General features: G+C 43.7%; 4 protein-coding genes, 1 long non-coding RNA gene and 1 pseudogene across 7 annotated transcripts in view; 1 reads left to right on the forward strand and 5 right to left on the reverse strand.

The window, feature by feature from the left end:
- Positions 1-32,518: 32,518 nt before the first annotated feature.
- On the forward strand, positions 32,519-36,523 carry LOC9268477 (transcription factor SPEECHLESS). 2 transcript variants are annotated; one of them, XM_066311316.1, is made up of 3 exons: positions 32,519-33,174; positions 34,024-34,644; positions 36,138-36,523. In XM_066311316.1, the coding sequence occupies exons 1-3, from the start codon at positions 32,671-32,673 to the stop codon at positions 36,216-36,218; spliced, it is 1,206 nt and encodes a 401-aa protein (XP_066167413.1). In that variant the 5' UTR covers positions 32,519-32,670; the 3' UTR covers positions 36,219-36,523. The 2 variants fall into 2 exon arrangements, with proteins under 2 accessions (XP_066167413.1, XP_025882342.1); XM_026026557.2 differs by having other exon boundaries at positions 32,521-33,174; positions 36,153-36,523.
- Positions 36,524-41,256: 4,733 nt separating this feature from the next.
- On the reverse strand, positions 41,257-43,872 carry LOC136357140 (uncharacterized). The gene is made up of 2 exons (XR_010742243.1): positions 41,532-43,872; positions 41,257-41,452 (listed from the first exon to the last, which is right to left on the reverse strand). It is a non-coding gene; the product is annotated as an uncharacterized lncRNA (long non-coding RNA).
- Positions 43,873-44,855: 983 nt separating this feature from the next.
- LOC9272602 (abscisic acid receptor PYL3-like) lies at positions 44,856-48,877 on the reverse strand. The gene is made up of 3 exons (XM_015786508.3): positions 48,217-48,877; positions 45,661-45,876; positions 44,856-45,263 (listed from the first exon to the last, which is right to left on the reverse strand). Exons 1-3 carry the CDS (start codon positions 48,424-48,426, stop codon positions 45,066-45,068), a joined length of 624 nt encoding a protein of 207 aa, XP_015641994.1. The 5' UTR covers positions 48,427-48,877; the 3' UTR covers positions 44,856-45,065.
- Positions 48,878-50,705: 1,828 nt separating this feature from the next.
- On the reverse strand, positions 50,706-53,261 carry LOC9267842 (abscisic acid receptor PYL3-like; annotated as a pseudogene).
- A 5,542-nt stretch (positions 53,262-58,803) lies between these two features.
- LOC4341186 (DEAD-box ATP-dependent RNA helicase 31-like) lies at positions 58,804-66,766 on the reverse strand. Its single transcript, NM_001423998.1, has 10 exons — positions 65,352-66,766; positions 64,704-64,810; positions 62,980-63,035; positions 62,653-62,877; positions 62,365-62,571; positions 62,208-62,294; positions 61,991-62,086; positions 61,709-61,924; positions 61,291-61,473; positions 58,804-59,557 (listed from the first exon to the last, which is right to left on the reverse strand). Exons 1-10 carry the CDS (start codon positions 66,710-66,712, stop codon positions 59,330-59,332), a joined length of 2,766 nt encoding a protein of 921 aa, NP_001410927.1. The 5' UTR covers positions 66,713-66,766; the 3' UTR covers positions 58,804-59,329.
- A 2,023-nt stretch (positions 66,767-68,789) lies between these two features.
- The window catches only part of LOC4341187 (probable protein phosphatase 2C 55), a 2,979-nt gene continuing 390 nt past the window's right edge, over positions 68,790-71,378 (reverse strand). The window contains exons 1-8 of one of the 2 annotated variants that reach the window (XM_015786295.3): positions 71,356-71,378; positions 71,086-71,213; positions 70,901-70,999; positions 70,632-70,793; positions 70,238-70,324; positions 70,039-70,130; positions 69,470-69,544; positions 68,790-69,207 (exon numbers count right to left, since the gene is read on the reverse strand). The exon at positions 71,356-71,378 is cut by the window's right edge and continues 390 nt beyond it. In XM_015786295.3, coding sequence (XP_015641781.1) covers positions 69,061-69,207; positions 69,470-69,544; positions 70,039-70,130; positions 70,238-70,324; positions 70,632-70,793; positions 70,901-70,999; positions 71,086-71,213; positions 71,356-71,378 — 813 coding nt within the window. In that variant the 3' untranslated portion in view covers positions 68,790-69,060. The remainder of the gene's footprint in view (positions 69,208-69,469; positions 69,545-70,038; positions 70,131-70,237; positions 70,325-70,631; positions 70,794-70,900; positions 71,000-71,085; positions 71,214-71,355) is intronic. The other variant, XM_066311195.1, reaches the window with a different exon arrangement.

Genomic DNA, 71,378 nt, shown 5'->3' on the forward strand with positions numbered 1-71,378 from the left:
TTGTACTAGCTAGATGATCCAATCTCAGCAGCTCTAGAGGAAAACATGCCCCTTTTGTTGCAGAACTGCATGAACTGGCCAATTGCTCTATATACCTCAGTTTTCGCCATCTTCTGAAATGCTTTTGATACTGCTTTTGCATATGTAGCTTGGTTTGCCAATTAAATAACCCTTGTATTTGTAGTGGGCCTCGGAATCAAGTCCACCAGCTAAGTAAATTTGCAAGTAGAAACTTTCAGCTAGCACCAACAATTTACACATAGGTTGGAATTGAAATACATGCAAACAAAATGGAAAATTACAAACCTGCACGCATGAAACCCGTGTCAAGCAAACTCGTTATCCTTGTATTGATCTTCTCCAATACAGGCTTCTCCTCTTGTGATGCGTCACCAAATTGACTCTCAAGCTCTTGTCTCGCCTTTAAAATTCTTGGCAGAAATCTAGAAAGGGTTTGCATTATTTTGCTGGTCAGCATAACGAAGTACACAAAATAGCGGCTTGCAAGCATCTACACCCATTTCAAATTTCCCCACCAACTTCGACTTGTTAAGCAATCATAAGTGTAATTATAATCTTCCGCAATAGAATATTCGCTGTTGGTCCACTCTTCCGACATCATCCACTTTTTGAATTGTTCCATTAGGTCCTAAAAGAAGATAAATACAATACCAAACCTTGTGGCATCTCAGCATGGAGCCTATAAAAACAATAAAATGTATTAGATTAGTCATAGTGGTACAATATGGCATGTGATTGTGGCATTTGGCATGTGATTGTGGGAGATTGCCAACACAATTCTGCATAAATAAAGTGAATGCTACAAATGGTAGGTTGTTCTGTGGTTTGCTCTATACATTGTCAGATGTATTGTAGGTAATCAGAAGTCTACATTCTGTCTCAATTTTTGACATATATTGGTCATGCCAAAACAATAAAAAGGTGAAGTGAATCATGCTAGGATTTCCAAACCAGCATTTAAAATACAATTTTCAAGTAATAACATGTAGCAAAGAGGAAGAAATAACTATAAGTCAATTTAGATGCTCTTTCTATACAAGATTTGAATGCAAGCTGTAAAGATTTGGTGTAAATGCTCACCTATTATGGTTACAGAAAAACATGGATATCTTTTTGGCACTAGAGACCACTTGGTCAACTGGAGACAAACTCCCAGTGTCCTTTAACATTAAGTTGATGGCATGCGTTGCACATGGCTGCCATACAATGTGTTTATGTTCTTGTATCAGCGTCTTGCAAGCCTTCTTGTAGTTGGATCCATTGTCTGTTACTAGCTGCACTACATTCTCGGCACCAATATCATTGACAACCACCTCTCTAATGCAATCATACAAGAAATTTGAATTTTGTAATTTACCAGTTTCATTCATAGATTTATGGAAATACATTTGACCATTAGAGTATATCATGAAGTTGATAATGCTCATCATGGTTGGTCCTGTCCATGAATCACACATTACCGTAATTCCATAATCCTTCCAACTAGTCTTGAATCCATCCATTATCTCAATTAACTCCTCATAGTTCGACTGAAGGTAAACACCATCTACTTGTGTGCCAGAAGGTGGACGCACCCCCTTACCATGCTCTTGAGTCAACTTTATCACAACTTTAAAGTAAAGACAGTTAAGCTTTCTACCAGGAATATCATTGGCATGACAAAATTTTGCCCAAGCCTTCCCAAGTGTTATAGTTGCATCCTTATTCATTATAGTGTCCACCCGTAGTTATCTTGGTGATTGGCTACATGCCAAATCTATGTCAAAGTCATCTTTCCTTGAGGAGTGATAGAATCTACTATTCTGCATTCTAGGAGTACTCCAAGCACAACTCTTCCTACTACTACCAACACTACGAGTGAAAGTACCGTCCCCCAACGACAGTCTACATGCCATCTCAAATTGCACCTCTTCATCTGAAGGTATGTATATAGATTCAACAATATTTGCTTCAACCCTTTGTTTTTGCATTTGGTTAAAATCCCTTATAGTTTCCTTAGTATGAGTTAGCCCACATTGCTTTCCGAACATGTGGAGGTACAGTCAAGCATGGCTTCACATTCCCTCTTTTTCCAGCCAAATGCTCCCTGAGCCGAGTAACAGCTCCACCAGATCCAGTAAAAGAGCAATATAAACATTTAAAACCATTCACCCCAACCCTTTGCCCATGGCTCCAAACATCGTAAATACGGCTTGAACTGATATTTCCTATTATCCCAAGAAAAAAATGGGACCTCAACTAGAGAATTAATGTATAGAGCTTGTAGAAAAATATTTAAAGGGCATCAACTACAAAATATAAATCAGTAATTTATCAAAGCACATATCAATAATCACCTAGACAAATGTCTAACTAAATTAAGCACACCTTTGTCTGTCTAATTAAGCACACCGCTCACCTAGACAAATATTTACCAGGTATATGTCAACTACAAAATATCAATCCTTGTTGCAGTAAAATAATTAGAAAACATCAACTACAAAATTACTAATACCAAAATTGATAAAACTTTAACAGCAAATCTAGCAAGCACAATGCCAGAACTAGGATAGGGGATTAAGCCACAAATGTTATCTTTACCTCTGTTCACCTTTGTTGCCGCCGTTGCTCGCCCAATGCCACCTGCTCCTCTTCCATCTCCCTTTCCTCTTCCATACCCCGTGCCGATGCTGCTGCCTTCTCCTCCTTCCCCAAACCCCCAAATGCTGAGGCCACTAGAGCATCTCCGGTGCTATGACCCCTTCCTCTTCCCCTCCCAACAGAGGCAGGAATTCCACTTCCATCCACTTGTTCCATAGGGGACGCCTGGAAGGAGAAGTGCCCGTGGGAAGGAGGCGCACTACCGCCCGCTCGCTGATGCGGTGGCATGCAACGTGATGGTGGATGGGGGCGACTGGCGGCGTGCAGAAGGCGAGGGCTGGGGGTGGCATGCAGGTGCAGGCGTGTAGCGTGGCGGTGGGCTGCCGGCTGCGTCGAGCAGCGACTCTGGTGGCGGAGTTTCTGGATCTGGATGTGTCGAGCGGTGACTGAGGAGGAGATGGGGGTGGGAGATGTGGTGACTGAGGAGGAGATAGGGTTATCCAGTGAATTTCTTTTAAATTTTTTTACCCGAAATATTTGACCGGAGTCACTTACTATCAAGGTCCACCAATAGACCCGAATTTTCGGAAATATCATTTTGGAATTTCGAACTCTGCCCAGACCCAGTGGTACACTGACGGTGACAATATCGATGATATGGGGTCAAGAGCTATCGCAGGGGGAGGAGCCAATGCCAGTGACGTGGAGCATAGCAACGACAAGGGCCACGCTATGGAGTGGTAGGGCTTGAGAGCCGGCTGTGCCGGTGGTCTCCACCACCGACAGATGCACTACTGCACACGGGCCCCCCTGGATCAGCCGCCACGGCGCCGTCCATCGAAAGTGTTGGAAGAGTCACGACCTCACAGGCATGGACACAGTCACCACGGCAGCACATTGGTCGTCGGGGGAAGAGAAGAGAGAGAGAGAGAGGGGAAAGGTGAGGATGAAAATAGGATGGAAGAAGTCTCTGACAAGTGAAGCCCACAAGCTGACACAGTTAGTCAACGGGATCAAGGTTGCCATGTCAGTCAACACCGCCTCCTAAACCACCAGAGGAGGTAATTCGCACCGGTTTTCAAATATTTGTTTGGGGGGGGGGGGGAGGGGAGTTATCCCCGGTTTTACGGTTGAAGGATGTGATTCAACAAAGAGCAAGAGTTGAGGGATGCAAAATAGACTTATTCCTTCTCCTGTTTTTCTGGGCTTAAGTGACAAACCCGAAAGCCCATTTGCTTTTTATGTAATTGAGAAACCCAAGGTTTATTTTAGTGGGTTTCTTTTGTATCGTACGGAAGAAGAAAATGACAAAAACAACACATGCACTCTCTTGCGCATGGTTGGTTGGAGGCGCTAGATGGCGAACACGCGTTCCATCGTACGGTCAAAAAATCCTGCTGAAAAACAAAATCTTTCAGCAGGCAATCACATAGACAGTCCGCATAATTTAGGGGATTGGAGGAGAAGGGAGTGAGGAACTGAACCCTTATCATACAAGGTACTAGCTAAGAAGAATTCGACAAAAAATAGGGTGGCAAATATGTCGGATTTTGGACCAATATCCCAAAATCATTTGCACAAATAAAATGAAACAAATAAAAATAATGACTATGTATATAGTGTCACATTTTAAGACCCACCGATCCAGCCCACACGTTGAATATCAACATATCTAATATTCAGAAAAACAAAAGGAGGGTAAAAAAGTACATCAAATGACAGTTAGAGATACCCTTTTTATAAATAAAAACAAATTAGCGTAACCGAGTGATGATTAATTTTCTAATATTTGACAGCAAATCAACATGATTTAAGATGATTAGGAGGAGAGAGAGAGTAGTGGGGGAAGTTGTTTCTATGCAGCAGAGGGCTCAGCACCAAACCAACTGGCTGTGAGACATTCAACTTCGGTACCAATAACGACCTTGGGCATCGAGATATGGATCCATTCTCACAATAAGTTTTACAGAGGATCTACCTGTGAAACAAGTTCGAAAAGGGACCAAATTGTGAAGGGAGAAGCTACATAACATTTGATAATTTTTAGGTAAAAATATTTTATATATAACTATGATATAATTAGAGTATAATTACATTATAATTATACTATAATTATAGTGTAACTTATATGTAATTGGTCAAAAGAAAAAACTTACAAGGGATGATGGTTGGCTACCAACATTTGTGCTAGTGCTTGAGATCGGGAGTTTGAATCCCAGAATCTCCTTACATTTGATTTTTTTTTCTCTTCCTCCTGTACGAATCTCAACACGACTTTTTTTCTCATCTTCATGCAAGGATGAAGGATCTCAACACGATCTAACGGTGTACAAATCAAAACTTTCGAGGAAAAAAAAATCTTTGGCAAGAAATCTAGCATTGTCGACGATTGTGAAAAAGAATCGAGGCTCATCACTACTAGATCTCAACGCCATAAAGCACAGCGAGAGACAAGCTCAGAAGCCCATATGCATGCCTGCAGAGGCTGAAATCAGCCATGATCACAAGTGCTTCAGAAGACTCACATCTTAATCAATTTACATCCTCACGCATTAAATAGGAGGGTTGGGTACCGGTGAACACGGCCGACATTCATCCCGGCGAAACCTAGCTGTAAGCTCGGATGCACATAGCTGATCTCCTCATCTGACGAACCCCAAACCAACCAACAATATATGCAAAACCATACAGCAGCAGCAGTACAACATGCTGCTACTATAGCTAGCGAGCTACACTACACTATATACAGTGCTAGCTGCTGCTCCTGCTCCTGCACGCCCTTGATTTCCTCTCATTTAAGCCCATTCAAGCTCCTTGATTAAGTGTGTGGACCTGCAGCTGCAGCTGCATATATGCCTCCATCGATGGTCTCCCCATGCATGGATGTAGCTAGTACGTGGCTGACGAAAAAATATATGAAAATATTCTCCCCATTTGCATTAGTACAAACCTTTCCAAGCTCCTGAACCCTAGCTACAACACGCATGAATATAAGTTCTTCCCTCCATGTAAGTATGTGTGTCATACCTCTTTCGTGGTTGCCATTCAATGCGCTGGGCAAGCTTGGATTCAATGAAGCTTCAACCAGCACGAAAATACATGTGACCGAAACTGTACCATTGTACTATGTACAGAGCTATAGGGTCTTAATTATTAGAGCTAGCTACTTCCTCCATCCTAGAATATAAGTATTTTTAGAATTGGACATGGTTATTAAGAAAATTGGTATAATTAAATGAGGGAGTGTTGTGATTGGAGGAGAAGTGGAGGTATGTGAGAAAATTAAATGGTGGAGGGTTGTGATTGGTTGAGAAAAAAACGTTGGTGGAGAAGTTGTTGTTATATTTTGGGACAAAATCTAAATGCTAGAAGTTGTTATATTTTGGGACGAGGGAGTATATGTTTCCATGCATGCAAGCGTTTTCCCTATAGCTAGCAATTTCATGCCTCCCCAAAATATAAGAGTAGGTACAATAAAATGATATAAACATGTTATATAAATAAAACCTTATCAATCTAGGCAGATTTACCATGTTAAACATTTCCATATTTTAATCTTTTGAACAAATATATGATTAGGGAAAAAAAGATAGAACATGTGTGCACTGAAAATTGTGTGAAATGTCTAAAACACCAAGTTAAAACAGATGCAGTAGTACATAGGTGTAGTACCTTGATGGACCACAAAGGTGAGCCATACAGGCTGTGTTTAGTTCCACGCCAAAATTGGAAGTTTGAAGAAATTGGTATGATGTGATGGAAAAGTTGGAAGTTTGTGTGTGTAGGAAAGTTCGATGTGACGAAAAAGTTGAAAGTTTGAAGAAAAAAAGTTGAAATCTAAGCAGGGCCATAGTCTTATGAGGAATAAGTAATTCTGCAGTAGGTTCTACAAGCAAAAAATAAGCAAATTAATTATCAATGTAACATAACAACGTCAGTGGTTCTAAGCATGCATGTTGTATTTAAGCATACTTCTTAATGATATAAATGACAAATATTTGGCGTTAACACAGTGCTAATTCTAAGCATGCATATTCGATTTAAGTACTAGAGAATGATTCTTGCTTATATATATATGCATTATACTACACTAGTAGAATCTGATGTACATACAGTTGCTGTGCTAGGATATGATGCTATAAGCACGCAACGTAAACTAGTCTGTGTAGTCTGTACGTACTGCATGAACAGTTTACGGGAAAGGATAACTGGCCATCGATCGATCGATCGATCGGGATATATATGTTCGCAGCGAATTAAAACCCTAATTAATACGGACTGCTAGCTTCTGCCACGAGAAAATTGAAGTTTTTCTGACATATACTATGCATGTAGTAGTAGTATGCAATTGTTGCAATGGCCGGCCTGCAATTCTGTTTCGTGGTCACCGGCGCCAACGCATGCAGGGCAGGCCAGGAGAGCCCCCTTTTTGTCGTCTCGCTGTTGTTTTCTTCTTCCTCCCTGACAAGCCATGAAAGATCTCAGTGCCAGTACTCTCCTCTCCTCTCCTCTGAGCGCAGTGTGTGCATGCATGGTGATGGTGGTACATCCTTGCATGCCACAAAGCACACACACTTCCACTGCATTATATTGCATGCATCCATGTATATTTATGCATGCATCAGTGTAAGTGTTCCCCCCATCTTTCTCTCTCTTAGTTTGCTGTTTCTATTTCCTGTTGCATAGAAGATGCACATACATCTCACACGCATAAACTCGTGAGTGTGTCCAATTTAAGACAAAATATGGATGGCAACAATATGAACCCAACTAAATTTATCCATTTATCCATTTATTCATAGTGAAAACACGCCATATTTATCCATTTATACATATGTGCCCAAATGGTTCTCTCGATATAGAACTGTTATTTCTTATTTCTTTCTGAATACATGGAACTTGAAGAAGGTAACCTAAGGAGGAGTATATATATTTAAGAGATGAGAAAACTCGCTGTGTACCCCTGAAAGTTCACCCAATCCCTTTTGTGCCCCTGAGATTTGCTCATTCCCTTCCATACCCCTAAATTTCAGTTTGGATCCCTTCTATACCCTTTCCGTTAATACCATTAGTTGACCGTTGAGTTTCTATCATAAAGTCCATTTTGCCCTTTGGTATCAAGAAAATATAAATTTATGAAGTATATTAATGGAGTGTATAAATATATTGTATGTGACTATCATATTTATGAGTTTATTTTGTGAGATATTATTTAGCAAGAATAATATTTTAGTTTCACCTCCGCGAAGGCAAAACAAAATAATTTTTATCTATGACAAAATTTATTTTTAGATATAACAAAAAATTAATATTTTTTATCATTAAATAATGTATATAAAGCATATTTTGTTATAGTAGTACGACATTTTTTATAAGATAAAACCTATTTATGTGCTAAATAAATAGTTTATATATATATTATTTTTATGTCATATCTAAAAATAAATTATTATAAATATTATTTATGACTTTGTCATGCAAGATATTATTTAGAGTAAATTTCACTTTGGACCATATTTATTGACCAAAATTTTACATTGGGTTAGAGCTAGGCTCATGTTTTCACTTAACACCACGTATAATTACCATTCTTTGCCCTTTGGATCTGGTTTTATAGTTACCATCACACGAGTTGTTATCTAGGTGCTTTGCATTTTACAAGAAACAATGATATGGAAATTTTTGCCATGCAAATATGCTTAGCGCAAAAATAATGATTGTAACATGTTACAGGATATCCTATCTGTCGGTGATATGGGACCGGGAGTATCGTGACCAGAGGCTTGAGGCAGACACAATCGCCCACGTGGCCTGGCACCTTCGGGGACGTCGGGCCCGAGGGTGAGGTGTCCGCCCTCCTCCTGATTTCCCCGAGGGGGGGTCGGGTGACTCCTGCCCCGGCCCCGAGGGCCGAGGCGCCCCGACCCCTTGTGGAGTTAGCGCCACATGAATGGGTTGGGTGAACACGGTAAGCCTCACCTAACCACATTTATTGCGGTCTGGTCGAACGTGTCACGCTGCATGCAGCGTAGTGCAGCGCGTTCCTTTATCCGGTCTGTGACCAGTCACAGACCGGTCAGATCACGGGTTAGGTGGCGACTGGCGGTCTGACGCACGCCTTGCCCCATCCCGTCAAGACGAAAGCCTCTAGGCACTCGTCTCAAGCCGGAGCTAGCGTGTAATCTCTTAGAGATGGCACGTTAGCCCTGGTTAGATTTATACCAGGCTTCATCCCAACCATTACAGGCAAGATGCTACATGAAGAAGGGCAAACATGCACGTTGCTAAGCTGACACGTGGTGGACAAGGATGACTGATCTGTGACCGGTCTGACACTGGTCGCGTCATCAACAGACAGCCATAATCCCACGTCGCACCTGTTTCCGGCGGAAGTGGGGGTAGGTATGGGCCGTCCCGTCAGAAGGGCACTCGGACAGCAGCCGTACCGATCTCCGTCCATTTATGAAGAGAAGAACAGTCCAGTTTGGAGAAGGAGAGGGGCATGTGGTATCCCCTTGAGATATAAAAGGAGGACATTGCCCACTTAGATAGAGGGAGGACTTTTGGACACAAGGCCTTCTCCAGATCCGATCCCAGAGCGATTGGGGGCTGGTTGACACTTTGTTACTTGTTCATACACAAATCCACCGAAACACAGGAGTAGGGTATTACGCTTCCCAGCGGCCCAAACCTGTATACATCGCCCGTGTCTCGCGTTTCTTCCTAGCTGGCGTTCTTTCCACATACCGAGAGAGCTTGAGATTTCACCCCAAGCCCCCGGCCGAACCGGCAAAGGGGGGCCTGTGCGGTCTCCCGGTGAGGAGCCACGAGCTCCGTCATCTGGCGCGCCAGGTAGGGGGCTCAGCGTGTGTTTTCTGAGCTCTCGTACTCCTCCGTGTGCGCCAAGTTTTCCTTGTTCAGCCTAATGGCCGAGCGAGCAAAGGCGCACGACCTCTCTCCGAGTGTGAGCGGCGACGACGGGGAGCCAAACCCACGCCGTCGAGCTCGTACTCCCCCACCTCCTCCACACCAAAGTCCTAAGCAGGGGGAGGCGCTCGAGAGGGTTGATAAATCCGCAGCATCACCGGTCGCGGGTGATGCAGGAGAACGGCGAGATGGGGAGCGTCGCCTCCTCGTCTACGGCGACGGCAGCACGCCTCAGGGCGCGCTTCAGGCTGCTGGCGCGCTCCTACGTCACCCGCCCGTCGTCCCTGACCCGGAGTCTCCAGCTCAGCGATGGCTGGACGACGTGGCCAACTTGGTCATGACGGCCCAGCAGCGCCTGGGTGCTGGTGGACGGTCCTCCACCACCAAGACCTCCGGCGCCGCCACTACCGGCTCCGTGTCGTCAAGGCGGAGGGCGCGGCGAGCGGCGGCTGTTGCACGCCATTCGGCTGCCACTCCCTCGTCGGCACCTCCGACTCGGGAGGATCAGCATGGAGAGCCGGATGCCCGCCTCGACATCGAGCGCCGGCGTAATAGCCGGCGTACTCCCCGCGCAACGGAGGGCGCCTCTTCGTCCAGAGTGTCACCTCGACATGGACGTGAGGACCAGCCCTCCGTGCCCCCGGCTGGTGGTGTCGGCTGTAGAGCCTTTGTGGCGAGTCTTCGGAATGTCCGTTGGCCCCCAAGGTTCCGGCCCACCATCACCGAGAAGTATGATGGGAGTGTCAACCCCACCGAGTTTCTCCAGGTCTATACGACCGGGATTGAGGCCGCTGGGGGTGACGACAGGGTCATGGCGAATTTCTTTCCCATGGCCCTGAAGGGACAGGCGCGGGGTTGGCTAATGAACCTGCCACCTGCGTCGGTCCACTCTTGGGAGGATTTATGCCAACAGTTCACTATGAACTTTCAAGGCACTTATCCGCGCCCAGGCGAAGAAGCGGACTTGCACGCGGTACAGCGAGGGGATGATGAGTCACTTCGCTCGTACATTCAGCGGTTTTGCCAAGTCCGCAATACCATACCATGCATCCCTGCACACGCGGTGATCTACGCGTTCAGGGGGGGTGTGCGGCACAACCGCATGCTCGAAAAAATCGCTTCCAAAGAGCCCCAGACTACCGCGGAGCTTTTTCAGCTCGCAGACCGAGTGGCTCGTAAGGAGGAAGCATGGACCTGGAACCCCTCCGGTTCCGGAGTGGCAGCTTCGGCCGCCCCCGGATCCGCCGCTCAGACAGGGCGGCGTGACAGGAGGAGGAAGAAGAGGTCGGTCCATTCCGGCGACGAGGGTCATGTCCTCGCCGTCGAGGGCGCTCCGCGGGCCACCCGAAAGGGGAGGCCTGCGAGCGACAAAAAGAAAGAGGCTGGTACTCCCACCAGGGAGCGCCCAGCCGGCAAGTGGTGCTCCGTCCACAACACCTCCCTCCACGATCTCGCGGACTGTCGCGCAGTCAAAAACTTGGCTGAGCGAACGAGGAAGTGGGAGGAGGACAGGAGGAAGGAACGCCGTGAGGGCAAGTCGCCGGCAACTCCCTCCGGCAAACGGCGAAGTGAGGCCAAACAGAAGGCCCCCGCTGTTGACATCGATGACGGTGATGATGACCTAGGTTTCCAAGAACCTGGGGCCACCATTGCCACTGTCGATGGGGGAGCGTGTGCTCACGTCTCTCGCCGGAGCCTCAAGGCCATGAAGCGAGAGCTTCTGGCCGCGGCCCCTACTCATGAGGCGACGTGCCGGGCGCGGTGGTCGGAGGTTGCCCTCACTTTCGACCAGACCGACCACCCACCGTGCGTCGCCCGGGGAGGGCAGATTGCGATGGTGGTTTCCCCCACCATCTGCAACGTGAAGTTGGGGCGTGTCCTCATAGATGGGGGAGCGGCCCTCAACATCCTTTCCCCCGCGGCTTTTGATGCCATCAAGGCCCCGGGGATGGTGCTCCAGCCGTCCCAACCGATTATCGGTGTGACGCCGGGGCACACATGGCCGTTGGGTCACATCGACCTACCGGTCACCTTTGGTGGATCAGCCAACTTCCGCACGGAGCGGGTGAACTTCGATGTGGCGGACCTCAGTCTGCCCTACAACGCGGTCCTGGGGAGGCCCGCGTTGGTGAAGTTCATGGCGGCGGTCCACTACGCCTACCTCCAGATGAAGATGCCGGGCCCCGGTGGCCCCATCTCTGTCCATGGCGACCTGAAAGTCGCGCTCGCTTGCATGGAGCAGCGCGCGGACCACCTCGCTGCTGCGTCCAAGCCCGAGGGTGGTGACGAGAGGCTTGGCACCTCCGCCCCCACCGCCCCGAGGCAGCGGATTGTCACATGCGCCGAGGTCCCGGTCAAGGAGGTTGCCCTGGGCGACGGCCCATCCAAGACCACACGGATCGGTGGTCTTCTGGATGGCAAATAGGAAGACGCGCTCGTCTCCTTCCTGCGGGCAAACGCTGACGTCTTCGCATGGAGACCGGCGGATATGCCCGGGGTCCCCAGGGAGGTGATTGAGCACCGTCTCGCCGTGCGGCCGGGCGCAAGGCCGGTCCGGCAGAAAGTGCGGCGGCAGGCCCCGGAACGTCAAGCCTTCATCCGCGAGGAGGTGGCGAGACTTCTGGAGGCCGGATTCATCCGTGAAGTCATCCATCCGGAGTGGCTGGCGAACCCGGTGGTCGTTCCAAAGGCGAACGGCAAGCTTCGGATGTGCATCGACTACACCGACCTTAACAAGGCATGTCCTAAGGACCCTTACCCCCTGCCTCGCATAGATCAGATTGTCGACTCCACCGCGGGGTGCGACCTTTTGTGTTTTCTAGATGCATACTCTGGTTACCATCAGATTCGCATGGCTAGGGAGGATGAGGAAAAAACTGCGTTCATTACCCCCGTAGGAACCTATTGTTATACATCAATGCCCTTCGGGTTAAAGAATGCAGGTCCTACTTTTCAACGTACTACTCGAATTTCTTTGGGTAGCCAAATAGGGCGTAATGTTGAGGCTTATGTCGATGACTTGGTTGTAAAGACGCGCAACCAAGAGACTTTACTCTCAGATCTAGCGGAAACTTTTGAAAATCTCCGCTCCGCCCGCATAAAACTGAACCCCGATAAGTGCGTGTTTGGTGTACCTGCGGGCAAACTTCTCGGGTTCTTGGTCTCTGCCCGAGGCATCGAGGCCAACCCCGAGAAGATACGAGCTATAGAGCGGATGCGCCCCCCCCCAGCAAACTTAGGGATGTGCAATGCGTCACCGGTTGCATTGCCGCCCTAAGTCGTTTCATATCGAGGCTGGGAGAGAAGGCGCTACCCTTATTTAAGCTCCTCAAGCGCTCGGGGCCGTTTACTTGGACGGAGGAAGCTGAACGTGCCCTCACTCAGTTGAAGGCAGATCTCAGCTCTCCCCCAGTTCTAGTCGCCCCGGGGCCAAATGAGCCCCTACTACTCTACTTAGCGGCGACCCCCCAAGTAGTTAGTGCAGCGTTGGTTGTGGAGCGCGATGAAGACAATCCTCATTTCGCGCACCCCCGCCCTGTGCTGACTTGGCCCGGGAGCGAGCAGGGAGGAGAAGCCCCCGAGTCGAACGGTGGCCTAAGGCCCCTGACGACCGGAGTCGGCCCTCTGCCCGCTTGTCAGACGGTGCTGGGTGCCCCCGAACCTCAGGAAGGCCCCGAGGCCACTGCGGGAAGGCCGCACCTATCGCCCTTTGGCCCCGAGGCTAACCCTGTGCTGACTCGACCCGGGAGAAAGCAGGGAGAAGAGGCCCCCGAGCCGAACGGAGGCCTGAGGCCCCTGACGACCGGAGTAGGCCCTTTGCCTGCTTGTCCGACGACGCCAGGAGCCCCCGACCCCCAGGACGGCCCCGAGGCCACTGTGGGAAGGCCGCTCCTGTCATCCTCCGACCCCGAGGTCATCGGCACAGAAGACGAGTGCGCCCCGAGAGGCCACTTGGACGAAGAACGCCCCGGGGATGCGGCCCCTAGCGAAGAGGATCGGCCCCGCCGAAAGGTGCAGCGGCCTGTCTACTTTGTTAGTGAGGCCCTCCGGGACGCCAAGACCCGATACCCCCAGGCCCAGAAGATGCTTTACGCTATTCTGATGGCCTCGAGGAAACTGCGCCATTATTTCCAGGCGCATCGGGTCACTGTGGTTACGTCTTACCCCCTCGGTCAAATCTTGCATAATCGAGAGGGTACAGGACGAGTGGTAAAATGGGCAATCGAGCTTTCTGAGTTCGATCTGCACTTTGAACCACGCCACGCTATCAAGAGCCAGGCCCTCGCCGATTTTGTGGCAGAGTGGACCCCGGCTCCAGAGACCGTCTCAATCCCCGAGGCCAGCACGGACCCCTCTCAGCTGCCTCACACCGCCCACTGGGTGATGCAGTTCGACGGTTCTCTGTCTCTCCAGGGCGCCGGTGCGGGGGTCACGTTGACCTCTCCGAACGGAGACGTCCTCAGATACTTGGTCCGTCTCGACTTTCGAGCGACTAATAATATGGCAGAGTACGAGGGACTCCTTGCCGGACTCAGAGTGGCAGCTGGACTGGGGATCCGCCGCCTCTTGGTGTTAGGCGACTCCCAGCTGGTCGTTAACCAGGTCTGTAAGGAGTACCGGTGCTCTGACCCACAGATGGACGCTTACGTACGCCAAGTGCGGCGTATGGAGCGCCATTTTGACGGGATAGAGCTTCGGCATGTACCCAGACGGGATAACATGGTTGCCGACGAACTCTCACGGCTCGCGTCCTCGCGAGCCCAGACCCCACCGGGCGCCTTTGAAGAAAGGCTTACCCAGCCGTCGGCGCGACCCGACCTCTTAGGGGAGACGGATGCGCCTGACCGGCCCCCGAGCCCCGTCGGAGTCCAGGCCTCGGGACCCGAAGGGAGCGCTCCAAGCTCCCTTAGATTGATTGCTTGGATCTCTGAGATCCAAGCATACCTCACAGATAAGACTCTACCTGAGGACCGTGAAGGGAGTGAACGCGTCCAACGCATTTCCAAACGCTACGTGCTGGTAGAAGGGACCCTCTATCGGCGCGCGGCTAACGGAATCCTCCTGAAATGCATTCCTCAGGAACAAGGCGTTGAGCTTCTTGCCGATATCCATGAAGGCGAGTGCGGAGCCCATTCCGCCTCGCGCACTTTGGTTGGCAAGGCCTTTCGTCAAGGATTCTATTGGCCGACAGCTCTCAATGATGCAGTTGATCTGGTCCGGCGATGCAGAGCGTGTCAGTTTCACGCCAAGCAAATCCATCAGCCGGCCCAGGCCCTGCAGATCATACCACTTTCGTGGCCATTTGCTGTCTGGGGGCTCGATATCCTGGGACCATTTAAGCGGGCCCCGGGCGGGTTTGAGTATCTGTATGTCGCGATCGACAAGTTCACTAAGTGGCCCGAGGCTTATCCGGTCGTCAAGATCGATAAGCACTCTGCACTTAAATTCATTAAGGGCATCACGGCCCGTTTTGGAGTGCCTAACCGTATTATTACGGATAATGGCACCCAATTCACTAGTGAACTCTTCGGCGACTACTGCGAAGACATGGGCATCAAGCTCTGCTTCGCCTCACCTGCCCACCCCAGAAGCAATGGCCAAGTGGAGCGCGCCAATGCAGAAATCCTCAAAGGCCTTAAAACCAAGACCTTCAATATTCTCAAGAAGCATGGCGATTCGTGGATCGAGGAGTTGCCAGCGGTGCTCTGGGCAAACCGAACCACACCAAGCCGAGCAACCGGGGAAACGCCTTTCTTCCTCGTCTACGGCGCAGAAGCGGTTCTCCCATCCGAGCTCACCCTGAGGTCTCCTCGGGCCACCATGTACTGCGAAGCTGATCAAGATCAGCTTCGCAGAGATGACCTCGACTACTTGGAAGAGCGAAGGAGGCGCGCGGCCCTCCGAGCCGCGCGCTACCAGCAGAGCCTGCGGCGCTACCATCAGCGCCACGTCCGGGCCCGATCACTCTGCGTCGACGACCTCGTCTTACGCCGCGTCCAAACGCGTGCTGGATTGAGCAAGCTCTCACCAATGTGGGAGGGTCCGTATCGAGTGATCGGTGTCCCCAGGCCGGGCTCCATACGGCTGGCCACGGGCGACGGCACGGAGCTGCCTAACCCGTGGAATATCGAACACCTTCGTCGCTTCTACCCCTGAGGGGGGGGTCGAGTGTCAGGTTTTGGCTCGGGCCAACCCCGCACCCCCCTCGGGTGTGCAGGGTTGGCCGGGGGCTACCACGCATGCACATTCTTATTTCTCTTATTTCAGCATTTCAATAAAAGCAGTTTCAATTTCCTAAAGGTTGTGTCTGTGCCGTTTTTTCCTTTTGAAGAATCTTGACTTGAAATAAGGTCACTCGTGCTCAACCTTGCCCTCGGGGGCTCGGTTCGGTCAGCTAAAATCGCCAAACGGGGCCCAGAACCGAGCCGTGCCCCGGGGCGTGGTGAACTTCGGGGGGGAATCGGCAAAAACCCACAATCGGGTCACCCATAACCCTCGGTCACCACGTTCCCGGCCTGGCCAGCCTCGACATGTGGATCTCCCCAGGCACTAGCCCCGACCCGAGCCATTAGAGGACTGGGACTTGGGCACGAGCCCTTAAATCAAGCTAAGACACAAAAGAGGACCACGGCACAGATCATCCTCATCTCATACGCATAGCAAAATAAAATTGACACGAATTTTTTCATCATTTTTGATTGCAGATTAAGTTGATCTATACAAAAAAGAGGCATGAAGGCCTTAGAAGAAAGAAAAAGGAAAAACTGGAGTCTGGCGGGGGCCTGGGGGCTCAGTCCGATGCGCCCGGGTCGCCGGCCTCGTCGTCACGATCGTCTGCACCGCTGGCATCGCCCTCCTCGTCGGAGTTGGGGGCGAACGCGAGCCGAGGGGCCGACCCCTCGAAACTGTGGACGATGTGGTCGGCGGCATCCCGGACCCGCGCGCGCGCGTCGTCCTCGGTCCCGGGAGGGAACTCTTCCAGCGCCATCCATAAAGAAAGAAGAAAATGGCGGAACCAGCCCTGCCATTGCGAAGGGGAGGAAGAAGACGGACCGCCCCGGGTAGTCTGGTGCCGGGCGTCCCTCGCCCAGCATCACTATCTCCCGGCCGGTGGCAGATTCCGGCATAAAGCGGCGCGGCAGCCCGGCATGCCTCTCGCTCACAATGCGGGAAGGCGGTAGTACGCTACCGTCGAGCAGAGCGGAGCCCCGTGCCATGGCGCCGGAGGAAGAGGTGATTGAAAGCGAGCGCGTGTGGCGAAGGTAGGGCGCAGCAGAGAAAGAGTTAGGGCTCAAGCAGCGAAGGCAAGGGGAATAATGGCGAAAGGAAGGGAGCAAATCCTTTCCTCGGTGTCTTCATACCCTTGCCATCGCTGTGCCCGGCTCCTCGTTTCTCGCGCCCACTATCTCGCTCCCTCGTTTCTCACTATCTCGCTCCCTCGTTTCTCGTGCCCACGCTTCCACTAATCCCATTCGCCCGCTTGCGGCGCATGAGGTGGATATGCGGTTGTGGCAGTCGAGATAGATCGTATCGTGCGCGCGTTAATTACGCTCGCCGACCGAAGCGACGTTACCATATCTCCAGGCGAAGCAAATCGGCTCACCCAGATTCGTACGCCGCTCAAGTGATGTGGCAGTCTTGAAGAGACCGCCCATTATGGACAGCCAAGTCACCATTACCGATGTGCATGATTTGAGACCGTTGGGTTTCTGCCCAACCATGGAGACCGGTCCCACCTGTCACCAGGCTTTAGGAGTGGCGTCACGACCGACCGCTTCCCTTGAGAAGGGCGATCGCCCTGGCATAACGCCGGGGGCTACTGTCGGTGATATGGGACCGGGAGTATCGTGACCAGAGGCTTGAGGCAGACACAATCGCCCACGTGGCCTGGCACCTTCGGGGACGTCGGGCCCGAGGGTGAGGTGTCCGCCCTCCTCCTGATTTCCCCGAGGGGGGGTCGGGTGACTCCTGCCCCGGCCCCGAGGGCCGAGGCGCCCCGACCCCTTGTGGAGTTAGCGCCACATGAATGGGTTGGGTGAACACGGTAAGCCTCACCTAACCACATTTATTGCGGTCTGGTCGAACGTGTCACGCTGCATGCAGCGTAGTGCAGCGCGTTCCTTTATCCGGTCTGTGACCAGTCACAGACCGGTCAGATCACGGGTTAGGTGGCGACTGGCGGTCTGACGCACGCCTTGCCCCATCCCGTCAAGACGAAAGCCTCTAGGCACTCGTCTCAAGCCGGAGCTAGCGTGTAATCTCTTAGAGATGGCACGTTAGCCCTGGTTAGATTTATACCAGGCTTCATCCCAACCATTACAGGCAAGATGCTACATGAAGAAGGGCAAACATGCACGTTGCTAAGCTGACACGTGGTGGACAAGGATGACTGATCTGTGACCGGTCTGACACTGGTCGCGTCATCAACAGACAGCCATAATCCCACGTCGCACCTGTTTCCGGCGGAAGTGGGGGTAGGTATGGGCCGTCCCGTCAGAAGGGCACTCGGACAGCAGCCGTACCGATCTCCGTCCATTTATGAAGAGAAGAACAGTCCAGTTTGGAGAAGGAGAGGGGCATGTGGTATCCCCTTGAGATATAAAAGGAGGACCTTGCCCACTTAGATAGAGGGAGGACTTTTGGACACAAGGCCTTCTCCAGATCCGATCCCAGAGCGATTGGGGGCTGGTTGACACTTTGTTACTTGTTCATACACAAATCCACCGAAACACAGGAGTAGGGTATTACGCTTCCCAGCGGCCCGAACCTGTATACATCGCCCGTGTCTCGCGTTTCTTCCTAGCTGGCGTTCTTTCCACATACCGAGAGAGCTTGAGATTTCACCCCAAGCCCCCGGCCGAACCGGCAAAGGGGGGCCTGTGCGGTCTCCCGGTGAGGAGCCACGAGCTCCGTCACTATCAATTAATGAGACTTCATTACTACTACATATGAACATTCACAACCCTTATACTAGAGACAAAATTGGAGAAATATTGAGTTTAATAACTATTTTTTTAGAAAAGATATTACATGTTTTACAATACCCAACTGTAGTGTTAGTACAAATTGTTGAATTCTAAGTTTTCTAACACAAAAAAGAAATAAGATCAGATCTACAATCATTGTACTATTATACTATGTGTAATTTGTAAAACCCGGTCCAAAGTGCAAATGATGGTAACTATATATGGAGTTAAGTGAAAATATAAGTCTAACTCTAGTCCAATGTGAAAATTTGGTAAATAAAGGTTGACCAAAGTGAAATTTACTCTATTATTTATGATAATTTACAGTTGTTATGTGAGATAAAAATTATTTTTGTTAAATAGTATCTCACAAAATAAACTCATATAGATAATAGTCGCATACAATAAATTTATACACTCCATCGATATGCTTCATAAATTTATATTTTATTTATACCCAAAGGGCAAAATGCACTTTATGATAGGAATTCTGTCAACTAACTGAAGGAGAAGGAGAATAGGAGAAATTTAGGGATACAGAAGGGAATAAGCAAATTTTAAGGGCATATATGGGTTTGGGCGAACTTTCAGTGGTACACAGAGAAATTTTCTACTTATACGCAATATTATTAATTCCTTATGAAAATATACCCATGTATATTATATGGTATTATGATTTCTCTCTAATTATAAGTACCGGTGAAATCATGCATGTTGGCTCCCACATCACTCGCATTGTGATATCACACGAAAGGCGCTTCCTCCCATAAAAACCCAATTTAATATCACAATGTCCAAATTTATTATATAGGATGTGTCACATTCAGTACTATATTCACTTCTTTTTTTTTACGGATGGAGTATAATGCAAATGTGACAACGGGACAAAGGATATGAGCATGACGGATGAGAGGAACGTACGAAATGATAAACAAAGTTTGGCACGCATTCTGGTAGGTTGATGATGGTTAATGTGTGGGAGTAAATGTGGAGGTCAGACGACGGCTGATCGTCACTTAATATGGGTTGCTGTTGCCTTTAATTCGATCGATGGGATAAAGATCCTTCCCCAAAATTTTTTACCAATCACATCGAACATTTAAATATCTGCAGAAAGTATTAAATATAGGCTAAAAAATAACTAATTGTACATATTGCGACTAATTTGCAAGACGAATCTTTTAAGCCTAATTGCTCCATGATTTGACAATATAATGTTACGGTAAACATTTGGTAATGACTGATTAATTAGGCTTAATAAATTCGTCTCGCGATTACTGACGGATTATGTAATTAATTTTTTTATTAGTGCCCGAACACCCATGAGACACCGTGTATAATAACCATTGTGACACGCCAAAACTTTACACCCCTGGATCTAGACACCCCCTAAATGGATGCATCCATCGATCGATCATCTGTACCAGTAGTATATTTTTAAGGTATGTGTGTTACTTAACTCTGCCATGACTTCTCCGTGTCCGGCGTAATTCATGGCTCATTCCTCTCAACTGCGTAAAACTAAAGATAGAATTCACTCAGTACCATTGAGTTTTGCCCACTTCTACAATATACCACTGACTTTGTCAAGTTGAATAATATGCCATCGAGTTTTCCTTAACCTCTATTGCGTGCCATCACAGCCCAGTTAGCATCCGTTAGTGTTGTAAAAAGACCTATTTGTCCCTAACTCATTATACATGGTATACATTCACTAGGACGCCATCCGTGGCCGCCTGTTTGCGGTGACGACTGAGAAGGCGGTTGTGGCAGAGTTGGGGACGAAAGCGCTAGGATGCCGGCGGCGGTAGACGCGTGGTCGGAGGCGAGGTCGGCAACTGGCCACGGTGGTTGCGGCGGAGGGGAAGGAAGCGCCAGGATGCCGCGCGGCCGGTGGCACATCGAAGGGACCCCGATGACCGGCGGCGCGTCGATAGGGAGGCCGGCAAGCCACTGCACGTAGATAGGGACCCCGGCGCCCGGCCGCGCGTTGATGGGGAGCCGGGCGCCTGGCCGCGCGTCGTCGGGGAGCCGGCCGGCCGGCGGCGCGTCGATGGGGACCCCGGTGACCAGCCGCGTGTCGATGGGGAGGCCGTCGACCGGCCGCACGTCGATGGGAGGCCGCCGAGCCGCCGCGCGTAGATAGGGACCTCGGCGCCCTGCCGCGCGTCGATGGGGAGCCGGGCACTCGACCGCGCGTTGTCGGTGAGCCGGCCGGCCGGTGGCGCGTCGATGGGAACCCCGGCGACCGGCCACGCGTCGATGGGGAGGCCGGCGAGCCGCTGCACGTAGATAGGGACCCCGGCGCCTGGCCACGCTCGAAGAGGAGCCGAGCGCCTGGGCGCGCGTCGTCGGGGAGCCAAATGGCCGGTCGTGCGTCATTGGAGAGCCGGCCGGCCGGCGGCGCATCGATGGGACCCCGACGACCGGCCACACGTCGATGGGGAGGCCGGCGACCGGCCGCGTGTCGATGGGGAGGCCGGCGAGCCGCCGCGCGTCGATGGAGAGGCCGACGACCTGCCGCGCGTCGATGGGGAGCCAGCCGGCTGCGCGTCGTCAGGGAGGCAGACGGCCGGCGGCGCGTCGTTGGGGAGCCGAGCGGTCGGCGTTCCATCGATGGGGAGTCAGCGCCGCTCACGGGGAGGAGAAACTGTTGAGATTATAGACATATAATGATTTAATCTATTCCATAAATAAATCATGACATTACAGATGAAAACTAGCATGAACGCATCATTAGATCTACACATGTAAACTACACAGTATAACATGAACAGATCAAATATGCGCAACATATTGAACACGTACCGAGGTGACGGAAAGACCGGCTGCTTGGTCGAAACTTTTCGCAAGTGTCTACGAAGGCACGAAACACGCGAGCGAAGAGGAAGGCGAGCCGTCGCGAACGAACAGGGAGCAGTCGCGCGAAGCGCTTCCCAAAAACCTTATTGCCGCCTTCTCCCGGTGCAGAACGTCGAAGACAGAGGTTCCGGAGACCTGCTCTCCCGATCGCCGGTGCACGCCGGCGAGCGGGATGGAGTAGTCTACGAGCGACGGCGCAGTACAGAGTAGGAGACAAACCCTAGATTGATCTCGCAAGTGTTGCGTGAAGACGGCAAGTCGGTTTATATAGAGAAGGGTCGCTTGATCAGGGCGCCCGCACGATCTCTACTGCGCGTAACCGAACCGGATAAGTCGCGCGTAACTTATCCGGACTCCACGCCGTTTGCACGCACCGGATTTTTCGGAACGTTTCCAAAACAAAAACGAATCCGAATTTGCAGCAAAACAAAACTGCAAAAGGAGGCTGCATCTGCGCAAGGGTGAGGAGCCAATTTTTCGGACCATTCGACGCGTACGTCGTGCACGCGCGCCGCCGGCCCGGCCCGGCGAGGCGAGCGAGCGCGCGCGTGTGTTTCCCCTCTTCTCTCCACCACACATGCTTCAAGTGGCTAGGAGGGCATCCTTCCTTTTAAGGAGGTCCCCCTCTCCTAGAATAAGCAAGGTGGTACTAAACTCCACATGCATGCCATCCCATGAGGTGGGCTTTTGTGATTTTTCAAAGAATTAATCTTCGAGTGGGCTAAGGCCCATTCATTAATTCCAACAATCCCCCACCAAATCTCAAAATCCCACTGAGATTTGCCTTTTCCAATGTACTGTTTATATACCAGCGGTTCGATGGAGACCAATTAAGGTTGAACATCCACCTAGAACTCCAAGCTACACTTACTCACAACTTGAACAATGGACTACGCCTTGAATTGCAAGTCTTGTGCAAGCAAGTTTCACTCAAAGTCTTATCTGGTACTAGACCGTCTGTAGACTACCCCTCGGGTGGAGCGTATAAGTCATACTCCTAGGTCTTTAGTAAGCTTCCTAGAAGATTCACCCAAAATCTTCATAGACTGCGACCAACAGTCAAGCTCACAAAGGTGAGTTCTTTCAAGAATGCTCTGCAGGACAACATCTTTGCTAATTAAAGCCAACAGAACTCATTAAGGCATAGCCAACCTGCCTTGCAGCTCACGAGAGTATATGCATCTTCACTTGGAGAGGGTATATATATTGGTACTCTCCTATAGTTTATTAATGGTTTGTTCTTCCCAGGATCTAATTCACGGGATCTCCGATCACATAGACTGGGTTACCACCATAGTATAACTCACATGGGTCTCAAACCCATCTCCTTCGATGCATTGTCTATCACATTTCGTGATAGTCCCTTCGTGAAGGGATCTGCCAGGTTTCTCGCTGTTTGGATGTAATCCAACGTTATAACTCCGGAGTTTCTTAATTTCCTGACAGACTTCAATCGTCTTTTCACATGTCTAGACGATTTCATATTATCCTTAGAACTATTCACTTTGACAATTACCGTTTGATTGTCACAGTTCATAAGGATAGCCGGCACCGGTTTTTCAACAACAGGCAGATCCATTAATAGATCACGTAGCCATTCTGCCTCAACAGTAGCAGTATCCAGTGCCGTTAGCTCTGCTTCCATGGTTGACCTCGTCAAAATTGTCTGTTTGCAAGACCTCCATGAAACAGCACCACCACCCAGTGTGAAAACATATCCACTAGTGGCTTTGATCTCATCCACATCAGAGATCCAGTTAGAATCACTATAACCCTCCAGTACCACAGGATACCCAGTATAGTGAAGCCCCAATTCCACAGTACCTTTCAGATAGCGCATTACTCGCTCAAGCGCACGCCAGTGATCATCTCCCGGATTTGAGGTAAATCGGCTCAACTTGCTCACAGCAAAGGAGATATCAGGCCTAGTTGCACTAGCCAGGTACATCAACGAGCCAATGATTTGGGAGTATTCCAGTTGATTCCTAGCAATTCTCTTGTTCTTGCGAAGCAACAAGCTAGGATCATAAGGTGTTGGAGAAGGCTTACTATCAATGTAGCCAAAGCGATTCAAGATCTTCTCCACATAATGGGACTGCAAGAGTGTAATCCCATTCTCACCTCTAATTAGCTTAATGTTTAAGATAACATCAGCTACTCCCAAATCTTTCATATCAAAATTTTGAGACAAGAATGATTTAACCTCATTTATCACCTCAAGGTTTGTCCCAAATATCAGTATGTCGTCAACATACAAGCACAAAATAACTCCCTCACCCCCACCATGGCGATAGTACACACATTTATCTGCCTCATTGACTGCAAAGCCTGCAGATGTCAATGTTTTGTCAAATTTCTCATGCCATTGCTTAGGAGCTTGTTTCAGACCATACAAAGACTTCAACAATTTGCACACTTTGCCTTCTTGACCTTCAACTACAAACCCATGAGGTTGATCCATATAGATCTCCTCATCCAGCTCTCCATTAAGAAAAGCTGTCTTAACGTCCATTTGATGAACGAGAAGACCATGTGAGGCTGCTAGGGAAAGTAGCACACGAATTGTGGTCAATCTAGCAACAGGTGAGTAAGTGTCAATCACACCACCAGAACAAACTGAACATACACATGAACTTGTCTCTGAGGAGGATGTCAGTGAAGCAGCAGAAACAGCAGATCAATTTGGTGTGGATGATGTGCTAGGCACTGTGATTTTAATTCCAACAGAAGCATGAACAGAAGCATCGGCAAAACCAGCCATAGTAAAATCACAGTGCCTATACCGACACATGAACTTGATTTTTCTCTAAATGACTAAAACAGCAGCAGATCGATTTGGTGTGGATGATGTGCTAGGGTATTTTAGTCATTTAGAGAAAAATCAATACAGCAAACGGAGGCCAACTAATGGCTCGTGGACGGCGATGGCACGCAGTGGAGGTTAAGGAAAACTCGATGGCATATTATTCAACTTGACAAAGTCAGTGGTATATTGTAGAAGTGGGGAAAACTCAGTGGTACTGAGTGGATTCTCTCAAAATTAAATGGTTTTTTATTACACCCCTAAATAACTAATACTTCCGCGCAATGGTTCTCCCTAAACTATTGAAGCTTGACAAAATACCCTCCATGAGTAACACATAGCGGTTTTCATTATTTTTGCATCCAAAAAATATGATTTTTACTTACATTGTATTCAACTATATTCCTTGCATCTCATGTTGATATGAAATCAAAGTGTGTTTTATTTATTAATTTATGATGAGCACAATTGGCATGATAGAAAATTGGTTTGATATTTGGAGATTATTTTGGCAAAGTGGTGGTTTTGTTGTCTTTGTGGGACCAGTCAGATTGGGTGGTGAAGGCCGGTCAGACCGGCTAGCCCGACGGTCTGATCGACTGATTCTGTGTCGGTATTAGTTTCAGATTGTTTATTTTGATACTTGTGATTATGACTTTTAAATGATTTCTATACGTATGTAATACTGCTAGGTGCTAATGTTGAGTCAAGTTGGGATATGGTTTCTTGTTTGATTCATGTGTAGGTGTTTCTTGATGCCTCGGGAGAGAGTTGCCGATGATGGATCGGAAGTCAACTTGGGAGGAGATGAGATCCAGATGGTCAGTATATCATGCGGAATGCTTACGCTAAAGAACAACACACGTGGTTGGTGAAAATTCCATGCAGCATACGATGGGAGATTGTGTGTATATGAGATGAGGTGTCAAATTTTCATGGAGTCCAAATTTGAAAAGATTATAGTTTGAGTTGTGATAAGATAAGTTTGTTTCTTGGTACCGGAAGGTTACCTAGTGGACTAGGACTTCTGTTACAAGTTGGATTCGTGGTTTTAGGCTGCCTACCTCGGGTGTAAATAGAGAAGGGGGGGGAGGGGTTGAGGCCTCCCGGTATCGATTTTGTGTGGGTAGAGTTTAGAAAATTAGGGTTTCGAGATAAGTTGAATTTTGTGAGAGGACTATTGTTGTTGCACTTTGTAAACACGAATAGAAGCAATATAGTTCAATCTACTTTCAATGGATCTACAATTTTTGTTTGCTCGGGTTCGACAGTTACGTTAGGGATACGAGCGATCAAACCGACTGCAACCGGCTCCAAGATGGTTGGACTGGCACATCTACAGCGGAAAGACCAGAGATCTGATGTAGGTCAGACTGATCTCCATCAGCTTCGAGGGTAACTTTTAGTTCTGCTAAAAGTTTTCGGCTTTTTATGTTTCTACCATTCACCCCTATCTGGTAGGCTTAGTACTTGTTGTTCGATCCTACAGTTAATAGGTGGCTTATATACACAAGTAAAAACACTGTTTAGAGTGTATTTTAAAATCATAGAAAGAAATTTGAAGTCCGGTTGTATTGCCTTAGGGGGTATTTTGTCCTATTTTCATATATAATTGAGGGGTTTAAAATATCTGGTTTCATATATTGTCGAGAGACCATGTTCTTTTATAGAAGATAGTTAAGGGGTGTAGTGTGACTTATTGCAAATTTTTAGCTCGTGTGATATATTTCATATACATAAATTTTTATTTTTTTTTATTTTAAATTTTTATTTTTTTTTATTTACGTTAGAAAATAAATTTCTAGACCTAAAATTACAGTGCATTTACCTTTTCTGGATCTAAATTTGAATATTTTATTCAAAATTTTCAAGTCTTTATCTAGGTTAGAAGAATATGTTGTTTAACTTTTTGTCAAAGAAAATTTTTTCTAAGATTTGAATTAGGGACGAGAGGGCCAGAGTGATGAGTATAGTTAGGTCGGCATGCATCCAAGGGATGAGCAAGACTGATCTGATGTGTTAGGTTGTCATCCAATGGATTGGAAAGTGATGAGTCTTTTGTTAGATATTATGGCTGATCTAGTAGAGTTAAAAAAAGCTAGTGATTTGATACATGCACAAGGAAAATTTAGTCAGTACTTGAGAAGTAGATTACCCCATAAGATATGTTGTTAGTGCTTCTCTTTTGTTTTTCTTACTATACGGAGAAACCTATGAAACAAAAGCATGCATGCACACATGAGGTAGCTAGCTAGGGTATTGTTAACAGTAAAATTTGGTAAGCCCGGAGTAGTCATCGACTTAGAGTCAGCATCGGCTTCGAAGTCCTGAGATTAGCCGATGAGAGTTGTCAAGTCGTCAGTTGTCGGATTCTTGCTATATTCGGTTAAGGAAATTGATCTACTAAAGGAAGCTTATCCAGAAGAGACCGAGTTCAAAGAGAATGCGGCATGGCAAGTTATCTATTAATTAGGAATAGTTTGTTAGTTTCTTTTCATTTTTAGGAAAGTGTGTTTAGTGTCCTATAAGGACTTTATCTTTTCATTTTATCTTTAGGAAAGTTTCTTTCTTGTCCAACAAGAACTTGTATTAACCCATGGGTATAAATATGTACACCCGGGGTCTATGTAATCTATCTTCACGATCAATACAATTCGGCGCATCGCCACCTTTTACCTTTTCTACTTTATTTTATCGTCCGGCGGGACTTGGCACCTAACGCGGGGCTGCATCGGTGTTCGATCTCCGGCTAAGGGGTAAGTCCAATGTTCCGCCGGCCCGAGTAACTGTATCGTTTACGTCGGCGTCGTTCAAGGCTGCATCAGTACATTCGACCTCCATGATTGCTATGGTTTGGATGATATATTTGCCTACCTATTTATCATATGTCTTTGTTAATCTAGTCTTAGCATATCAATTTAGCTCTATCGGCTGATTCTCGTTTTAGGGTTTCTGCCGATATCGGCTAAATCGCGTTGCTAGATTAGATTAGTTTAGACATCTACCACCCTGAAAACTTAGTCAACGGCTTGATTGTCTAGATATTATGTTTCTTTTCATACTTAGTGCTGCATCAGTTAAGTTTGATCTACTAAGTCGTGTTTAGAACCATAATCTCTAGCCTGCTTCTTGATTGCCAATAAGGGTTTCATTGGGGTTTTAGCCGGTGAGTTATCTGTACATTGCATCGGCTCATAAGGATTGCATATACATATAAGTTGGATTTAGCTGATGACAACAAAGGTTTCACTGTTTAATCTAATCTTGTGGATTTAATGACATCAGACCTCCAACCGATGTGTGCTTTAACCTTTGGATCGATACTTAGTTATCATATCATTATTTTCCGATTGGTTTATACTGGATTATATTGTTATTTTATTACATCATCATCAGCCGATTGCCTTTATATCATCATCTACATTGGACATATAGCTGATTGCTTAAACCCTATCGCTATCGGCTGGTATCGGCTTCGGCTATTATTGGCTATCGGCTGAAACTACTCTATCGGCTTGTCAGCCGATCAGCTGTTTTGATCTACTATTTGCATATCTTGTCAGTTGCAGGATCAAACTGACTGACACGCCCGCATCCCATCAAGATTTGGACCTGCACAGGAGCTAAACAGATCTCCCAGGCCAGTGTGTTCGATTTTTTCGTCAACAGGTATACAAGCACTTTCACAAGATCTGGGTAAAAACATGTAAGAGAGATATGAGATTTATTGTGTATATATGTTGATGTTGTATTGAGCATAGGTATGCGGTTTATATAAGAGACGATTTCAAAACTTAGCAATCCAATCCTAATATCCTTTTTAACTACCAACCATATATTCTGGCATCATCATTAGTCTAAGCACGCAAACAAATATGGATACTTAGACTAGAGTCCAGAGCTGAAATGACAACAGTCAAGATAACCAAAAATGAAGGGCATATATAATTGGTAATTAGGGTGGCCATGCATAGGGTACCGTAATCGATGTGGTTGAAGTCTCAGTGTGTACCGGTGACAAGATAATCACACGTAAAGTGGTGGGCGAGTTGGAAATGCCGAAATGATAGTGAGAGTAAATGTGTCGTCGTTGTACCGGTTTGCAACAAAGATAGAGACATACATGATTGAGGCAATTAGGCAAAGGTGCGGAATATTACATTGGGCAATATGCAATATGCAACTTTAATGGAGAACAAATCGAAGAATATGGATTAATCAACAAAATATTTGTAGCATATGCCACTTATCTTCGACTCATGATGCATGTGCATGCATTCGTTGTCTTTATCTTCTTGCAAGCTAGCAGCTCATCAATCTCACGTACGAACGTACGTACAGGAGGGCTAATGTGCATCTTTTAGAGTGGTGGTCCACTAGATCATGAGAAACAAATTGAAAGCAATAGGACACACACAAAGAGACATGCATAAGGTGCTAGAACACAACTTTATAAATTAAATTGAGTTTAACTAATTAATTTGTTGAACAAGCCTAGGATGAATTCCATCTTGTTTGATTTTTGCAGTTCATTGTGTGTAAACAGCTTTTCTATACTGGTCTCTTTTTTTTTGGGGGGGGGGGGGGGGGAGGGGTGGCTCGGAAGGCTAGATCAGATTTTTGTGCAAATAAAGAGATTAGCATCAGTGGCTCAACCTTATAGTATCTGTAGAGCAAAAGGAATGTCATGTTTAAGTACTAATAATTCATATGCAGTCTGCCTTAAATGAGAGATTTACTATCTAGTTTAATTTGCTGCAGTACACGTCTGTATGGCAGCGTGCAAATGGAGTATGAATTTAAGAATGTGTGTGAAATTAAGGCATGCAGGCCAGGCTCGAAAGAGAGTTAATACAAGTAATATCAAAGATGAGAGACATAATAATGAGAAGGAGCTAGCATTGCTGTAAACCCGAGGTATATCGTGCGCACCTGTCCATGCATGTATCACTCAATTACCTTCATTGCTTCCTCTTAATTTACATACATGTTCAGCTAGAATAATGTTGATGAACATAGGAGCATTTGGAAGTGGTCACGCTCGAGGGGCTCTTACATAATGGCATATAAATGAGTCGGCTTGTTGCACTGTCACGTAGAATATAAGATATACTTTATTACAGTATAGTTTTTATGAAATAATTATTATATTCATATTCGAATCTATTTTCTAGTGGTTATATTTTGTACACTACTATATAATAGATTTTTTTCGGATAAGACCCCCTCTGAATTGTAGTTGGACCATAGTTGCCCATGCATAAAAAATATAGTTTAAGGGCCACATTTGAAAATCTATCTTTGCATCCGGCCTCTTAAGATGCCCTCGTGCGATAAAAGATGCATTATCACAGGCACACCTCTTAAGGGTCACTTGCGAAAATATTTTCGCAGGGCAATGTGGAGAGCAAGTTGGCCCCATGCATCCCTGAACCTATTTGGAAAACATAATTGTTAGTAGTGAAGTATTTATTCAGTATACTGATGACCGAAACTTGCCCATTATGTGCTCCACCAAATCTCTTTTAACAAGGTTGTGCGTGCCTTGGTTTCACTTAGCAAAATCTCGATGAATTAGCACAACATAAATTGTTAGTAGTGAAGTATTTATTCAGTATACTGATGACCGAACCTTGCCCATATGTGCTCCACCAAATCTCTTTTAACAAGGCTGTGCGTGTCTTGGTTTCGCATAGCAAAATTTCGCTGAATTAGCACAACATAATGTTATGGGGACTTAATCTCGTAGTCACCCTCAAACTCAGGGCGGAGCTACATATAGCTAGGGGGGTGCCTAGGAACCTAGTTAAAAAAAAGGCAAAATTTGCTACAGGACATCCAAAAAACATGTAATTAGCTGGAGGACACCGTAAAAACGTGTATTTACTGTAGGGCATTGTAAAAAACTGGTAATTAGCTGTTGTACACTCATGGCATTATTTTATTATTTTTGAAGGAAAAGAGAGAGAAACAACCATGTAAATACGGTTCTACCCTTTGAATTCTTTTCTTTTTCTTTGTTCTTTTCTCTCTCATTCTCTCTCTTCTCTGTTCTGTCTTCTTGCTTCTCTCTCAATGAGTTCCCAGCGGCCAGGATGAGTTCCCGGCGGAGGCGGCTGCCTTCGATGGCCATCGTCCGACGTTCTCGGCGTCCGGTCAGTCTGCATGGATCAATGGGTTAAACTCAGATCAATCATCAATTCATCATCCATGTCGAGATCGATTGCCATGGCGGTCAATGGCGTTTGGGGTGGGCGCGTGCGAGCGGCAGTGTCTCTCCAGCGTGCTGTGGGCGTGCTTGAGCCTGGACATGCCCGGCGTCGTGGACCCGGTGGCCACCGGCACTGTATCCTCGCGGCTGGCGTCGTCGTCGCGCCACCGTCGCGGACAACGTGACGGGCATCGACGGTGCCCGCCGCAGCGCCGACCTGACACCTTCCTCGGCGATCCTGGTGCGGAGCATGCTCTCGTATATCGAGCTCCAGTTCAGGTCGTCGTCCTCCGCGTCGGCTTCCTGATCGCCACCACCGCCCCGACGAGGTGCTGGAGCAGATCTTCCTCCGCCTCGATGCCCTTCCCGACCTCGCCCGCTCCATGTTCCACCGCCTCATCGCCGCCCGCGCCTTCCTCGGCCGCATCCACAACCTCCACCCGCGACCTCTCCTCGGATTCTTCAAACGGGAAGGACCATCGTGCGAGTTCTTCCCCACCGCGCCACCCCACTCCTCCGTCGCGGCCGCTAGTGCTATCGCCGGCGGCTCGGCTGCACGAAACCCCCCCCCCCCCCTCCCCCCCCCCCCCCCCGGGCGCCCTCCCGACAACGAACGTGATCGTCACTGTTGCCACGGCCACGGATCGCCGCTCCGCTACCAGACCTGTCTGGGAAGAAGGAGAAGGAGAGGGGACTTCCATGTGGGGCCCACGTTGGAGTTATATGAGCCAAGGCAATCTTGTTTTTAATCATTTCCTTTTCCTCCAAAAATAATAAAATAATACTGCGAGTGTCCAGCAGCCAATTACTTGTTTTTTCGATGCCCTACAGCAAATACACGTTTTTACGGTGTCCTCCAGCTAATTACACGTTTTTTGGATGTCATATAGCAAATTTTGCCTAAAAAAAATTTTAGCTATAGTTTGTCTATTTTCACCATATATATACTCTGTTAGTTCAAAATTAGACACCCGTATCAAGCTAAATTTAATTCAAATCAGAGTAAAGCAAGCAAGTGGAACCCTCTTTATTTTGTGCTAGCTCCGCCCCTGCTCAAACTCATGTGCGTCCATAGGCCCTAGGTGACATTCATCCTTCACAATCATATTGTGTTTTATAATACATCTCGTCATTATATTGATAATGCCCGATTGCTCCCATAAGTGAGTAAGAGTAGTGACCACCTCGAAACAGGCTATTAATATACCAAATGCACATTCAACATCTTTTCTCGTTGATTCTTGATGAAGAGGAAACATTTTTTCCTTCTCCAATTGACGATGCCAGATCGACTGAACAAGAGTTGCCCATTCTAGATAGATTCCATTGGCGTATAGTATCCCAAATTATATTAATTTCCACTGTGTAGCGCATCCTTATCGATATACCCATGAGTTAATAAGTGAATGTATGGGATTGGTTCAAAACACTGATCTCATCATTTGATCCTGCTACACCGAACAAACAATGCCAAATCCACCGGTCACAGGATGCCACTGCCTCCACGATGATTGTTGCTGCACCATAGTCTCCATGTGTGTACATTGCTTTCTAACTGTTTGAGCACTTCTTCCACTTCTTCTATGATATGTTGAACATCATCAACGGTGGGTTTCCTCATATATTCCAGTCTGAATATTGCAATGATGCCTTGATGCATGTGTGCGGTTGCTCTTTTTTTTTTTAGATAATGGAATATACACGGATGCTCTTGTGTTCTTGTTGTTGATTTGTATTGTGGATGCGGAATAGGAGGGCATCGATGTGCTGGGCTGTGAATTTTAGAGAGCCGCTTGAAGCATCGACTTGATTCAAGCCATCCTCTATGTTTTTATTTATTCGAGGGAACACATCAATGTCGGTTTTAAAATGGGTACCGACAACCCCTTCATCAGTGCCTAATTAGCTGTAGTGTCGGTTAGGAAACCGGCACTGATATGCCTTTTCAACTGGTATTGTTGACGATTTCTGTATTTGTGGCAAGGTTTAGATGAGGAAAGGCTCCTTATTTGACGGATCGATCGAATCAATCGTGCCCAGCAGGCAGCAAAGTATGCATGCATGGCCAAACCATAGATGGTGGGCCCACACACTCTGGCTCTCCTCCCTCCTTCTACCGTACCTCAACGCCGTTTCCTATATTTATGTCACCTCGCCTTCGACTACGTACATACCACCCTGCGCTTGTCATCAAACAACGGTCGACCTCAAACCACCATCAGATCGATCGAGCTTGAAACAAATTAAGCCACCAAAAGCAACATTCCCTTGGTGACCGTAGCTAGACTCATCCATCATCCATGGGAGACGCGCTGTGTGATCAGCTCCTCTTGGTGGACAGCGACGGCGGCGAGTTCATCCCCCACCACGCCGACGCCGACGCCGACGACCTCTTCACCATCCTCGAGACGTGGGAGGGCTGCGCCAACGTCGTCGCCGGCGGCGCCCCCGCGACCACGACGACGTTAGGTAGTCCTATTGCCGCCGCTGCCTGCATCTCCGGCGTTGTTGGTGGGCAGAATCATCAGCAGCTGCCGGAACCTGCCGCCGCGAAGACCGTGCCAGCCACCAATAACAAGCGGCGGGAGGAGGAGGTGGCGGACCGTGACGGCGACGGAGACGACGACGACGGTTCGCCGCAGAAGAGGCGCAAGTGCTGCTCGCCGGAGTCTTCGACGACGGACGTGGCGGCGGCGACGACGCCCAAGACGGCGCACATCGCCGTGGAGCGCAACCGGAGGAAGCAGATGAACGAGAACCTCGCCGTGCTTCGCTCCCTCATGCCATGCTTCTACGTCAAGCGGGTAAGATCGTCTACACATCGATATAAGCCTCTAACTATAAGTGATCTACCCCATGTGTCTTAAAAAACCAATGTATACAAACTTTCTTGCTATGAATCTGGACATAGCCTACGGTTACTTCTAATTAGAAGCTATTTTTTTCACGACAAAGAAAGTATATAATATATAGCCTGAGTTGAACTTTTGGAATAGCATAGTTTACTTCTAGTCAGAAGTTCATTTTTTTAGATTGAGAAAGTATGTAATATCTAGCTAGCTAATGTGATTGGTGCACGAACAAGTTAGATTCTCCAACTAGTCTCCATGGATTGGGTATCAATCATTTATGATCCTACACGCACTATGCCATCTATCTGCTAGCTAGTCGATCATATCACATCACTTATTGGCACAGGCATCCGGTCCTACGTAACGTAGTACGACAGTACTACCAATACTGTCTCATGCATCAATGCATATGGTATATGGACCGACCTACTCCGTGAAAATTCTCAGTTTAGACTTTAATTCAATCAGCTGTACAGGCAAAGAGCAGGGATTCTACGAATGCATATACTCAAGTAGAGAATCTCAATTGAAACTAACACTCCTATAGATAGCATGTTTTTTTTGCCTTGCCAGCGCTGGAATATAATGCAACCATGCATATATATATATATATATATATATATATATATAGTTAACATCTTAGGCTCTATTTATTTATTTGGTGCAATAGATAACTACTCTGAGATAATATACATATATATAGTTATGTTAGACCAAGTTACACTATTTGTTTCTCTGAAATAATATACATATATATAGTTATGTTTGACATGTATTAATTTGAAATTTTGAATTGATCAGGGAGACCAGGCATCCATCATAGGAGGAGTGGTGGACTACATCAAGGAGCTGCAGCAAGTATTGCACTCGCTGGAGGCCAAGAAGCAGCGCAAGGTCTACACCGACCAGGTGCTCAGCCCACGGCCGCCGGCGACGGTGGCGGCGTCGTGCTGCAGCCCGCGCCCACCGCAGCTCAGCCCCAGGCTGCCGCCGCAGCTGCTCAAGTCCACGCCGCCGCTCAGCCCGCGGCTCGCCGTGCCGATCAGCCCCAGGACGCCGCCGACGCCCGGTAGTCCCTACAGGCTCCTCCGGCTGCCGCCGCCGCCGCCCCCGGCGTCCGGCTCCAACTACGCGTCCCCGGCGATGACGCCGACCCACCACGAGACGGCGGCGCCGTCGCTGGACGCCATCGCCGCCGAGCTGTCGGCGTACGCCAGCAGGCAGGCGCTGGGCGGCGGCCTCCTCCTCCCCGACGTGAAGGTGGAGTTCGCCGGCGCGAACCTGGTGCTGAAGACGGTGTCGCAGCGGTCGCCGGGGCAGGCGGTGAAGATCATCGCCGCCCTGGAGGGCCGATCGCTGGAGATTCTTCACGCCAAGATCAGCACCGTCGATGACACCGCCGTCAACTCCTTCACTGTCAAGGTGTGTACTGCTAGTCTGCTACTGCATGGCACAGCTATTTCAGCTCTTGCGCTCATTATGTGATTATTATTACCCCCTTCATTTTTAAATGATTGACACCGGATACGTGCACTATTTATTTTTAAAATTTTGAAAAATTGTCTTCTTTGCAAAATATTTACAAACACTATAAGGGTTATTAAGTGTGAAACTTTTGATCACTTTAATCTAACAATTTAAGAGTAATTAGTGGTCAAAGTTCTAATAGTACACTGAAAGTTGCTAGATTTTTTAAAATGGAGAGAGTATGTGTCCTAATCACAATTATTTAAAAAAATTAAAACTGAATTAATGTTTAACAAATTTTTCTCATAATTAGTATTTTTTTTAAATAAAGGTACGAGCTCTGCATTTCATTTAGAAAAGAAAATCAAAAGTCGCAAGTGTAATCGTTGCAACATTTTCAGCTCTACCATTTATAATTAACAGAAGCCTTCATATAATTAACCATATTATTGTCACTAAGATTGTTGATATGTACACATGAACAAAAGATCTCATAGATGAGTGCACTGCTTGAGGCCGTGTGGAGGACACAGTAAATGTGAATGGAACATTTGAAAGGAAACTGTTTAGGGTACAGTGCCGTATCAAAAGAAATGCATTTGTTTCATGTGAGTTTCCCATGAAGTGCATGTATGGCTAGCTTAACAGCTAGTACTGCCCAAGCATGTTGAAGCAATGAAGCTGCACTGCTCATAAATGTGGTAGGGTATACAAATGTCTATGTTCTGCCCGGACATCTGTATGGTAGTATAGTATATATATCAGAGACCAGACAGTGTACTGGTACTTCACTGCATGCCTTCACTGTTACATGGTGGTATATCTGCATTTTCACAGTTCTTCAGGATGGGTGCCAATTGGTAACATACATTAATTCATGGTATAATATATTGGTACACTTGTATTGGAAACAAATTTAATACTAAAATTTGTGGCATCTTCGAGTATCTAGGAGTGAAAGTTTATCATGACATTGACAAATCTTACACGTAACATTTTTTATCCTACGGTAGTTTTCAGGTTTCCGCTGCATATTTCTCCTATATATTTTTCCTATATAGGCATTCTTACAAAAATTCCTCGGGTTTCTTCGCTTCCATCCTATTTAATTAGATTATACTGGGCTGAATTTTAGTTTATTTTCATAAATAGGGCCATAACATCATGCATCAATTAAATATGACCTATGTAAATCATGTAAACATATATATGTCAGTTTCCATTTAGTGCAGTGTTGTCACGCTTTCACGTCATCTTATTTAGTTTTTGGACCATTAGATTGTAATTGTTTTGCTCTTGGGTTGATGCATGAAAGCACTTCCTTTCTGTGAAGAAACTATATATGGAATGCTATGTGATAAGTTTTAGTTTATAAGATGAAATTAACATTCCTATGATTTAATATTTTGGTAAATTATAAAATCTTCACTGTGCTTACATTTTTCTAGTATATCTTTGGGCAGATTGGAATTGAGTGCGAGCTCAGCGCTGAAGAGTTGGTACAGGTGATTCAGCAAACGTTCACATGACTCACGCATGTTTCGACCGACCAACTGTTGAAGCTGAAATTAATTAAGTATAGCATGCAGCAGAAACAGAGCGAACAGCCAAGGGAGCACTAGAGTCGACAATACGTGTTGGGCTCTCTGTGTACGAGTGTGTCTGCATTTGCGAGATGAAATTCAATTTAGTTTCAATTCAGATTTGCCTCTAGTGCTCATCATGCACGTGCTAATTTTGCATTTATTTTTGTCTTTTTGTTAATTCTCGTGCAAATTGATTTTTCTACATATATAGGACTATCGGATTCAATATTATGTCAACATTTGTCACGTGTAGCTCAGCAGCTATGAAGCAATGCATGCTCATACGAAACTAGTATATTTTTTTATCAGCATATAGAGACATCAATACATTACAAATTCACATAGATAAAGAGGTAGTATTATTTGCAAGTCGATCATAGACATACACCATACAAACAATTAGAAACAAAATATATATTGACAAATATCGATATAAAGTGTAATTTCTATCTAGATGTCAACTCCAAAGATGATCTATGTAGTATAGTTAATGCATGCATGTAAGCACTTTTTTTTACTCCAACATACTGATCCATTACATCTCCGAAGATTGTGAATTGACTAGTAATCCTGAACGTGCAATGCACGTAGCGACCAATTTGAATAAAACCAAAAAATTGTTGTCTACAATCAAACATATTTTTTGCTGCTATCGAAAATAATCTGCCATCAGAGTACAGAGCTACTGAGAGTAAGGATGCATAGCACGACACATACAACTCATACATACTCCCTCCGTCCTATAATATAAGGGATTTTGAGTTTTTGCTTGCAATGTTTGACTGCTCGTCTTATTCAATTTTTTTTGAAATTATTATTTATTTTATTTGTGACTTACTTTATTATTTACAGTATTTTAAGCACAACTTTTCGTTTTTTATATTTGCAAAAAAAATTTGAATAAGACGAGTGGTCAAACGTTGCAATAAAAAACTCAAAATCTCTTATATTGTGGGACGGAGGGAGTATAGAATGAGAATGCTGACCATCAACCTACAGGAATAACAGCGTCAAACCCACAACCGCCAAGCCTACATACTCAGAATATGCATAGCATCTGCCAAGTCACAAGCTCATGTTTATGAGCTATAATAAAAAAATTTCGGGTTATTTTTCACGGAATGATCTCCTCCTATATATCTAAAATCTATTTCACATGCCAATTGATACTGAAATCTGTTTCTTTTTTCTCTGCAATGTGCCCCTTGTGACGGTATGAAGTATGAGCACATGCACTTATACAGCTCCACCAAACGTGTGCCACCGTTTTTATTGACGGAAGAGTAGAAAAAAAATTATAATACCATTGAAGATTGATTTATCACAAAAAGCATGGTAATCTGAAGATGGCAAATCACAACTGAAAATAATTAATCTTACCACCTGTGACCAGTTCCAGCCACTACAGGGGCATCTTGAAACCTCTGATTGTGATATTTTTGCTGTGCTAATAGCTCTCGAGCAAGCAAGCTGATGTGCTTTAGCTTCACGAAAAACGATAATGTGGCTAATCAGATGCATAAGAGCCTCTAACAAAAGAGATGAATTCATACAAGAATAAGGTGGTATGAGGGACGTACTCCCTCTCCTCAAGGAGCCTCATAAGTTCCAAGTTCTTCAGGAATTGGCACAAAATACAGAAAAATACATCACCGTTTAGCAAACAGGTCCAACTCTAAAATTAATAGAAGCAGTCATAGGGATTGAGAAGATTAGAGAGAGATGAGATCCTTGACCAGCCGCGTGATTCCTTCCATGCCCGCATCCACGGCACAGACCGTCCCGCCCTGCTCCACGGCCGCTGATGTGCGCATCAAGTTTGTGATGTCGCACATCGTCTTCCTCCTCGCTACAGCCCCACCCTTGGGTATGGAGCTCACGCCGCCTGCCGCCTCCCTCCTCGATGCAGCAGCATCGGCCGCACATTGGAGGAGGTCGTCGGAGCGACAAATCAAACCACGCAGAGCGTAGGACAGGAGTTCTGTACAGCCGGGCAGCGCAGCAAGGCAGAGCCGCTGGAGTACTGGAGTCCGATTTGGTTGCAACAGCGACAGGGGCTGGGGCTGAGATGGTTCCATGCATGGATGTCGGCGATGGCGGCGGGCCGGCGGCAACAAGGGCAAGGGCATTGCCCGGAGGTGGATATCACGTCTAAAAGGGCTGGTCGTCAGGCTGCGGATGGAAGGTCCGGGAGATGTGGAACGAAGCCACAAAGCGCGGCAGGGAGTAATGCCGGCCGAGCGTGATTGACGGGGGAGGGGCAGAGAGGAGGGCATCTCGGCGTCGTTTGAGGAGGTTAGGTGCGGCCGCGTGGGTGGGCAACCGGAAGCGCGTGATGAATGTACGTCGGTGGGGATGGGGCGGTGAATGCGCGCGCTGGATTACTGCGTTGCACGATGGATGAATTAGCGGGAATAAGTGATTTGGCCATCCGATTGCAAAGGTACAACTCCTGCTTTTTATATTAGTATAGATGTGTCCTCCCTCGACAGCAACATTCTTAAAACATGCCTATAGGTACAAATTATTTTCCTCCTATTTTGCCTCCCCTGAACTGAATCTCTATACTTTCTCAGCTGATCATGGGGCAACCTCTTTTCTTTATGCCTATGAACTATGAAGAATTGGTTAGTTGATCACAGACTTCAGTGCTGAAAATAATTTCAATCACTGCCTAAAACAATGAAAGGTCACAGTTTACAGTTAAGCAGACTATGGGGCAGTAACCTGCAGTTTCTCAGTCTAAAACAATGTGAAAGTCGCGGATGAATGTTTGGTTGAACAATTACGGGAGAACTAATTATCATTTCTTTTCATTGATCACCCTAGTACTAAGTATCTATTAGTAGCCGAGTAACATGGAGCTACAGCCATTTATCTCACCAATAAAGTTCAGATCCATTTTTTTCTTAAAAATCTTTTTACAGAACAATTAAGCTAATGAAGCAATGAATTCATGGTTTGAAACTGATATAGCTGAGGGCATACAACTTACGACTCACAACATTAATGCATCAAGAAAATAGTAAGGGTGCACATGAAATCCATGTAGCCAATAAAATGAGTAAAAAAGAAAATAGTCAAATCTCATGCACTCTTTCACATTTGTTTTCAGATTTATTATTACTTATTCAGAAGGGTTTATACAAAGCAAAATTATGTTGGGCACAATTCTTTTGCATCCTTAGTCTGCAAAAATAATGAAGAATCTGAGCTCCTCTTATCATCAATTGGTGTGCCTAATATTTTGGAAGCCAATTTGATGAACTGAATAGAAGCTTCTTAAACATGCCCCCACACACTTATCTTGTCGATAGAGCAGAAGACTGAAGCATCCTAATCACTAAAGAGAATTTTGGATGGTCAAAAACTGATAATGCATCATCTATCTCAATCAAACCGAGTCAACATATGACTAATTACTTGAAGAAGCTGCTCAATCAAGCAAATAAACTAAATAATGAATCAAGAAACATTGGAAAAACATATATATACAAATGTACCATGTTATTATCACTTGTCATCCACTCATTGAACGTGAGAAACTGAGTTGCATGGAACTGTGGTGGCGCTGGGGCGGAAGGGGCAACCACCACGGCGCCTTCAGGGGCACGATGCGGTGGCGTGCAGCGAGGAGTCGCGAGGAGGCACGACAGCGAGTGAGATGGTCCGACGATGGAGGCATGACCAGGGTTTGATCTATCGGAAAGAGGAAAAATTTTGGGGGTCAGCGAAATTACGAAATTACCGAAATTTCGGATTTTTTTTCAGAAATTTCGTACGAAATTTTCAAGCAAAATTTGAATTTAAACTTCAAAATTGGGGAAAATTGACCTACACCTTAACGGAGTAGCAGAGCAAGAAAGGGAACACAGGAGAATGAAACAGCAAGATGCATGTGAGATCCCCACAGCTTGGACTGCCGTTGTCGTCGATGCAATGCGCCGGCGAGTGCATCCGCCGCTGTTCAAGCCAACGGACGGTAGAGCGCCGTTGCTGCATGTTGCCAGATCGAGAGCCGCTGCTGTCTTCGTGAGTTCGTGACCACGTCGAGCCGGAGAGCTCGCTCGCCGATTCGCATCGCCTCAGTCAGAAACGAGCGGCGGCGCCTGCACGTCTATTGGACTTCGCCGGATACCGCTGCGCCACACCGCTGAGGACTGTGGACTGTGGCGGCCGCGGGGGGAATCAAGCGGAGCGAGTGAGGGGGCGGGGATTTGCGCGGCTGAGAGGAAGAGCGAGGAGGCGACGGGGATTGGCGTGGCGTTGTCATTGCTAGTGTTGTGGAAGACGGTATGCGGATGTTGGACGGAGAGGGTACCGTCAAACGATTAATCGGAATACGGTCGATTAATCGGAATTTAACGGAAATTTAACGTTTGTACAAATATATGTACCTAGTTGATAATAGTTTGCCTTTTTAGGAGAGGAAAATACATTAACTTCATATATATTTGAGATTTTTTTTCTTGAGACCTATTTGAAATTTAAACAAAAGATTAACATAAAATCTTGGATATCGTATTACATTTGGTAGAGGATTAGATGGAAAGAACATGTTGCTGTGAGTTGCGGGAAATTCGGAAGGGCAAATATACAGCTACATACTACAGAACACAGTAATGGGTTGGGTTGTTGTGGGCTGGGCCATGTAATAACGGTGATTATACGGCCGATTAATCAGAAAACGTCCGATTAGTCGCTAATTATGGGGTTTACGCGTTCTTTACCAAGTAATGAAGGCCGTATCACCATGTCGTGACGGACTGCTCACCGTTACTGAATTAACGGACGTATTAACGGCCGTACTATCCGTTTTCCACAACACTGGTCATTGCGCTCTCGGGGGCGGAGTCATCGCGTGCGCCAGGACGGAGTTATCTCGCATGATGGGAGGTGGAATAAGTGGGATTGGCGAATTAGATGAGATGAGATGGTGGATGGATGGAAGAGATTAGATGAGATGATTTGGCTAGTAGGATTAGAGGGGGGCAACTCCTTCTTTTTATATTAGTATAGATGTTGCTTTGAACACAAAATAGATGTAGGACTAGTACGTTTGAAGTCGTTGAACCAAATAGGCCTAGGTGGAGTGAATGTGTAGCCCAAGCTCATTCATCGCATGAAGTAAGATGTATTGCAAGCTAGCTTTTCGTTAGCACCTTAGAAGTTTCACCCTACACATTAGAAATTAAATTACTATTAGTTTTAATACAATTCAAAAAAATATAAACAAAAATTATGAGATTAATGTACCATGTCAATCCGATGGTTTGCAAAGTCTGAGAGTCATGTCTTCTATATCGTCGTCATCTTCAAGCCTTTTTAGTTTGAAAGAACGATTAAATTCAGGGAAGAGTAGCTCAATTTATATCTCGAGCTGGTTGGTTGATTTCGTGAGAACATCTACCAAGGGCATGGAAAGAGCACCTAGGCCCCTACTGGATTTTGCTAATTGATGACAAACGATTAGGGGACTAATGTGCTTATTGAGTGTATAAATAGGGGATCAGTCTGATGAAGAAGATGATGATGAGATGATAAAGAAGAAGAAATACAATGAGGTTTCGTTGTGATGTGGTAAGCATGTTGGTAATACATGCCGACGCAATGGAACATGCATGGGAGAAGGACAAGCAGAGTTTTGGCACCGAGGACTCAATGTAGTGTTGAAGGAGTAAGTGCTTGGTACAACACCGACGTACCAATCGAGGCTATAAGAAGTCATGGGTTAATAAGGATCAATCTTTGTTGAAAAAGAAGCGTATGGGGCAAGCCTTGGAAGATAGAAGATCAACTTGTTCTATGTGGTGTACAATCACTACTACAAAACATCAAATAGATGTCGGCACTATAGGTGCCGGAAGTGCTAAAACCGGAACCTATAGGCGTTTTCCCCACCTCCACGGGTTGAAATCGCAAAAAACGACACCTTTAAACAATTATAGGTGCCGGTTCTAAATAATAACCGACAAACATTTAATATGTTCAATGTGTCGATTAATTAAAAACTGACACCCCCTAAATTTGAGCCGAGCCGAGCCGAACTGACCTCCACTGCTCCACATCTTATCCCCTCCTCTCCTCCCCACATCTTATCCATTCCCCCTCTCTCTCTCTCTCTCTCTCTCTCTCGGCAATGACCCGGAGGCAGTGGCCGCTACAGTGTGCGGCGGTGGGAGGGGATGCGGCGGCGGCAGCGGCTCGGTGGCAGGAGGGGAGGCGGCAGTGGTCCGACAGACCGGGAGGTGGCGGTGGTGCCCTCCCCTCTGCCAGATCTGGCGGGAGGGGAGGTGGCGTCGATAGCCCGACGGCAAAAGGGGATGCGGCGGCGGTGGGTCAGTGGCGGGAGGGGAGACAGCGGTGATCCAATGGCCCGACGGCGGCGCCCTCCCCTCCGCTAGATCTAGCAGGAGGGGAGGTGGCGGCGGCGGCCCGGCGACGGCTCAGCGGCAGGAGGGGAGGCGGCAATGGTCCGACGGCCCAGGAGGTGGCGATGGTGACTTCCCTCGGTAGCGGCAGCGGTGGAGAAGGCAGCGGTGCCCTCCTCCTCTCCATCCAACAACGGTGGTGGCAGTGGAGACATCAGTGGCGGCAGTGGCAGTGGTGGTGAAGGCAGTGGAGCCCTCCTCCTCCATCCGATTCTTGATGTGTTCGTTCTTGTTGTGCTCTTGATGAATGTGATGTTGATGTGTTGTTTTTTTGAGGATTATTGACTAGTTTGTGTTCATGGATTTGAGGAAATTTTGGGATTTGGGTATTAGATGGGATCGGCTGGACGGCTCAATGCATCGACTCGATGAATTGAGCCGATTTTTTTTTCTCATGGACGCCTCAAAGGTGCCAGTTTTGGAACTAGCACCTTTGACCCTGGGTAATCAGTGCCGCCTCCTGGGTGCCGGTTGGGAAATATAGGTACCTGGTTGGACAACAATGAGTAGAGACTTTGTCCTTTTGTTATTGGACATCATATGGCGTAAAGCGTTCGGTACCAAATTATGCTTTCCAATGCAGTAAATCTCTTCTTCATTTTCTACATGAGTTAGCTAACTCATGTAGAACCATGCCTGTAGATGTGCCAACAGTATTGAATGATTGAGAACGTACGTCAGTAGATAACTAAAAATAGAAGGAAATATTAAGCTGCAATCTATTTGCCTCCACCAAATGTCTAAAAGAAGTGGATTATACAAAAGATGAGAGAATACGGACAACATCTTTATATAGCACAACCATACTGATGCTGAGTCAAGGCATCTCTGGGCCTCTACCAACTGGTTTGTTAAACCATTCATGATCAAAATAAATATTTAAGAAAAACACTCACCTTGATCTTGCTAATTTGTTCCCGCATGAAACGTTTACTTCTCAGTGCTATTTCTTCAGTGAACCACATTGTTGTTTCAGTGAATGGCATCATGCATTGAAACAGAGCTTACATTTTGTTCAATGTGGTTCAAGACATAAAGGGATTAACAGATCTATTATTTAACCAAGTAAAATGATAATTGTTGCAATCAACAAACTATGCAGATAGAAGATGAACAAAATGAATGGGAGAAGAATACTCACGAAGAATGGAAGAAATATATTGGACTTCAGATCTTCTTTGAAAGCCTGGAAAGCTCACCGAGGCTGCAAGACTGCAATAGTTGGAGCAAGACCGAAGAGAATCGCCCATAGTATGTCTCCTCTACCTAGAAAGCTGCAATAGTCAGATTGTTGAAAGGCTACAAAGCTCGCTCTTGATTCGTTATTTTCTGGCAGTGGTGAGAAGCCAGTCGCCCATATGCCATACTACCATAGCATGCCACCTCCGCTCTGCTTCCTGCCCATGCCCACTATTGCTTCCGCGCGGCACTCAGACATTCACCTTCTCCGATGGAGGTAGGACACTACCCTTCGAGCAAGTGAACATGGCAAGAACCAAGAGGATCTGAAACCAGCTCCCTGGGTGCATGTCCCTCAGGGAGTCAGGGTTCGTTTGATTGGAAGGTGAACTGAAAAAGGCTAGGAGGATTAACCATGGTTGTATTGAGACTCCCCCATTCATGGCGGTGATTTCTGGTGCACAGTTACTTTGCCCGACAGCTATTATGGCAGAATCTAAAGATGAATCGGATGCAAAAGCTGAAGCGGAAACGGAGCCACTGCCATGTCCCTTCGGTTCCTTCCTCGTGTTGCCGTGGATTTGAACAGTCGACTTGTGTTAGTGCTCTGGATGTCGAACATATGCGGATGCGAGGCGGCGGGGAAGCTTTCCATCACCGTATGAGAATGGGCCGAGGTCAGCTAAACAAAGAGCAATTTGGGCTGAGGAGCTGGGCCTGACCAGCAGGAGTAGACAGCAATTTGCACTTGGTTAGTTGTTGAAATGTTGATCCGACAGCTGTAAAGAACTGATGACGTGGCTTCACCTGATGCTTGCTTTATAGGAGTTAATGTTGTAGTGGGTATCAACTATATAAGAAGATGGGATAAGTGTTTGTCTTGAATTCAAAGAAGTAATAGAACACGATAATGAGAGGGACATGCATCTATCGGGACATTATTTGGAAACACAAGAGTAAGACATATGAATGCACATGAAGTCCGACGACAATCCTTCATAATATTATAAATTCATTTCAGTTTAACATTTTTCAAACACTAGAGCGAACTAAATCAGAAAGTTGGATATGTATATGTAGTAAACTGAAGTGAGCCCTATGATTGTACTGATAACTAAATTCTTTAGAAGAAGCTTTAGTAATCAGCGCCGATCAAGGAGCTCCATTGTTTCTTGGAGTTTTAACAAGGACTGGCAAGGCTCTCCTCAGACACATCAGCGAGGGTCCTTAGGTTACACCTGAGCAAGTTCTTGACGAAATAGCATATGTCTTCTTTGGTATTCTCTTCTGGAATGTCCACCACAAATGACTCAATAACAACTGTTCCTGGTTGGCCGTCTATGACCTCAGAGTGCATAGTCAAGGTGGATGAATAGTTATGGCATAATAACAAAAAAGAACGATGGTTAGTACCACTACAAATAAAGATCTTTGGAAATACATGCAACTTTGAGAAAATTGTAAAATCATTGATTCTGCTGCCAAAGTTGACATGTTTTCTTATTTGCTTCCATTCCCTCAACGTGTGGGTCTAAGGCCCACATTTCTGTGAGACAATAGGGACAAGTAAGGTATGGCATGGATTTCTAGTGGCCAGTAAGGATATGGTGCGAAGGTATTTATAGAATATTACAGTTATTTCTTTCTCCATAATTAGGTACATATATTGTTCCATTATCTCGAAAAATGTCTATATTGTGTGTTTCACATATTGGCTTGATAGCAATAACAAAACAAAGGACAATCTTGGAATGATTATAAATATTGAATTGTACCTTCAACATATGATCGCCACCAATAAACTTGACACGGAGGATGTATTCATTATCATCAAGGAACTCTAACCTTTCAATGCTCCTTGTGGCTGGGAGCCCACTTTGAACAATGATCTCCCTAACACTTCCGGTCTCAACATTTCCGCGCATTACACACTTTCTCACAAAAGGTTTGTAAATTTGTGGCTGATCAAACCTCCTCACCAGTGACCAAACCTGTATAATAATGAAGAGATTGAAGGGTATCAAATAAAAATGTAACTAGTATCATATCAGTAGTTTTCACAGAAGTTACAAAGAAACTAGGTGAAACCCCGCGCATTGTTGCGGGAATTTAGTATGAAGATATACATTGAAACATTATGTGAATTATGTTGGATGATAATTTAACATGTTTGTGTTTGAAAAGTTCTTAAATTATAAAAACTATAAAGATATAGCATGTTTGCATGATGTTTAAATGTGATGATTGTTAGTGGATGATGATATGGCATCTTGTTAATTAGTGGATGATGATGTGGTATCTTTGCATGAAGATATACATTGAAACATTATGTGAATTATGTTGGATGATAATTTAACATGTTTGTGTTTGAAAAGTTCTTAAATTATAAAAACTATAAAGATATAGCATGTTTGCATGATGTTTAAATGTGATGATTGTTAGTGGATGATGATATGGCATCTTGTTAATTAGTGGATGATGATGTGGTATCTTTGCATGAAGATATACATTGAAACATTATGTGAATTATGTTGGATGATAATTTAACATGTTTGTATTTCAAAAGCTCTTAAATTATAAAAACTATAAAGATATAGCATGTTTGCATGATGTTTAAATGTGATGATTGTTAGTGGATGATGATGTGACATCTTGTTAATTAGTGGATGATGATGTGGCATCTTTGCATGTTAAGCTTAAGGAGTTAGTGGGGAATAACTTTATAGTAAGACAGGATTAGTATGAGTGCGTGGTTTTCACATCTATGGCAAAGGAGAATTAGTTAGCTTCAAAGTAAACCCTTTTCAGAGGGAAAAACCCAAAGTCTACGTTAGATGCAACACATAATCTACATATCCAAAACTGTATGCGTGCGTGTGCATGTGTGTGCGCGTGTGCGTGTGCGTATGTGTGCTTGTGTGTGCTTGTGTGTGTGCATGTGTGTGCGTGTGTGTAGGGTATTGAAATAAACAAGTACATAATGTGCTCTAAAATTATGTCAAATAATTGAAATAAATATTGAAAACCAATCCTAATGCTAAGTGATAATACTTCATGCGATTCCAAAAACAACTTTACTTTTGGTATCAATTCAAACATAGCTGAAATACAGTTATATGTATATTAACGTAATATATACAATTTGAACATCAACGTGCATTGTACACTTACCACATTGAATTCATTAAGGTATGTTTGATGGATCCCTTTCTTTCAAATTATATATAAAGAGAAACATGGAAGACTCACTACATCTGTTTATGAAGGACATTTTTTTTGGAAGTGCGTTGTGGACAACATATAGAAAACAATTCAACTTAAGCAAGATGAATTATGATTTGTTTTTTTTTTTGGCATTTTAGATCAACATTACTGTTTTAAAAATCAAATATATGTTGTATATAGGATATACACTTACTAAGGTGCTAACAACTAAATATTTACATCCATATGTAATCTTACATACTCCCACTGGTCAAAAATAAGTGATGTTCTCCCACTGGTAAAAAATAAGTGATGTTCTGGAATGCCTGTAATCAACACGTTTAAAATTTGACCAACAACATCACTTTGAGAATTTTGAATTCAACTTTTAAATTTGGTATGGGTAGATATTCTTTAAAAATAGTTTCATAATATTATACCTTCCTACAATTTTCTTGCACGGATACAGTTCCGGATGAAAGGGTTCATGGACATATTAATCATAGCCAGTTGGCATATTCGGAAGCAGTAGAATTCCCAGATTTTTTTTTAGAAAAATCCTGCAAATATGGGCAGATAGCTAGCAAGTTTTAAAAAGGAAGTTTTCTTAAATACTTGCAGGATGAATGAAGCTAAAAGTAATCTTTTTAGACTGGTTACAATCAGTATAGTTCTTTTTCTCATTTTACTTTGTAACATAAAGTTTTTTTCTTCTATTTATAGAATCATAACTGCAGGGTAAATCCAGTAGTGTTCATTTCAATAAAAAAAACAATTGTCTTGGTGACAATGTCACTATCCCAAAGGTGGCTTATTTGTTACAGGAGAGAGCGTATGAACAATTCTCAAAAGATGGTATTCTGGCATGCTAACCCGCAAACTGAAAATCTACAAGGCTAAAATTCAGGCATTATCAAACCATATGTGAATTATAATTATTTTCCTAAATTCAATCAAGTGATAAAATCATATATATCGACCATCTAAAACAATTAACAATAAAATCTAACTCCATCAATGGATAGTACAACCCCAATCCCAATATAATTAAAAAAACAAAATAGATAATGACCTAATAATGGTTCAAGAAAAACGAGATGATGCTTGCTATTATTATCACTGCTTACATTTTGGAGGGGCGCCCTAACGTGCTTCGCAATGAAGGAGTTGCACTGGTTGCTACCGATTTCGTGGCGGTGGAACCGTCGCATGTACTCCATCTCCTCCTCCCGGAGTTCACATCGCTCATCCGCTAGCCTCCACTGTGCCCACTGGAGGCTCCCCGCCGGCATCCTCCCTACTGCTGCTCCCCCAGCACCACCAGCGCCACTGTTCATCTCCGGTAGGCAGTAGAAACACAGTGACACCAGCGAAGAGAAGGGGAAGAGATTGGCTGCTAGCTCTTAATCAGGTCTGTTGAGGTGGAATGGAAGAGGGGAGAAAGCACAAGAGTGGTATATATAATGACCAGCAGCATAGACCTTTCAGTGATCTGCTTCGTCATTGTGTAAGGCAAACTATGTGCTTGCCTTGTCTTGAAGCCTCGGTGATAGCAACCGGAAAGTCATGAGCTTGATCATGGTGATGTACTTACGTGAGGTGGCGGGGGAAGAAAGCTAACCGGCCAGGTTCATTGAAGTGTACAAGGTATGTAATTAACCAAATGTGTCTGTGTGTAGAAAGTGAATGTGTCTTGCACGCTTTTGTTTTCTAAAATAATATATAATTGATCAAACTGTTGGCTGTCCCATGCCATCCCGAGCTGCTTGTTGTAATCATATTGGTAGTTTTTTTTCCTAGGATACGACCATATCTTTTGTTCATTTGGTCTCCAAAAACTTACAACGGTTAAATTGGTATTATTAACACCATTTTGATTGCAACAATTTCATTTGAACTCAATACTGCGTCTAATAAAATGCAATTAGTATGTTGAAGGAAAAATCCCTAAAAGAAAATTCCAATGAAATTAGTATGTTCCTAACTGGTTTTTAGCATAACAGGGTTAACTAGCCAAAAACGAGTTAAATTATCCTAGATCCTTCCTTAATAAGAACTTGCAAGAGTTAAAAATAGTTTATAATTATCCTCGGTGAAAATCCAATGTTGTTTTTTCTTGCATTCCAACTGGTCAAATATTTCATTAGTTTTGATATGCACCTAAAGCCATGTGAGATAGGAGAACATAAGATTACTTTTTTGCTACTTCGAATCGAGTTTGACCATTGCAAACATGGGACTTCTTTTTTGTTAGGTTTGAATCCAATCCAAGGTTCAGTTGTTGGGTGTTTGGAGCACAAAGTAGAAAAGCTTTTTTGCCTCTAAAATGATGAAAAGCAAACTAAGAAATATTTCTTTTATTTTTAAGGTTGAAAAGGTTGCGTGATATATGTGAATCTACCTCATGCTCATACCTTTTTAGCACCAAGTACCACAGGAACCACTTACTTTTTTTCCTAAATATGCTCCAACCCCCTCTTGTCTTCACCTTGTATAAAGTGTCAAGGGTTCTAGCGTGCATTGCACAAGGATGAACGACATTTCGGTTCAAACTTGAATCCTAGGTGTGCAGGCAGCTAGTGCAGGCTACGTACAAAACTGAAAAATTGCTTCTCATTCTACATGACATTATCAGATCATTTCTCTTTCTCTAAAAAGGTAAAGATCAATATTGACTTTATATTGGGACGTTTGCAACATGTACCAAGTAGCACGTCGTTTTTCTTTCATACCGATCAGTGTCCCAGTTTGCTATCATGTCCATACCTAGACGCTCTCAGCAACACCCTCCCCAATTTCATAACAACTGATTTATTAGTTATTTAATTCAGGCGTAATTAATTATTATAAACCCAAAAAAAAATCACCAGTGATGGTGCATGATGGCGATGGTTCTGAGACCCACATGTAATGCCCCTCATCATGGGACTGCCAGATCTCACGGTGAGGAGGCAGAGGCCACTGGATGCCCTAGCTTTGTGGAAAGCACCCTGACTGTTGGGTCTTTGATGAAGAGGTAGAGGTAGGACGAGCACGTAGATGAGGACCGTCCTCTTCGGTGTCCACAGGACAAGATCTCCACACTATCGGGTACTACATGCTTATATTCAAGTTTTCTTTTTGTTCTTGAAATCTGATGCCACGATCTATTTTTCTTCTAAGCACAAAGTAGTGTTGGTAGTTAATACAATGTGCGTGGTGCATTTTGACATATTGTGCCATGGTTAAGACAATAAATCAAATAAGTGTTTATATTGAATTCAAAGAAGTTATGGAACTCGGTGATAAGAGGGACATGCATCTATGGGTACATTATTTAAATAGCCAAGTGTAAGACACATGAATGCACATGAAGTCCGGCAACAATCCTTCAAAATATTGTAATTTCATTTTAGTTCAACATTTCAAACACCAAAGCGAAATAAACATGAAAGTTGGATATGTATATGTAGTAAACTAAAGTGAGTGCTATGATTGCACTGGTAACTAAATTCTTTAGAAGAAGCTTTAGTAATCAGTGTTGATCAAAGAGCTGCATTGTTTCTCGGAGTTTTAACAAGTTCTACCAATTTGATATCTCGATTAATCCAACAATCACCAAAGAAGGAATGTGAGATCAAGGACCGGCTAGGCTCTCCTCAGACACGGAGGGTCCTTAGGTTAAACTTGAGCAAGTTCTCGATAAAATAGCTTATTTCATCTTTGGTGTTCCCCTCTAGAATGTCCACCACAAATGACTCAATCACTAGTGTTACTAGCTGGCCATCGATGACCTCCAAGTGGATAATCAAGGTGGATGAGTAGTCCTGGAATAATAACAAAAAAATCGACTGTCAGGACCACTACAAATAAAGATCTTCAACAAAATACATGCAAAAATAAAAAATGATAAAATCATTATTTTTGCCCCTAAAGTTGAAATGTTTCCTTATTTGATGCCATTCTCTAAACAACATGCGGGTCTAAGGCCCACATTTCAGTGAGACATTATGGACAAGTATGGTATGACCCGGTTTTCTAGTGGCAAGTAAGGATATGGTGCCAAGGCACATATAGAATATTACAGTTATTTATTTATCCATAAAAAGCTATATATTTCCATTATCTCAAATAAAAATATCTATATTGTGTATCAAATTTATTGGCTTGATAGCAATAACAAAACACAGGAAAATCTTGGAATGGTGATAAATATTGAATTGTACCTTTAGCATGTGATCACCACCAATAAACTTGACACGGAGGGTGTGATCATTATCATCAGGGAACCCTAACCTTTCAATTCTCCTTGTGGATGGGAGCCCACTTTGAACAGTATTAAGTTATTTTATTAGGGCAGTCCTCTTGTGCGAGTTCCGTTTAAGCTACTCTCTATTTGACGCCAACCTCCCTAACACTTTTGGTCTCAATGTTTCCTCACATTACACAATTTCTCACAAAAGGTTTGAAAAGTTGTGGCGGATCAAACCTCCTCACAATTGACCAAACCTATATAATAATGATGAGATTGAAGAGTATAAAAAAAACATAACTAGTATCATCAGTTAGTTTTCACAGAAGTTGCAAAAAAAAATTAGTTTGAGTGGTTTTCACATGTATGGCAAAGGAGAATTAGCTAGCTTCAAAGTAAATCATTTTTGGAGGGAAAACCCCAAAGTCTATGTTAGATGCAACACACAAGCTGCATGTCCAAATGTTTGTGTGTGTGCGCGCGCACGCACGTGCGAGTGTGGGGTATTGAAATAAACATGTACATAATGTTCTCTGAAATGATATTAAATATTTGAAAGAAGTATTGAGAACCAATCCTACTGCCAAGTGATAATACTTTATGTAATTCTAAAAACAATTATTGGTACCAATTCAAGCATATATTAATACAGTTAAACGTGTATTGACATTATAAATACAATTTGAACATCAATCTGCATTGTGCACTTACCACATTGAATTCATTAAGGTTTTTTTTAAAGGATCCCTTTATTTTGAATTATATATAAAGACAAACATGGAAGATTCACTACGCCAAATTATGAAGGACTAAAACATTTCTGTATGGAAGTGTGTTGCGGACAACAGATTGAAAACCATTCATCAACTTAATCAAGATGAAATATGATTTGTTTTTGGTTGGCATTTTAGATCAACACTATTACTTTAAAAAAATATATGTTGTATATAGGATATACACTTACACAGGTGCTAACAACTAAAAGTTTATATCCATATGTAATCTTATATAACTCTAATTACAATACATATTTATTATCCTAGCATAATATAAGTACATATACTCCGACCAGTCACAATTAGCTGATGTTCTGAAATGCCTGTAATCAACATGTTTAGAATTATACCAACAATATCACTTTGAGTATTTCAAATTCAACTTTTAAATTTGGTATGTACTGATATTCTTTAAAAATAGTATCAGAATATTATAACCTTCCTACATTTTCCATACATATTACACTAGTAATTAGTAATCATACAATTGTCTTGGTCGTGACCGTGTCACTATCCCAAAGGTCGCTTATTCGTAACAGGAGGGAGCATATAGACAATTTTCATAAGATAGTATTTTAGCATGGTAATCCGCAAACTCAAAATCTACAAGGCTAAAATTCAGGCATTATCAAACTATATGTGAAGTATAATTATTCTCCTAAACTGAATCGTGCAATGAAATCACATATATCGACCACCCAAAATAGTTAACAATAGAATCCCTATCCCTATTAGGGTAGCGCAACCCCAATCCCAATATAATTAAAAATACAAAATAGTTAAAAACCTAATCATTGAAGAAAAAATCCACATATAGCACATGGCATGCATTAATTCCATATCATAATCAATATATATATATATATATATATATATATATATATATAACTACATGATCAAAAAAACGAGATGATGCTTGTTATTATTATCACTACTTACAGTTTAGAGGGGCACCCTGATGTGTTTGGCAACGAAGGAGTTGCACCGGTTGCAACGAGCTCATAGCGGTGGAACCATCGCACGTACTCCATCTCCTCCTCCCGGAGCTCACATCGCTCATCTACTAGCTTCCACTGTGCCTGCTGGAGGCTCACCGCCGGGAGCCTCCCTGCTGCCACTCCTCCAGCACCACCAGTACAGCCGTTCATCTCCGGTAGGCAGTAGAAACACAGCAACACCAACTAGGAAGGAGGGGAAGATGATGACTGCTAGCTCTTGAATCCAATCTGTTGAGGTGGAATGGAACAGGCGAGCAAGCACAAGGGTGGTATATATATGACAAGCAACATAACCCTTTCGGTGATCTGCTTCGTCATTGTGTGAAGCAAACTGTGGCATGGCTTGTCTTGAAGCCTCCACGATAGCTGCTGGAATGTCATGAGCTTGACCATGGTGATGTACTTATGTGAGGCGGTGGGGGAAGAAAGCTAGTCGGACGGGTTCATGGAAGTGTGCAAGGCATTTAATTAACCAAATGTGTCTGTGTACAAAAACTGAATATGTTTTGCACACTTTTGTTATAAAAAAAATACATAATTGACCAAACTGTTGGCAGTCACATGCCATCCCAGGCTGTTTATTGCAATCATTTTGATTTTTTTTTCCTAGGACACGACCATATCTTTTGTTAGTTTGGTCTCAAAACTCAAAATGGTAAAATTGATATTATTAACAGCATTTCGAAAACAAGAATTTTATTTCATTGCAATACTTCGTCTGATTAAATTAATTTCCCTGATATAATGCCCACCGTCTGTTAAAAAAATTCCAATGAAATTATTGAGTTCCTAACTGGTTCTTAGCATAACAGGCTAACAGCCCAAAACTAGTTCAGTCATCCTAGAGCCTTCTTAATAACAACTTGTTTCTAGATCGAAATGGTGTGCAAGAATCATGCATAGTTTATAATTGTTCTCGATGAAAATCCAATTTTGTTTTTGTTGCATTCTAACTTGTCAAATATTTCATTAATTTTTACTGTTTTATATGCACCTAAAGCCATGTGAGATAGGAGAACATAAGATTTTTTATATATATACTTCGAATCAAGTGTGACCATTGCAAATATGGGACTTCTTTTTTTTCTTAGGTTTCAATCCAATCCAAGGTTAAGATTTTGGAGGCTTGAAGCATAAAGTAGAAAACCATTTTTTTGCCTCTAACATGACGAAAAGCAAACTTAGAAGTATTTCTTTTATTTTTTTTAAGGGTTGCAAAGGTTGAGAGATATATGCGAGTCTATCTCATGCTCATACTTTTTAGCGCCAAGTACTACAGGAACCACTTACCTTTTTTCTTTAATATGCTCCAACCCTCTCTTGTCTATCACCTTGTACAAAGTGTCAAGGGTTCTAGCATGCCCTGCACAAGGATGAACAACACTTCACTTCAAACTTGAATTCTAGGTAGGGAGGCAGTCAGTACAGGCTACATTCAAAACTGAACTATACCTTCTTCACATGCTATATGACATTATTTCTCTTTCTCTGAAAAGGTAAAGATCAATACGGACTTTATATTAGATGTTTGTAACATGTACCCAGTGGCACATCGTTTTTCTTTTGTATCGATCGGAGTCCTAGTCTAGACATTGTTTGGTACAATGGCTATACCTAGGCTGAGTTCAGTACCCATGGTTCCCAACTCACTCCCCTTTTTTTCCACATGCACGCTTTTCAAACTATTAAACGGTGTGTTTTTAAAAAAAATGTATACGAAAGTTTCTTAAAAAATCATATTGATCCATTTTTGAAAAAAATAGGTAATACTTAATTAATCACGCGCTAATAGACCGTTCTGTTTTTCGTGCAGAAGTGATTAGTTGCCAACCTTGGCTGCCGAACGCAGCCCTAGACGCTCTCAGTGGCATCCTCCTCAATTTCATAACAACCAGAATAGATTTATTAGTTAATTAATTCATGCGCAATTAATTATTATCTACACTCCTTTAAAAAAACCCAATGGTTGTGGTGAGTGGTGAATGTGCCACCACCCACCACCACTGTCATGGAGAAATTTGGGATTACACCATCGCAAAAAAAGTGGTTTCGCTAGAATGTCATCGCTTCAAACTGATTCATTACAATGCCATCCTAAACTGAGGGTGTTGACCAAAATGCCATTTTTATTCTTTTTGGTTAATACAAATGTTTTTGCTCTATTTTAGTTTTTTTCTCTAGACCAAAATACCCCTTCCCCTCTCTTTCTTATCCTTTTTCCCACGCCCAGCAAATCACTTCTCCAAATTGCGCACCAGTTCCGGGAGGCACGACCCCGTCGTCAGCTCCGGCGCCGACCCCTGCCCCTCCCCCACCTGCTCTGCCTCCCCTCCCTCCTCCCCCGCCTCCGCCTTCCCTCACTCCACTCACGCTGCTGCCATCCATCTATTCATGCCGCCGCTGCCCACTCAACCCTTCCTTTGCACAGGTGCCGGCCGTGGCACTGGCACCGACCCTCATCCACCTAATCTGCCTCCACTTCTACCTACCACGTCACCGCCATCCCTCAATTCATGCCGCTGCCATCCCTTCATTCGTGTCACCGCTGCTGATGTGACCATGGCTACTATGGATACAATCGTTGCTCACATCATGGATGAACAAGAAGATATCAAAATCAAGTCCTCCAAGTGCTGGAATCCGATTCGGCAACCTGCTACACTGCTGACTTCAAATGGCCGCCAAATCTGTATACGACCTTTGTTTTCAACCCGTGAGTACTTGATAGAAAGCTCTCAGAGTCCTCTTTCCAAGGGATCCAGCCTCATCTCCGAATTCCATATCGTTTGGCTGCAATCATAGAAACAAGATGTTGCGTCACCTATAATCGGCCTATGGGCCTAAAACTTCGTTTGGGACCCCGGCCCAAGTGGGGCCCATGTGGGGTGTGCCCCAAACAGGTGGAGCACGACCCTAGAGATCCCTAGGTCGTCCTCCCACCTCCTTAAATAATTAGGTACACCTTCAGGGTTTCTCGGGTTCTATTAGATTAAAGTTTAGCCATTGCTATTTGCTTGCAGTGCGCGTGTCAGCTAGACCGCCCGTCTGCTTGTTCTTCGGAACCCCAACTTATCATTTGTATTGAATTCCTATTTGCAATTCAGATTACTTTTATCTTATTCTTGCTTGTTTCTTCGATTTGCTTGCAGGAATAAGGTTGATTTGCATTGGGAAGATCAACAACCCACGGAGAGGTGCATCGATCGCTAAGACGCAACACAACAACGTCTAGTACGGTTGTAATCGGATCATCAACGTTTCTTCTAAATCGTAGTTATCTCAACTCACCGAAAGATCGGACAAAACAACAACCTTGAGCGTATCGAGTGAAACTCAGGGTTTATCAGGTGCCCACTCAACCCAAACGGCGACAATCTGTGTCGACATCTGCGGATGCAATGGAGCTGGCAAATAGTGGTACCCCAGGCCCCAGGTTAGCATCCCCCATTCATCTATAACCGACCTCAGTGCCCATTTGGCACTCACTGAATTTGTTTGTGTGGTTAGGGTTTGGCTCCATGGATGACTCCACTTGGCTAGATTTTGTTGGAAGGTATGCACTTCTCTCTCTCTCTCTCTCTCTCTCTCTCTCTCATGTCATGGGAGTAAGGGATATACAGATCTGACTATTTGCAATCATTTGTTTTGTTTTCTCTAGGCTCGAGGAGCCTGAGAGTCGTTTAGTAGTTGTACAATCCCCTGTTTATGAACCTGCTAGGGGTAGTAGTTCTCCTCCTACTCAAGGAGGATAACTACACCCAGAACCACAACCACAACCACAACCACCGATTGTTGATTGGGAAAACCTACATATCGATGAATCACTAGATGTCGTAGGAAGATTAAAAATCGTGGATGGGGACCTGTTGCACGTGATTTTTGGGTTTGAGGGATGAGGATGAAGCCGCCGAGTATGCACGAGCGGTGGCTCAGGCTACAACTGAAAATGATGATCAGGCTAGAGGTACCGATGCCAATGGTGCTAAAAATGCTAATGATGATGAAAATGAGGGTGTGGTTGATACTCCAAGGTTGCGGGAGAAAGGATGATGGTGTATGACGTGAATAACTCATCCTTGGTGAAAGGTACTATGTATCCCAACATGAAGGTCTTTACGTTGGCGGTTAGACAGTTTGCCATCAATGGGGAGTTCAAACTTTGGGTAAAGGCGAGAGATCGTACTAGATTTGTAGGAGGATGCAAAGGGGCAATTGATTGTCCTTGGCATGTTAATGGGCGTAAACAGGCTGACGAGTGGACCACAATGGTACTTTTTAGCGGATGTCATTAATATTTTTGTTTGTATGTTATTTAAAAAAAATTTCTCTAATGCCATGTTTTATTTGATTTGTTTTTGCAAGTAACAAAGTTTATTAACAACCACACGTGTACATCTGGCGGCAGAAGGAAGACTACCACACCAACCAGCGACTAGGTTGCTTCCAAGGCCATGCATATCCTTAGGAAGGATTCAAGTATGGGCCCTGAAGAACTGCAAACCAAGTTGGAAGAGGATCAGAAATACAAAATCAATTATGATACTGTGGCTAAGGGTGGGACTTTGGCTATGATCTAGTTGCATGGCAGTTGGGAAGATAATTTCCATTTGTTGTATAGGTGGAGGGTTGCAATCATGGAGAGGTCTCCTGGTAGTGTTATTGAAATTGACACAAAGGAAGTTGATGGGAATGTTTATTTTCACAGATTCTTTTGTGCATGCATTATTGGACTTCTAATTGGATGTAGGCCATACCTCAGTATAGACTCAACTGCCCTAATGGTTTCATTGATGCTTTTGGTTTCATTGATGCTGAAACTAGTGATAACTGGACCTGGTTTATAAATCAATTGCATAAAACTACAGGAAATGTATCTCCTCTTGCAATTTGTACTAATGCATGCAAAGGCTTAGAACATGCAGTGCACCGAGTTTTCCATTGGGCTGAACATAGAGATTTGTTGTTCTATTTTCGAAGATAAATCAATGTACGCAAAATGAAACATATGATGCATGAGAAATCCAAAAACAAAGGTTTCACCACAATAAATATAAATTGGAAATTTTGATTACTCTAATTTGCCATGATTTTACAAATTCAGGTTTGTTACAATTTTGGATGCAAGAATTTTGTTTGATTGCAACACCTCCGCTGGTTAAATTATTTCTTACGATTTAATAATGCCCATTGCCTTTTAAAAAAACATTTCTTAAAAGAAAATTCCAATAATATTATTATATTCCTAACCTGTTCTTTGTTAGATTTTTTTTTCCTCTCAGAATTGAATTTAACCATTGCAAACATAGGTCTTTTTTTTGTTAGGTTTGGAACAAAACTAAGGTTTAGTGTTAGAGCGTTAGAAAAAAAAATTGGCTCTAGCATATATGATGAAAAACTAACTCAAAAATAGTTTTTTTATTTTAACGGATGCTAAGATTGCCTATATTTTTTAGCGCAAGGACACTCATGTCCTGAGGCACAAGCCAGAAGAAGTAACTCAAATATTCAAATCATGGGATAGGCTGACAAACAACTCATAGATAATGTATCGAGAGAGCCTCTTGCATGTTTTGCCTTCTCACCTTCACCTTGTATAAAGTGCCAAGAGTTGTAGCATACACTACAAAAAGACAAAAACGACACGTAGCCAATGCATGCTACAAAACTAACAAATATTTGTTCACAGGCTACGTAGCCCTATCCTGTCAAAAAAGGTAGACTAACAGAGATTATATGTTCAATTTGGTGATCAACATTACACAAATACCATATTTATAGGCCAAATGGAGAACAGAGCTCTTGCACAATCTTCCAGATAGCGGATGCACAATGGTATTGTCCAATAAATACGATAGCGCATGCACAGGGGTATTGTGCTTCTATCCAATAGATACACGGGCACACAAAAATGGAAAGAAAGTAAAATTCCGTGTGCCACCAACTCAGATGTTTACATCAGCCTGATCATGCATGGTCAGGCTTTAAACATCACAGTACTGGGCATGCAAAACTACATATCGCTTGTGTACAGATTCACCTTCATAAGGCATATTTTCCATGTTGCAGGAGAAAAAAATTGAGACTGAAGCTTTAGTTGTGCTCCCAGTAGCCCATTATGACCTTTAATCATAGCTGTTTATTAGTTTACCAGCTAGACTGCTCCAAAACTCATACCACTGTGAAGCACGATAATATTGTGGTATGTGTATTCAAGAAAACTTTGGTTCGAGGAAGACTATTTTGATCGCAGACCTGGGATATTGTTCAGTCCCATCTTTCTAAGGACAAGCTTAGGCACCGCAGGAGGGTTATTCAAGCCCAGACTTCTGCTGAATTCATTGGCAAGTGATACAAGCTGGTATTTGTCACGCCCAATGAACTTGTTAGAATTATAGTAACCGAGCCATGCTTGGTAGGCAAGTTCCTTATCCTTAACCTCCACATGTGCAAGAGCCTTTTCAACCTACAAACAATAAGAAAATGCAATACTGAGCATTATGCCAAATACCAACAACTAGGATATCATTCTTAGTATTTTGAACGGGAAATGGCATACAAAGTATAACAGTCAGTGCATGATGAAGCTAAGCAAGAACAATCACCAGACATAGGACAATACACACATCATTAACTCAGTAAACCTACAGCCAACCCGCATGGGGTCACATTTGATATTGCGGTTGCTTTTTCAAATCACATTCATTTCGCTATTCTTGAATTTGGATACAATAATCAATTATCAGCCTTAGTTTTAGGTGCAAAACAGTTCTTTTTAGTATAATTGTTACTCCCTCCCAAATTATAAGGCCCATATTTTTTTTACACGGTCTTCCATAACATACTTTGACCAGTATTTTATTTTATTCTATGATCCCAACAAATATGAAATTAGCATCACATGAAAGTACTTCAAAATATGAATCTAGTGATATAACATGCATCATACTTAGTATAGATATAGTTAGTATGATTATTAGTCAAAAACTACCGAGTTTAATTTTCCTTAAAAAGTGGGCGCCCTATAATTTGGGACGGAGGGAGTATTTGGTATGACTCCCTTCACTAGCTCCACAGCCCGATGCAACAATCGCAAATGAGCCCTCAGTCAATTATCATGTTTTGTTGTTAAAAAATATCTTTGGTCAAAGAACCACTGACAAACACATATCATTACAGAAGCATAGCCTTTTGATGGTTAAACAACAATACGTACAAAAGAATTATCCCACAATATAGAATATCATGCCTTGCTCAGTGATTTTTTTTTACTTCTTTTTTTCTGCAATTATAAGAACACATACATGCACAAAGACCCGTGAGTATGCCCCTTGAACACAAGCTCAAACAGATGAAGGGTAGACCAGGGATAAATTCATGAGCCTCACAAAATTCCTACTAAAGTCCACCTGCGGGTGTGTAAACATGGGGTTTGAATCCTGGTGATGCTTCCCAGCAAAAACTGGCTTTATCATCACCATCTATTACTGGAAACAGAATCAAGCACACATATATGTACCACTCACTAACTATGCCTTGTAAACCAAAAAAAAATCAGAATTGCAGTTGATATATTTGTGTCAAACAATATCCCTTCTAACATGAACAGAAGAGCATTAAGAGGAAATTTGCATAGTTTGGCTGGCCTATTAAGCAAATATTACTGCAAGTAGCAACATTGTAAGACTCAGATCATCTGAAGGGCATAAATGCATACAACGAAGCCATGGTGTCAAGCTCAATTTCACCATGAAATCCAAACACTAGTCATGCATAATAGTGACAATACCAAAATTCTAACTGGTGGAATAGCATATTTGGAAGTATTTTCTCTTCATGATGCAGATTTTATATGCTAGGTAAACAAGTGCTGATGAACCAGCATTTAAAAAATAGTGTGAACCAACCAATTTGCACAATCTACAAGTCAACACACCTCAAGATTGGGGCGGACATTGCATCTGTGGTTTGTGGATTTTAAATACTTATTTGAATGGAAATTAGTTAGATAGTCGAAAGAAGAGAATATCCAGACATCAATTAGAACCAACTGCCCAATTCTCAGGCATGACGAAATTCAGAATTTTAACAAAAAAGTTTTCAAATAGTAACAATATGATCGTTACTATTGCATGTACGCTTGATTACCTTAAACAGGCACCAACTATCATATCTGAACTAGTAAATAAGCTTAATTACCTTTCTTTTAGTGTCCAGATCAATTAAAGGTAATGTTGCCTCTGTAATAGGCAGATCTTTGATACTTCTCAAGAAGTATTCTTCCCACGGTGCCAATAATAAGATTCCACTCCCCTCGTTTCCTCTGCGGCCAGTTCTACCAAGTCGATGAATATATTGTTCTCTGTCAGTAGGCACTCCCATCTGCAATAACGACGATAATCAGCTGACATTGGTATATAAGCAGGATATGATAAAAGAAAAGAATATGCACATGCTCGTATTTGTTTCAACAAAACGTTTACAAGCGGAATATAGAAAAAGAAAATCTTCCAGTGCTGGACGATCTGGAGTTTTTACATATTTGTATATCAAATAGCAAAGAAGATAGGCAACAACAAATAAACAGCTCAATAACTACCATAAAGAAGTTCGTTACCTGGACGACTAGTGTGACATTGGGATAATCAACGCCCCTAGCAGATACATCGGAGCTAACAAGAATAAGACCTTTTGATTCCTTAAATTCTTTGGATATTCTGGTTCTGTAACTTTGTGGCTTTCTGGAGTGAATCTCGCGTACATTCAACTTCAATTCAGACAGAAGTTCAGCAACAAGACTTGTTACCTTTGCAGTTGTACAAAACACGATCACCTGCATTTTTCTCATTGTAAGTACGCATATTTACAGGAGACACTTAAAATATGCCAATTCACTTACCTTGTAGTCAACATTTTCTGAAATATGATCAGTTAGAAGACCATACAGGATAGAAAACTGTTTGTCTAGTGGTGCAACTACATGCATTTGCTTCACCTGAATATGGTAACAAAAGATTGCTCAAAAACATGGTAACAAAAGGTAACATGTCTGATCAAAATTTATAGAAACTTGGAATCTGGAAAAACAGTCAGCATGCATATGCTTTAAAAAATACCTGTGAGTGTGTTTCCTCACTTCCTTCTTCAACGGTGTTCACAAATTCAAGATCTCTTTTCATGGCAATGTGGCATACTTGGCGTACCTAGAAAAGAGAGTAGAAATTGATTATATTTCGACCAAACAGAAGTGTTGACCTATAGCAGTGGCAATACCTCATCAGGAACAGTTGCAGAAAATAGAAGTGTTTGACGCTGCTTTGGGAGTGCAGCCACTATTCTCTCGATATCAGTCCGGAATCCCATATCTAATAAGCGATCCGCTTCATCAAGAATAAGGACTTTGACACCCATCAATCTAGTAGCAAACCCTGGAGTGTTCTCCATATGATCCTTAAGCCTTCCTGGTGTAGCTACTAGAATCTGCACATCAGCAGCATTTTTACATCACACAATCCAAATGTAGAAATATCCAGGATAATTCAGTAAGTTACTTCCAATCACCTGGCAAGGGTTAGTATGCATTCGCTTCTGCTCTAGAGCCATTCTAGTGCCACCTATTACAAGTTGCACTCCAATTGATGGATGAAATTTCAGGAGCTTGTTAGCTTCTGCAGCAGCCTGATCAGCCAGCTCACGTGTAGGGCACACAACAACAACACTGATGGGAGGCCTTTTTTTATCACAATCAATAGGGGGCAATTTGGAGACAACTTCAATGGCAGGAAGCTACACATACAACATTCACAAATACAAATTACCATTTTGCAGGTTCAGACTTTAGAACAACAAAAGAGCAAGAAAAATTCAGTAGTCAAGCAGGGTAGTTACCAAGAATGCTACAGTTTTTCCAGTCCCAGTTTTTGCTTTTGCAAGAACATCCTTACCTATATATATAAGGCTTGTTAGTACATGGTATGGGCTAGAAAAGTTGCAATTCAAGCTGCAATCATGAGAAATATCTTAGAAAATATGAACAGTTTATATTACATGATTTTCCACTTTGTTGTTTGGCTATTTAGAGGAACTACTGGTTTCAAATTAGAACAGCTCAAGTTGCGCAATGTTTTTCTTGTACCTTAGGATCAAGACGATTGCATCTTTGCTTATTTCACCATATGTCCAGAGTTTAATACTAAGAAATAAACAGCCAAACTTTGAGCTGCTGCCAATTACATCCTCACATTTTAAAGTAACCATTTACTGGGTCAATTATTGTATGAAACACAATAGGAGTTGTAGTGATGAGTTTTGTTATGTCATAGAAGAAGAGGATTTACACGAGGCTAATCGAGAACTTTATTTCGAACCCCAACTCACCAAATTTATTTCTTCAAACCCATTGGTAACTCACACCAAATCAATTCCTGGACCTGGCAATATGACTTTTTAGGGTTTAAGTGGTACCAAGGTTTACAGACCATATGCTCAGTTTCCTCAATAAAAAAAACTTAACTCTTCCATTTTTTAACACCTACCAAACTACATCAATCAAGATTATCTATTACCAAGGAGACTCATAAACTGCGTTAGAAATTAAGGGATCTACGTAAATTACATGATTCACACTAGTAGGAGCCAATCAAAAGCTCATAATTACTTATTTAGTTCCATGCACCAACCAGTTCACCCAAAAAATCATATCAATGACCAAAGGTAGGCAAAATTCTTCCCTAATGTATAGGCCCCACCACCAAGCATACAAATAGAAAATGCAGATTCAAAGTGGGCCACAATTGTTGTTTCTTAACTTGCTTTAGCCAGGTCCCAAACTAAAGGCACCTTGGCTGTGGTACCTTAAGAGTTTCATGCATTATTTAGTTCCCCCAAAAAAAAAAAAACTTAATCTGATAAATGGTTGTAATAATTCAAGTCCTCAACACTATTAGCATGGAAGCACTAAAGACCATATTGCAATAATGCAATTCAATCCACCTTTGTTAGTATAATCACATTTGTCAAGCATTTGCAAAGGTTGTTCAGAAAGAAACTATGTTGACAATACAATACCCTGCATGAATTGGATTTCAACAGCTCGATCACTGCAGTTTCATTTTTCATCAATGGCCTATTTGGGGTGCAGTACAGGATGCTGAACAGTTTACTATGAAATTCCTACAAGATTCTTCATTTGCAAATGGGGCCTACATGGCTACACCTCTTCCAACAACTTTGAAATTAAATCTATTGGTTATGCATTTCTTTTTTGCTTAGAGATAGACACAATGTAGCAGTGGTTTCCTTTTCTATGCCAGCTCAGTAGGTCAAGTTTGTGTGATCTGCTTGTGTGGTACTGTGGTGCAAATGCACAGGATGGGAACTAATACGTTGTCTTCACACATGATGTTTGTAAATTAACAAACATAAACATGAATTTGAAGTTCAATAAATATGTGAAGATAGCAGATTCGAAATTAAAAATGTGAAGGAAGTTAGTGAATACGAGTCTGATAGATTTATAAACTCTTGAGACAAGTTTGCAAAAGAAAATGTGAAATACTATAGATAAAACTACAATGTTGAGCACATAACAAAGAAGAACTACTAAGATCAACCTTTAAGTATAATAGGAAGAGTGGCCTCCTGCACTGCAGTCATCCGTTCATACCCAGCAGCTTTAACACCTTTTAGTGTCAAGGGAGACAGGGAGCATTCATCAAACCTATCATGTAAAATGTGAGAACATCCAAAAGGACCAACATTAATACGTGCATAATCATCAGTTGTACCCAGTGTTTCAAATTTTCAGTACATGCTTGCAACTATTCAGAGAAATAGCAGATGATCTATGCACAATGCCAATCATAGATCATAGCCATATTATTCACAAATACACTGAGACAAGCATAGCAATAACTTACTTTGGATTCAATAATTTATAACATTTTTCATCAAGTAGGACATCAAACTGTGGAAGCATCAATTTGCGTTAAGGAAAAGCTGCAGACTGTAGCAGCCCCAGTAACAAGGATCGGACAAATTAGAAATGCATAATTTGTTGCTTCATCAAATAAGTGGCAATCCACTAATGATGTAAGCTTTTAGCCCAACCATAAAAACCTAGATGATTATAGACTACTGATCTACTCCTTCCGAACTAGAAAGGTTGCTATATTTTGGGATGGAGATAGTAAGTTTTTTTCAGAGCTGAATCAAAGAAAACAGGCAACATTGCATCAGAAAACATTTAAAGGTGGAGCTACCTCGTCTGGCTCAAATACGAATCGCCACCTCCACTCTCTCTGGTGTGCACAACACCCTCCTGATCAATTGGCTCTCCTTTAATTGACTCAAAAGGAGCTGAATTTTTAGCTGGACTCTCCACCAGATTCTTCTCACCACCCTCGTCATCAAAGAGATCATCCTCGAAGCCTGATGGACCATCATCCTCATCAACTTCCCCCAGCTCACTGTCATCTTCTGACAAGCCAAAATCAAACATTTTACCACCCCTCGACCGCCTATCGCTAAAATCTGCATCGCCCCCTCTCCCACCTCTCTGTGGTCCCAAACTTCCCACATTCCTGCCTCTCGTGCCATGGTCGCGCCTTCTGCCTCTAGAGTCAATAGAATCGTTTTCATCATCCTCACTGTCATCTAAATCACTTCCCCTCCCACCTTTCCGTGACACACCAGACATCCTTCCACCACGACCACGTCTTCCCCTTGGAGACGAACCTCTTGAGTATTCATCATCCTCACTGTCATCTAAATCACTTCCCCTCCCACCTCTCCGCGATACACCAGACATCCTTCCACCGCGACCGCGTCTTCCCCTCAGAGACCCAAACCCACCTTCATCATCATCCAAATCACTGTACCTCCCGCCCTGGCCGCGCTGTCCCTTTGGAGATTGAAACCCAGGCTCATCATCAAAATCATATCCCCTCCGCGACACATTTGCCAACCTCCCACCTCGGCCGCGCTGCCCCCTTGTAGACCGAAACCCACCACCATCATCATCAAAATCGTTTGCCCTCCTCCCTCCATACGAAAATTCTGACTGTCTCCCTCCCCGATCATTTCCCCTCCTTCCTCTATGTGAAAATTCTGACTGTCTCCCTCCCCGATCCCGCCTTCCCCTCGCGGAACCAAACCCGACCTCATCCTCATCATCATCGTCGTCACCCAGCTCATTATTACTCACCATCCTCCCCCTCCTCTCAAACCCACGCCTATCGCCGCCGAAATCACCGCCACCGAATCTCGACCTCGGCGGCGGGCCCCTCGAGTCCCGCCCCCTCCGGCCTCCCCTCGAGGCAGCCGGCCCGCGCGTGGAGGCCTCGCCTTCGTCGCCGCTGCTGAGGCCGAGGTGGAACGAGTCGGTCTTGAGGTCGCTGATCCAGTCGCTGAGCTCGGCCTCGTCCTCGATCAGGCTCTTCGCGGCAGCTCCGGCGCCGGGGCCGGCGCGCGAGGAGAAGAAGCGGGGGCCAGCGGCGGCGGCGCCATTCCGCAGCGGGTCCTGGAGGAGGCCGGGGAGTGGTGGGCCCGCGCGGCGGGAGGCGGGCGTCGGCGAGGCCGTGGCGCGGCGGAGGAGGCCGAGGAGGTGGTGGTGGCGCCGCATGGCGGCGGCGGAGGATGGACGGTGGGCTGGGTTTAGGGTTTAACACAGGACAGCGGGCTGAGGAATTGGGGGTTTTTGAGAGGAAATGGGGAGAGCTTGTGAGCCGTCCGATTTGATAGATCTATCAATTTCAGATCTAGCAACCGTCCGATTGTGAGCCGCGACGGTTCAGAATTTCAGATCTAGTACTGTATCAAATTATCCAAGTCACTTCACTTCAGGTTTAAAGATCGTTTCTTTTCAGATTTAGTACTCGACTCTTCAGATTTGATCGTTTCTTTTTTAAAGATTTTATTTGAAATTTTTGTAAATTCTAGTTATACACTATTTAGGTTTATCGCGAGATACATGCAAAGTCCGATCGGCGCTATCTAGTTGACGTGGCACATATTTACATGCGGAGGTCAACACCAACCAATTAACAATTGAATCCTTATTACACTAGTCTATTTTCTTTTGGGTATGGAATCTTTGGCGATAAATATTCTTTAAACCTTGTATTATTTTTAAGATCCATTTGAACCATCGTACTCCACACAAAATATGTAACAGAACGAGTCCAATATTGATTGTATTCAAACATTCAAAAGTAATTTACTTAAATTGTGGAAATAATTAGGTTTTATAATGGAAGTAACTCTGCATAGCATTGAAAGTAAATGTAGTGGATGGTGTTGAAATAAGGCATTATGCAAAGTAAAATGTAGAGAAGATTCACGAGTAAATACAATTTAATTTGTTATTTTAATGTATCACTATGTCTTTTTTTAGAAAAGCAAATTTATCTTCATATATGAAGTAATTATAAGAGAATATAGAAGTTATTATAAGTAAGTAGTACACTACTAGGGAAAAGTAGCTCTAGAAAATATTACTTCCTCCGTTTAATATTATAAGACTTTCTAGCATTACCCACATTCATATAGATGTTAATGAATCTGTGTGCCTAGATTCATTAACATCTATATGAATATGGACAATACTAGAAATTCTTATAACCTAAAACGGAGGTAGTAATATTTTCTTAGAGTTAGGACTAAACATTCGACAAAATACCTACACTGCAAGATAATTTTAAAATAAGAAACAATTTTCCCAAAAAAATAAGAAAAAATAGAAGTAATTATGATTTATGATAATTACTTTAAGCTTTATTGAATTTATTTTCATAATAACTAATTATTAAATAAATCAAATTTGAAAGTAATTTATATATCTAATTAAAGTAATTTTTATCAGAATATAATCATGTAAAATCTTGTTATAAAGATTGAATTACAACAAATTACAACGAATATAATAGTATAATTCGGTTGTAGGTCGGATAAGTAATTCAAAAGTAAATTTTAGGAATATATTTTCCATGCATACTCCCACGTGGGAAAGAGATGCATGCTATTTTTATGGTAGGTTAGAATGGCAGCCAGTTAAGAATAACTAGTACACATGCACTTTCACGTCCTTGGATTTTATGTAAGTCTGTGGTTTGGCAGTATTTTACATGAACTTCCAGCCAGTCATAGGAATTGACAATTGGCATAGAAATTTTGGAGAATTCAACTATGTACAAAGTTTTTTCTTATTGGCCCCTTTGATTCACGCCACACGTGGTAGCAATGTATTCCTTAATTTCATTAAAGAGATAAGTGAAATGAACAATTTGGTAAAACAGCATAAACCATTTCAATGGTCACTAGTTTTGAGATTTGACCCATTTATTTTGACGTGGATTTACGGTAGACCATATCAGCCAGGTAGTACTCATCCAACGTGGCTATGAAGTGAGTTTACCTCGAGCTCTCTCTCAGACTAGTTTGAAGTGAGAGAAGACGATTGTGAACAATGAAAGGGCTAAGCACGGAAGCAATCAACAACGGTGTCGACATGTAAAGAAATGGGCCGAATAACCTTCGGTACCTGTTTACAACCATATCCATGGGAATCATTTTGGTCATGTGCATTGTCATATCCTTGATGGAAGGTTAAGAAATAATTGAGTTCTTAATGCAACATATGAATTTGGTATAAGCTTCCAACGGTTACAGCTTGTGGCAACCGCCGGGATTTGGAAACAAAATAACTGAAGTAGTAGTATATATATAGGCACAGAAATATATCATAAGCCTCCCCAAAATTTACAGCGCCGATTAAAACAAACATCAGCCGTTTATAGCTCGTGAAAGATGCAATTTAAACAGGCACGTCACATGTAAAGGCTTTATACATAATAATAAGAAAAAAAGAGTTAATCAATCTAATAATTCGTGCTTGCTGAAAATTCTTGTAGAACTGAGGATCTGGGGGAGCAACTCTCGTTAGAAGATATCTGATGGCAAACTTTGTTAACATCACTTGCTGTTGGTTGATTTTCCATGGTGAAACTGCAGCACAATGCATGTGACATTATCTAAGGTAAGCCGAGAGCGGGCGACTTCCGTGAGCTTCATGGCTGCCGCTTTAGGACCATCTTGTGCTTTCAAAAGAGAAACAGCGTCCTTGTTGACAAAAGATGTAAACGCTAGTTAGCATTGGACCAAATGAGATACAACCAATATGCGAGCTTTCGTGAACTGTGTGTGCGTGCGTGCACTCACCCGGGCAGGTGGGCGTGTGAGAGTGAACATAGTGAATGGAAATTCTTTCTTTTTATGTAAGTGCAAATATTCATATGGCTCTAGTAGAGAGCACAATAGTATTACTTAAGTGATGTCGTATTCTTTGTCGCATAATCAACAATTACGATTCAACAGGTGATACCTCATTTCGCATGACATCCCAAAGCCCATCAGTAGCAAGAACCAGGTATTCCAAGCCTTCATCGACCACTTTTTCCTGCATATTCATAGTAGAATATCACAAAAGATTCATAAACAATGTTCAACAGGCTTTTCCATGAACAAGTTTTGTGGCTCATAAGAAATCAGTACTGTGAACAACTTTTCAGAAGGGTAAAATCATATGCAAGGGAGAAACACATAGCATGTGAATTTTAAATGCTGGATTACATAAGTTTTCAGGAGTCTCATAGGTTACAACATGTTACTAATTTTTAACTGTTTGATTCAGCGATCAGTGGTCCAGATCACAGGTGTGATTAAAGTGATTAATCAGGGAAGTCAACATTTCGCACATAGACTGCATTTGCAGGCTGTTAAGCACTGCAGCAGACCCATTTCATCCAGGTTGATGATATCTATACTGGCTATTTCATGATCCCAAGTGCATAAGAAACGGTGGGTAAGACAAAACCAATACAAAACTGAAGTACTGAACTATTAACATGTAAGGGGCAGGGAACCTCTGCAAACTGAACTTCAATAAGATACCTGAATGTTTGGTTCTGCTTTAACATAGCGCTTCATTAAACGATTGCCAAATGCACGGGACACTGCCAGAATTCCATCAACCCTCCATATATCTGTTGTGACATGATCAAACTTTTCAGGTTTTCATTCTTACTCGTATTCGATTAAATTAAAGCTGGCTAAATACATTAGGAGTATTCTGATAGTTAAAAGTGCTTACCATCTGAAACAACAATGCCTCCAGCATCCTCAATTCTCTTTCGCTCATCTTTTTTGTTAGGTTTGTGATCTTCAGACAGTGGGACAGCTAAAAAGCATGGAAATAAACAAGATTGAAATGTAAGAACAAAAAAGAGAATTCCACAGTATCTAGAGTATTTGGAACGTGCCAATTTCTGAAAATGGTATAGAAACATATCAAAATTGGTGCAATTTGATAAAAACTACTAGAGACAAGATCCTTCGCAACACAGGAAAAAAAAGAAACACTTAATTTTCAGTTGACAAAGAGGTTTCAGGGCATACTGAAAAGTAACCATTTATAGCTACAACAATATGGCAACTTGAATGGGAGTTTCTTCACTAACAAAGAAACACAACCAATAAAATATTACCTTTTCCGGCTTTTAGAGCAACGGCACGTGAATCACCAACATTAGCTACATATAGGCGGTTGCCAATCAAAATGGCAGCCACTGCTGTTGAACCATCATCCCTATAACGATCAGAAGATATCGACTGTAGGAAATCAGCGTCAGTTTTCAGAAACGTTTGGTCTGCATTTTGCAAAAGCAGTTAACGAAATGAGAACATTATTACTTTCTGGCTCTGAATCAGAACATACAGAAGAGGTACAGCCGAAATGAAGGGGAAAAAACATTACTTATAGCGAGCTTTGTGTCTTTCAGGAACTTAGGATGCTTCACGAGGTTTTTAAATAGATGTTTCTTCAGATATTCAGCAGCACGTGGTCCTCCATGACCTAATGTATGCAATCTTCAGACAAAGATATGATAGGGAACAAAATTACTAGTGCAACTTAATGAAAGAAAAGATTGAATACACTACCATCAAATACACCAAATAAGCTGACTGTTTCTCCGTTGACCGTGGTTGACTTTATGCTCAAGCGATCCTCCATAGAAGGCCTCCTCCCCTGGAAACTTGAATATCCCCAGCTCAATTTACCATCCTTACTGCCAAAAAAAAAAGTATTTGATATCATGTCCTCTCAATTCTCAAATCTCTAATAGAAGGATTATAAGTAGAGAAATTCGAAGGAATTCTGAAATTGCACAGATAAGCCAATTTCAACTGGGCAGCAGGTAAAATACACACCTACAGCCAACTCCATCGCCGTC

Source organism: Oryza sativa, chromosome 6 (assembly GCF_034140825.1).
Source record: "Oryza sativa Japonica Group chromosome 6, ASM3414082v1".
Taxonomy (NCBI): domain Eukaryota; kingdom Viridiplantae; phylum Streptophyta; class Magnoliopsida; order Poales; family Poaceae; genus Oryza; species Oryza sativa.

What these genes read in the sequence shown, in the direction of transcription:
- LOC4341186 (NM_001423998.1), bottom strand. Translation starts at nt 66,712, where the DNA reads ATGCGGCGCCACCACCACCTCCTCGGCCTCCTCCGCCGCGCCACGGCC. An exon ending in GAAAAACTGTAGCATTCTTG is followed by an intron (nt 62,878 to 62,979) that starts GTAACTACCCTG and finishes TTGTATGTGTAG; the next exon opens with CTTCCTGCCATTGAAGTTGT. An exon ending in ATGTCACACTAGTCGTCCAG is followed by an intron (nt 61,474 to 61,708) that starts GTAACGAACTTC and finishes TCGTTATTGCAG; the next exon opens with ATGGGAGTGCCTACTGACAG.
- LOC9272602 (XM_015786508.3), bottom strand. Translation starts at nt 48,426, where the DNA reads ATGAACAGTGGCGCTGGTGGTGCTGGGGGAGCAGCAGTAGGGAGGATG. An exon ending in TTAGGGCGCCCCTCCAAAAT is followed by an intron (nt 45,877 to 48,216) that starts GTAAGCAGTGAT and finishes ATTATTATACAG; the next exon opens with GTTTGGTCACTGGTGAGGAG. An exon ending in GTGGCGATCATATGTTGAAG is followed by an intron (nt 45,264 to 45,660) that starts GTACAATTCAAT and finishes TTATTATGCCAT; the next exon opens with AACTATTCATCCACCTTGAC.
- LOC9268477 (XM_066311316.1), top strand. Translation starts at nt 32,671, where the DNA reads ATGGGAGACGCGCTGTGTGATCAGCTCCTCTTGGTGGACAGCGACGGC. An exon ending in CATGCTTCTACGTCAAGCGG is followed by an intron (nt 33,175 to 34,023) that starts GTAAGATCGTCT and finishes TGAATTGATCAG; the next exon opens with GGAGACCAGGCATCCATCAT. An exon ending in TCAACTCCTTCACTGTCAAG is followed by an intron (nt 34,645 to 36,137) that starts GTGTGTACTGCT and finishes ACATTTTTCTAG; the next exon opens with TATATCTTTGGGCAGATTGG.